Source organism: Nyctibius grandis, chromosome 5 (assembly GCF_013368605.1).
Source record: "Nyctibius grandis isolate bNycGra1 chromosome 5, bNycGra1.pri, whole genome shotgun sequence".
NCBI lineage: Eukaryota > Metazoa > Chordata > Aves > Nyctibiiformes > Nyctibiidae > Nyctibius > Nyctibius grandis.
In genome coordinates this window covers 57794248-57865507 of record NC_090662.1, presented here as the reverse complement: position 1 = coordinate 57865507, position 71260 = coordinate 57794248, and the positions used below count along the sequence as shown (strand labels likewise).

The 71260-nt window shown below is 47.5% G+C and overlaps 1 protein-coding gene across 1 annotated transcript; it reads right to left on the bottom strand.

The window, feature by feature from the left end:
* Positions 1 to 46711: 46711 nt before the first annotated feature.
* Positions 46712 to 61572, bottom strand: EMP1 (epithelial membrane protein 1). The gene is made up of 5 exons (XM_068401583.1): positions 61430 to 61572; positions 50033 to 50150; positions 48833 to 48935; positions 48582 to 48722; positions 46712 to 47968 (listed from the first exon to the last, which is right to left on the bottom strand). Exons 2-5 carry the CDS (start codon positions 50108 to 50110, stop codon positions 47805 to 47807), a joined length of 486 nt encoding a protein of 161 aa, XP_068257684.1. The 5' UTR covers positions 50111 to 50150; positions 61430 to 61572; the 3' UTR covers positions 46712 to 47804.
* Positions 61573 to 71260: the final 9688 nt, after the last annotated feature.

Below are 71260 nucleotides of genomic sequence, written 5' to 3'. Positions count from 1 at the left end.
TACACTGACAGAGGCTAGGATGGTCAGGATAATATCAGTTCTGCATTGCCATACTTCTCAGGAGAGCTTAGCCTTAAATGTAATTACCTCAGCCTTTTCATGCATATCCTCTGTTTGCTAATGTTACCCTTCCTCCTCCGCTGGAGAAAATCCAGAGATTTTCTCTGAGTGATAGTGAACGGAGAGAGTGGCTGGTGGAGTGGTGAAGGCTCGCTGCCTCCAAAATAGCTGCATTTTATTTGAGCCATTCCAGCCACCTCCTGTTATTCTAGTAATCACAAGGGAGCTAACTCTTTCTCAACTCTCTTAAAATCTTAAAAATCACTTTATGTTCCTGAGTGCTGCTGTTTTTCATTTATTTTTCCCTGTAAATCCAAGCTTTTTTATTCATGTGTGTTCCACTATGTGTCTTCCAGGTTAATAGGTAATTTAAGATCTTTTAAAGGTTTCTTGGGGATTACTACTGCAAAGAAAGAAAGAAATCACTTTCCCATACATGTGATAAATTCAGAGCCCAGTTCTTCCAGAACTGAAAACAATCACTGTATTTTGTGGGTAAAACCATAGATACAGGTTGGAAGAAACTCAGAAGGTCATTTAGACCTTGCTCAAAGCAGGGTCAGTGATCCAACTTACCCCACCTCGCTGTCTTACACTGTAACCTTAACTCTGACTGTAGCTGTCAAGCACTGAAGGAAAAAAACTACAACACACAAAACCCACAACATTATATGTCATTTTGAAGCACAGCTGCAAATGCTAACTTTTTTCTCTCCTACAATGTAAGTAATCACTTCTGCTAACAGTAAACCGCAACATCCCCGTCTGATAGCACAATTCCTTAGAAATCTGTTGCACACAACTGCCACTGGTTTCGGTCCAGACCTGCTTCTGTATTTTGAGTTGTTAGGAAGTGCTGGGCGCTGAGCGCAGCGAGCTCTGTATTTGGGGAGAGGGACTGCGTGCAGCACATGGCAGCTCCAGGTGAGGCGGTGCAGACATCGGCGTGAGACTGTACTTAAGGCTTTAGGACCCAAATCCAACACAAGTAAACTTGGCCCAGATGTCCTGATATTTTAAGCACCTACCTTAAAGGGTGGAGGAATAAAAGCATCTTTCCTGAAGTGAGTGGTCTCACCTCTGCACTGCCATGGGTGTGCCAAGAGAGACCCTGGAGGGCAGCTCCAGATTTTGAACAACGTCTAGGGCTAGAAAGAAGCTGTGGTGACTTCAATCCTGCTCTCAGCTTCTTGTGTGTGCAGGGTAAATCCTGCAGTCCATGGGAGATTTACAAGAGTATGTTGCTGCCTGATATGGGTCATACTGGGATCTTCAGAAATTCCCAGGCACCCAAGTACATCAGTAAATCTGTACCTCGTTCAGTCCCTCATGGCAGGATCCTGAATTTATCTGTAAGAAGAAGCTACTGGATGCCTGGTGGGCAACCGCTCTGGGGAACAGGGCTCTGCTTGAGCCCAGGAGACCTGAATGGCAAATTGTAGAAATGATGCAGCACTGGGAAACTGAACTTGCCAGAAACCTTTCCCAGCCTCACTAGTGAGCTGTCTCCCTCTGCCAGGGCTCAGCCCAGCTTTCCAACCAGGTAACCATCTTCAAACAGACATTGTTAAAAAAAGAAACAAATCAACCTGTCAGATTTTTTTTACTTGCCCAAATGTGCATTTCCCCCCACACACTTCCTAATTACCCTGGCCTGTAGTCCAGATTTGACAGTGGTCAGCCAAGGGACAGGTCTTCTACACACCCACGTGTCTCTTGGTGACTAAAGTCCTGTTGACAAACTCTCTGTACCAGGTTATTGTGCTGTTAGAACATGCTTCTTACAGACACAAGAATCACCAATGAGTGAAATAGCTTTTTTTCAGCTAAATATTCCATGCATTTAAAATGTCTGTCTTCTATGATAGGATCTTCCAGGCATAGTGATGGAATGTGTGTGGGCTGGGACTATGCCTTAGCCAGAGATATTGTAGAGATCTAACAGAAACATTAAGAGTGGAATGGATGGGCATGAACAGCACCAGAGGACATGGCAGAAGGACAGGAATGACAGCTGTTGATGACACCTAAGCTGGAAGATTATTAAGATCACAGCACATCTTGCAGCTTCTCAAAACACCCAGACTGGGAATGAGGCAAAAGACAGACCGAAGCCATTAAGAGGTAAGATAAAAGACAAGCCTGGAACCATTAAAGACATACACGTAAGGAGACTAAAGATACTGAGTAAATCAGCAATGTTTCCTAATACTTGTGAGAGGTGGGACAGGGTGGGGAGACAAAAGGTGATAACCACTGTGAACCCCCAAAGTGAACAAAAGGCAGATCCAAACTCAGCCCGTGGTCACCTGCCTCAGAGGAACTCTAGAGATGTGATGACTCATTAGCTCGTGCCCCTTGTCCTCCTGTCTTTGCAAGGAGTCCTAGCTGGAGCACACAGGCACACACATGTTGGTGCCTCAGAACATGTGGGTATGAAAGTCTGAGCGTGAATGAAATCAGTGGTTTAGAATAAAATCGTCTCACCCGATAAGGTTTCTCATTGAATTCATCTGCATTAGTTGAGATTTGTGCAACAGCAGAGCACTCTGGTTCCTAGCAAAGGAGTCAAAGTGTGATAAACCCTAAAAGATGATGTTCTGCATGAGGAATATGGAATATTCACATGCTGCCCTGTGAAGCTAGATGTGTGCCACAAAGCCTGTGGTTAAATTAATTCTTAAAGCTCCTCAATTTGATATTGCTTTCCTCTCCATACAGAATGTAACTGAAGAAGGGATAATTTTCCCTCCTCCTCTGCTTCTTTCTCTACCACCTGTTCACATATATGATGTCTTCTGTCACCAAAGACTATACATACTATGTTGAATGAACAAGCCCTGATGCATGGCTGTAGTCCTGAGGCAAAAGTGTGTTGGGGATTTTAAAAAGGCAGGCTGTGAATGAGGGGAGAGAAACTCTACAGATTATATATGTTCTTCCTTGTCTTCATTTCTCTGTAAACTCTGGCTCTAACTCATGTGTGAGCTGCAAGACAGCTGTCAGACTGAGCACTGCTTACTAAATACATCTAGTGAGGAAATGAGGATTGGGCTAGTGCAATAAGGAGAAGCGAAGCCTTCATCCCAGTTGGCAGATGGATCCTGGCTACTGGCTGGACCCAATGCTCATCTTCCCAGGGAGACTGGAAATGATGGCAATTTTATCCTCCCCTCTAACTCTAAGCACCTCAGGGTGCTCAGATAACATGACTGTCTGAAGTCCCTATGCACATTTTCCCCTACCCCATTTTCTCTCAGAGCGTGGGGGCACATGCTCACTGCCTGAATGCAAAATGGCTTGTTTATGCCTTCTGCTCAGCCACAGCCCTGCTGACTTCAAGCACAAGTCCTGCTGTGCAAGGCTACAGCCGTAGGTAACACTGGAGCAGTTTCGTGGCTGTATAAAGGAGTCAGTGCTTAGAGGGTGCCTGGATCCTGCCTGTCCCACTGCCTGCCCACAGCATACATTGAGATGTGACTGGGTTGGAGGCAGGGGGTGGCTGGTGCTTGCTGGGACTGGACAGCTGCAGGTTTGCATTTGTGTGATATGTCTCCATACAGGCTGGACTTATGTGAAAGTACACCTGCTGTGCATGATACAGGTGTGATAACATGTAATGACCCACCAAGTCAGAGCAAGGGTCCCCACAGCCCAGCTCTCGGTGTCCTATGGTGCCAGTAGGGGATGGTATTTTGAAAGAACGTGGGAACCTGGCTGCTCTCAGCAGCACCTTCCCTGTGTGTGCCACCAGCACCATGGCATCTGGTGAGCAGCAGTTCTGCTTTCACCTTATCCGCTGCCTTGGTGAGTCTGTAAAGCTTCGTAAAGCTTTCTAAAATCCTCCTCTCCAAAGCAAAGACCCCAACCATTTCGGTCTCTCCTCCCAGGGTGTTGCTCCATCTCCCTGGCCATTTTAGTTGCCCTTCTCCATGCCTTCTCTGACTTTACTGTGCCCTCCTGAGGATCAGGGACCAGAACTGCCCACTGTTCCCTAGACCTGAGTGCACCTGAGTTTTATATGGTGGCAAAATGATGTAAAAGAAGAGGACTGCACAGTGGCATCCTGTTCCACTCAAGAATCATCAACTTTGGCCAGCACTACCTTTGACACCTCATCCCACCAATTCCTGGTATTGGACAAAATATTTACACCAATCATTTTAGCTGTGATATTTCCCCAACCTTTTCTCTCCTTGTAAACAACACTAAACAGGGAAACTTTCACAGTGTGTGTGCAAGAGAGAGACCCTGACTTCTTGTTCTGCAAATGTGGGGATAGCTCAGCTCGAAGCTCAGGCTCCCTTCCAAGCAATGAAGTGAAGGAAGCCCCAGTAGATGCATCCTCGAGGGAAATGCAGCCACCTCTGGGTGGGAAGCTACTGCAGCAGAGCAGGTAGAAGAGCGTGATGACCAGAGAGGAGTGAAGGTGAGGGCTACTGCTGATAGAAGCGGCTTAAGGGAATTTTGAGGCAGACTAATTGCCTAAGTTAGCAGTTGTCTAGTGGAGAACCTCTCCTAAACCAATCTTGCAGAGTGTCCATCAGCCAGTATTTCTGATGACCTTACTGAAAGGTCTGCTAGGAGGCAGAGGAGCAAGAATGAAGGAAGAAGGAAGGACTTCCCTGGCTCTTTTCCTGAGTGTGAAACGCTGAAGATAGCTTTGGATTTTAGTGGAGAAGAACAACCAAGAGAGAAAGCAAAGAAAGCACAGGCAGTTTCTGGGGACAGAATAACACAGCAATGACTTACAATAGCTAAAACTGAAATGTCCCTGCACAAGGGCCATGCTCTGTTTAAAGAAGGTATTGTAGCATTTAGATACTGCGTATATTCTCCAGCAATTGCTAACCGGACCATGACAGGACTTCAGAGCATTACTTTCTGCTCATAATATGGCTTCTAGCAGTGTTAGTGCAGACTTTTGCCATTTCGTTCAACATCTTTCAGATAGGAAAATGGGAGAAAGGGGGTAGCCTGTTCCTTACTATTGCATGACTCTGGCTTTGGGAAACCTCCTTGGGTCCTGGTGGCATTGTGTGTGTCAGTTGGATGCTCTGGGGGAGATGGCAGTGGGTGAGGGCACTACTAGCCAGGGGAGGGGTTCTCAGCTGGTTGAGTGTAGCACAGGTGCTTCTGGGGAGGCTGTGGCATGGCAGGACTGAGGCATCCTGTCCTCAGCTTCTGACGTATGTCTGGGGCAAATGCATGTTGTGTGGGAGGCCAGAATATCCCTCAGAATGATGAAACAGCCTAGAAAACATATTTGCCCATTTTCATCCTGGTCCTTTTGCTGAACTCAGCTCCACCACAGAGACGAGTAACTTGTGCCTTCTGAGTCTTAGTGTCATCAGCTAAAAATGGGGCTAATATCAAGCTTACCTACTTTCCAGTGAGTTGCAGTTAATTAGAGTTAACGTTAGTTAATGTTTGCACAGCTCTGGGATGTGAAAATGGGAATATAATGCTAAGTATTACTCCTGGTGCCTAGACACTATGATTCTTCATAACCAGAGCAGTCAGTTAAACTAGCTGAAAGTGGAGAGATGCAGCAATGAGGAAGGCAGAGGAGATATGCAAACATAATACTGTATGCATGATGGCCTGCAGCTGCAGAGGGCAGGGAAAGCTCTGCTCCTGCTACTTAGGGAGCCAGAGAGACAGGTCTCTATTTGTGTAGGAGAGCAGGCGTTCCCCAGCAGCTTTGGGTTGCTGCTGCAGCAGTCCACTGGCTGAGGCAGGGAAGGGTCGGTTCCTGACAGGTTTATGGGATAGAGGGCTCTGCTCAAATTTCACATGGCCCGCGCTCGTATTCATTCGAGGGTGCTGATTCTTTGTGAGGTCTACATGACAAAGCTGAGCAGCACTTCCCAGAGAGTGAAGGCCAACCCTGCCTCATGTCTGTCAGCCAGCACCATCCTCAGTGGGGAGTAAGGAAGACTCTTCACTGGGGGCAGCACAGGGCAGCGTTTCACTGGCCATAGTTCCTGACAGCTCTGGGTGTAACTCAGCCTTGTAGGAATGCCGTCTCCAGCAGGAGATCCTTTTCACCCAGGGTCTTCACGCCAGCTGTGGGCAAGGAGCAGACATCCAGGGAGAACGTGGGAGAAGCAGGGTGGGAATGGAGCTCTCTCTGTCCCCAGCAAGGCACTGCTCTGAAGGGGAAAGGAAAGTAGTGGGACTTGGTTGAGACCCAAAAGGGGGATTTAGAAATGTCTAATGACATTTCCCAAACCTGGTTTTTGTCCAAGACACTTGGATCAATACCCTGGTTTTTGGTGATTGATCTGGAACAACTATCCATGTCAGGACCTTGGCTTGCAGCCTCTTTCAAGAGCCATCCCCAGCCACACAGAGGTCCAACCCTCTATAGAGGCATGATCCACTGGGGAGGCAGAGGGAGGATTGCCACACTCTGAATCACCAGTGAGGTTTCTTACAGCTCCCCAGTGCTAACTTACATATCAGCAGAGGACTTGGCTACAGCTTCTGGCCAGCTTCCATGCTCTGCAATTGCATTCTGCTGCCTTGAAATCCCCCTTCTCGCTCACCTGCACACGTGTACCCCATGGTTTCAGGGAGGTACATAAGCTGTCACTGCTTTCCATCCAAAACTCCTGCACAGTGGTGGAACTGGCTCATTCTTCTCAGGAACAGGCTCCATTTCAGTGTCACGAGACATGAATTATGTGCCTGGAAAGGTTATAAAAATTCCTTGGGACCCTTTGGAAGGAAGATACAATCTTGAGATGAAAAGTGGTATTAAAATGTCACCCAGTTTGACTGCTAGAATGCTCAGGGCCTGTGGCTTTGACTAGGGAGAGGTATCCTTGTGATGCTGTAAGGCAAAGATTGCTGACACTAAGCATATTCCATTTATGAAGTCATAAAGCTGTCTGTACCAGGTAACTGATTTAGGATTTTGTTCCTCTTTCCTTGTCCTGTGGTTTTTCTTCAGCATCCTCCTCCCCACACTCTCTCTTCTCCTCCCAGACAAGCCAAGTATCTCCTGCGGTCAGAATGGTTATTCTCCCCTGTATTAGAATGAATGATTGGTCTCTGTCTAGTTGCCTCCATAATTAAGTGCCACATGAAACAATATTCTTGTAAGTAACCAAAGCGGTCGTTTCCTGTGGGGCTGTTGGGAGTGTGGTACAGCTCTCCATTGGCTTACACGCAGGCAGGTGTGTCCCCTGCATGGAGATGCATTCACACTCAGCTCCTGACACAGGTACCACATGCACAAGCCGCCATGCTTGTAGCTGGGACATGTACCTCCCTAAGATAGATGTGTGCACATGTTGATCTCTTTGCATTCATTTGTGGGCTGCTACAGATATCCCAGCTGATGTGTGCATGCACAGGGGCACACACTCAGCACCCCCAACAGGTACCCAGCCCTACACAGGCCTGGGAACTCCTGACCAAGGACTGAGCCTCTGCATACCTCCAGCTTGCCTTTCTCATTTCCCTGACTCAAAACCGTCAGTCTAATCCTTTCCTGTCTCAGCATATCCCTGGAATAACCTCCATATTATGAGGAGGCTCTTTGGGGAGGGCTGGGGTGAGGAGAGAGGTGGTGAGTGCAGAAGGAATATTAGATAGAAATAAAGTGTAAAGAACACCCCACCCTTCCTATAAATATCCCAAGAGCTCCCCTGCTTCCTAGCAGCACTAATGAAGCTCAACAGGAGTGATGGAGGATGACAAAAGAATCACTGATGAACAATCAGAGATGGTGCTCAGCTGCTAATGGGACAAACGAGCTGCTTTGCATAAGATGCGAGAGAGGGAGGGAAGAAGAGGAGCAGATGGGCTCTTGAAGGGAAGGCCAGTGGCAGCAGGAGCACCATGAGGAGTACCCTGCAGCATGGCACACTTGCTGCTGTCTCTCTGCTCCTTCTTTCAGGAGGCACTGACCACAGCAAAGCCAGCACTGGGCAGCTCTGCCCGAGTGGCTCAGGCATAGCCTGCATCCTGGTGTGAACCACGACTTATCACAGCATGCCTCAGCCCACAGGGCAGGTCTTGTATTGTCCTTGTGCATCAGAGAAGTTAATCCAATAATTTACTGAGGACACGGTCTCCCACAGCATCCTCGCAGCTAAACTGAGGAAGTGTGGTCTGGATGATCGGGTAGTGAGGTGGATTGTGAACTGGCTGAAGGAAAGAAGCCAGAGAGTGGTGGTCAATGGGACAGAGTCCAGTTGGAGGCCTGTGTCTAGCGGAGTCCCTCAAGGGTCGGTACTGGGACCAGTACTATTCAATATATTCATTAATGACTTGGATGAGGGAATAGAGTGCACTGTCAGCAAGTTCGCTGATGACACAAAACTGGGAGGAGTGGCTGACGCGCCGGAAGGCTGCGCAGCCATTCAGAGAGACCTGGACAGGCTGGAGAGTTGGGCGGGGAGAAATTTAATGAAATATAACAAGGGCAAGTGTAGAGTCCTGCATCTGGGCAAGAACAATGCCATGTACCAGTACAAGTTGGGGGCAGACCTGTTGGAGAGCAGCGTAGGGGAAAGGGACCTGGGGGTCCTAGTGGACAGCAGGATGACCATGAGCCAGCAGTGTGCCCTTGTGGCCAAGAAGGCCAATGGCATCCTGGGGTGGATTAGAAGGGGTGTGGTTAGCAGGTCGAGAGAGGTTCTCCTCCCCCTCTACTCTGCCCTGCTGAGGCCGCATCTGGAATATTGTGTCTAGTTCTGGGCCCCTCAGTTCAAGAAGGACAGGGAACTGCTAGAGAGAGTCCAGTGCAGAGCCACGAAGATGATTAAGGGAGTGGAACATCTCCCTTATGAGGAGAGGCTGAGGGAGCTGGGTCTCTTTAGCTTAGAGAAGAGGAGACTGAGGGGTGACCTCATTAATGTTTATAAATATGTAAAGGGCAAGTGTCATGAGGATGGAGCCAGGCTCTTCTCAGTGACATCCCTTGACAGGACAAGGGGCAATGGGTGCAAGCTGGAACACAGGAGGTTCCACTTAAATATGAGGAAAAACTTCTTTACGGTGAGGGTGACCAAACACTGGAACAGGCTGCCCAGAGAGGTTGTGGAGTCTCCTTCTCTGGAGACATTCAAAACCCACCTGGACGCGTTCCTGTGTGATATGGTCTAGGCAATCCTGCTCCGGCAGGGGGATTGGACTAGATGATCTTTCGAGGTCCCTTCCAATCCCTAACATTCTGTGATTCTGTGATTCTGTGAAAGGGGAACACATCTGTAACTCCAGTGTCCAAGAGATGGACATGTGGACCTCCAAAGGACAATTCATCCTAATCTTAGCAATATCCAAGTTATAGCAGAGGTGTCAGACTCTGAAAGTGCATTTACCATGGCAGGCTGGATTGATTCTCCACTTGTCAATCTTCTGAGCAGGCACCAGGTGTGATCAGGCAGATACCCGGAGAGTTATTATCCTGCTTTGAAGGGGATTAGCATCTTGTTCCCTGCCTTTTGCCCGTAGGAACTGGGGTCCAGCTGTAGGTGAGAAACTCAGGTTTCACAGGGAGTTAGCAGCTGTGATATGGTTGAGGAAGGAGCATACAGGAGAAAGAGCAAGAGACAGAGGCATGTGCTGCAAAGGAGAGATGCTAGCCTGTGTCTCAGTCAGCCAGGTATAGGCAAGGGGAGAGTCTAACTCCAGCCTACACCACTAAGGTTTGACAAAGATTTTGTGACTCAAAAAACAGGGTGGCCTGGTGCCCTCTGGCAATGCATGGCAGGTACCCAAAAAGGATTTCCCAGCTTGAGGATATGACACAGGCAAACCACATTTGGGTCACTTTTCCTTGGCACATTTGTACCACTTCTACTATGGTTGCTAATATGAGATCAGAGAGACTTTGTTTTGCCTCTTATATCTGACTGCTAATCCTTCCAGCACTGCTGGGTGAGAGCAGGAATACCATCTCTGTCACCCTGTATCAGTCCTTGACCCCTCTTCTGAGGCTGCAGGCAACAAAAAATCTATGATCTCTATTGCAATCCGGACAAGTGTCTAATAGCTGGCCTGAGGTCCATTAATGTGTTTCCCTTTCACAGAAGCTTCCCGAACAGCCAGAAGATGGTGATGACCATGCAACAAGAGCAGCAGGTTAGAAAGGCTGCAGCATTGCTCTTGTTTGAATTCAGAAGCAGATGCTATAAATTATCTTGAAAATGGAGCTGTAGGAATGATCTTCTGCTTTGCCTCCATAATTTGTTGGCATTTTATCTAGGTGCACAGCTGCAGGTGGGGAGTCCCTGCAGGAGGGAGAAGGCACTGAGCTCTCTGCCCACTTATTAGCTTGTACTGGTAGAGGTGATTATGGGCTGGGTGCAGCTCCTCTAGCAGAGAGGAGCTGATGAAAACTTTTTTACCCCTAGGGCAAGCTGTGTGAAAGGCTGTACACTGACTCCCACTCCTGATACGGTCTCCAGTGTAGGGGGCTTTTCTACTATGAGATGGACCTGGAGAACTAGTTCTGTACTCAGATCAGCCTGTGGGCTATGTAAAGCTACCAGATATTCAGATGGCCCCTAGTCTTCTCTAACATTTGCAGGGAAAGTGGGTAATGGAAGGGGATAATTTGGTACTAGGCAGATAAGAATTAAGGTATTATGTTGACTTGAAGCCAGCCAGCTGGGATGCCCTCAGTGTTGGGCCAGGAGAGGCTCCATGACCTGGGGGTGTTCACAGGGAAGCCATGCTCCCACTCTCCTCAGGCCTTTTCCAGCTGCTGCTTCTCCTCCTCCAGAGTCCTGCATGTTGAACTCCAACATGTGAACTCCCTGAGTCGGGCCCTGGAGGACATGATACCTATACTTAAAGGTGGAGATCTGAGGTGAGCTGTGAGGCAGAACATTTACAGGATTTTTGTGTTGCTGATGCCTTGAGTCCAGCACTCTGTGTCTTGCTGTGAGTGTCCCTGTGTCCCTGCCATGCCTTCAAGCGCTACTGAAAATGCTCCTCCAGGATCACCTTCTGGCAGCTTTGCATAGTTGCAGTGAAGCCCTGTAGAAAACCCATGCAGGTTTTCTCTGACTCTGCATGGAGAATATTGCAAGGAAAAGATATAAAAAAGAAATGGTTGGCTCAAAATCCACAGCTCATCTCTTCAAATGGCCCCCATGCTGTTCTGATGCCTGATCAGAGAAAGAAATCTACCTCCTTGGTAATGTGATGGGTAACGTGATGATCTCCTTAATGACTGTAGTGATACAAGGCTAATGGAGGCCAGAGCCTTGTGCACACACAGATGTAGATGTGTAGATTTTGTGTGCCCTGAGATTTTACAGGAGAATTCCATGATAGGCAACCAGGACAGGACATGTAATCAGGATGGACAAGATACCACATGAGTTCTGCTGTTACTGTTTGTCACTACCATGCTGGTGGTAGTGGTAGGGGTGAGTGAGTGGCACTTGACTAGGTGGGACGAAAGAGTGGCTGGAGGCCAGCCAGCAGCACTAAGGGGGGGAAAGTGATGCAAAACTGCAGAGAGTGATGGGAAGATGTTATCTATGGCCATAGGTCTCTGCCTTGTCTGCTTTCTGTAACTGCTCTGCCAGCTTCAGGCTGTGATTGGCATTTACTGCTAGCTCCTTCCCCAGTGAAAGGAAAGGGTACTGTCGTGCAGATCCTAACGCCTATGTACCTTTTTCCCTTCAGGATCCAGAGGTGCTAAGATTGCTCATTTGGAGCGGAGTTTTGTAACCTGTTCGCCTGCTGCTGATCCTGGCACCGGTACCAGAGAGCACATGTACTTGTTTTCTCTAGTTATTGGCACACTTGAGTCTCCATTTGCCTTCTTCCCACGTTTGCTTTCCCAAAAGTTAGTCAGACAGAGGCAAAAAGAGGAGGAAGGACACTAGATAGACCTGCCCAACAGAAATTTTTCCCAGCATGTCCTTTCAGGGTCTGGCCCTTAAAATACAGGAGAGGGTGGGTTTTGCTGCCCTAAGTGACTATACTACAGCTGATCAGTGTAGAGGTATCTTCCTTCCAGCTGGTAAATGCTCTCCTGCTTCCTCTATGTAATAAGCTATTATGGCTGAAGGATGCTGAGTTGTGTTGCTTTCTTTTTTGTTTAGTGAGTACTGTTTCTAGTTTGAGAAGAAAATGTCTTTGCTGAAACTGTGGTGGCCATGGAGCTGTTGTGCTGCCTATATTTATTCCATCTGTATGATTATGCTGGGTCTCAGCAGCTGAGCTGCATCTGCTGACTTCTTCAGCTGAACACTTGGAGATACTATCTGGAGATATTCGTATCGTTAGACATTTGGATGGAGGTCAGGAGCTCTAGGTTCAACCACTTCTATCACAAACTTCCAGTGCAACTTTAGACAAGATGTTTTAACTTCTTACTCCTCATCCCTGCCTCCCATCTGGAAAATACAGATATTTAAATGTCTCTTACCTACTTGGATTTTAAGATCTTTGGACCAAAGGTTTTTTCCTACGATGTGCATAACAGTCTCTCTTTGGGCTTCTGAGCATCACCATACCATAGACAGATAGTTTCAGTTAGTATAAAGATGATTGTCTTTAGTAAGTGACGATCTTATGATGCTCTTTGCAAAACGATGAAAGCTATGCTTGGATCCCTGTTCCAGTTCTTCTTATATCAGTATCTTCTGTATCTCTTAAAGTTCCCTCTCAAGTTTCATATTCCCTTTATCTATCTCTTGAAATCTTTCATGCTGTGATGCTGGGGCAAAATAGCTGCCACGGACCACCTCAGTCTTGACATATATGTATGCAGCAATGGGAGGTGACAGATAGGAACAAAGTCCTCTTATCTTGGAAAAGAACTGCAACTTCATAATCCAAAATCTGAAGTCAAGAAAGATTTTATCTCTTAAGTTTCTGTTGATACACTGGGCTGTACTCATACACAGAAGCAGCATGGTGGAAAGGCAAAAAAACACAATGCAGCCAAACTTTCACTGACATTTGACCTGTGGCAGTCACCTACATGTGCCCAGTAGCTCACTCTCTGTCATCTATGGAGGCACCCATTTCCAGGGGGCTATGTAAGACCTGAGCACTTACATACATCAAGTAGAATATTTACAAATGCACACAGTTGAGGGAAGCGGTCTCTGTATTCATCTTTCACTTCACCAGCATCCCTAACAGGAAAAGTCCTTTCTCTGGTAGACTGCTCCAGCAGAAGCACCATAGGCCCTGTTGCCATGGAAACAAAACCTTGTCCTTCTCACATTTCAATAATGTATTGAAAGTTTTCAGGGCCTTTTCCCCTTTTTCCTCTGCTTGGCCTTTCAGCATTTACTGTGCATCATATGCTGGAAGTGCAATGCTCTTATTTTTCGAAACCCAAACAAAAAACAACCCACAAAATTGTTCTTCCATCTTAAGTGACTCACTCTCTGCCATGCTTCCCTCTTATTCCTTGTCTCTGTCATTTGATAGCTTAGGCTTTCTATGGCAATCTAACTCAGAAACAGCAATTTGCATTGTGTGACACAAAGTTCCTTTGCCCATGCCCAAAAGCTCTCCTCAAGGGTGAGGGAGAAGACCTGCTGCTGTGTACCTATCTGTCAGATGAAGTTTTTCCCTGTTACATAATGCAGTTGAAACATCTTTTAGGGTATTGGGGGTGAGGAGGCAGAAGGTGTAAGGATTTCCACTCATGTGAAGAAAGCGATGAAATGTTCTTTCACAGTAATGGTTTCCACCTCTTTAGTTTCAATGCCTTACAGCCTCTACTGTGAAACCTACAAGCCCAGCCTGCTGGCTTCATTGCAGATGTGGGTTGCACCTGCTTATTAGAGTCTTGGTTGTTGAATAGCACAACAGATGAAATTTAGAAGAGATCGAGGAGCAGTTAAGCACTGAGCTTTAGAGATGGTCTTCACTATGCTGTGCAGCTGCCTGTTTTCTTGCATAGTCCATTCCTCTAACAAGCCCTGCAATGGGTGTCCCACTGCAGCAGGAGCTCCTGCCTTATGGTCCACAGGTGACTCACGGCTTGTAAAAAACTTTGCGAAAAGCCTAGAGAAGTGTCTTATGTCAGTGGTTATCATGGTACATCCCCTGAGCATTCATGGGTTGCACCTCAGATAAATATTGTTACGAGCACATCCCCTCATCACTGCTTCCCTCCATTCTTTATGTGGCCCTCCACAAGCACAGCTTTGGGTTCCTTTGCTTTTACCTGCTAAGCTGACTACAAAGGATGTACTGTGTTTGGGTTTTGTTACTTATGAGTGTGTGGGAATAAGTGTCAGCCCTAGAGGGCAAACAGTGTTTTCTAGAAGATTAAAAAAGGAAAAGGGCAATTTATTTGAATAAAGCAGGGGTTTGGACAGCACTGAAGGCATCCTCTGACCCATCAAAAGAATGAGCTAGGACATCAAACAGCACTGGAGAATACACATGGTTACTCTTTACCCGTCAAAAATAAGAACAGGAGCTGGATCTCATAGCTGAGATACTGAGATGGGATGACAAGAGAGCAGATAATGACCAATCTTAATGGGCATTGGGCCTGCTGCAGAAAGAGAGAAAAATAAAAGGAGGGGATTCTTATGATTCAAATTGCTCCTCTTTGGTAGTACATGAACACATGCTCTAGACCAGTCAGCAACCATCATCACTAACTCCCCGTTGTCTACAGCAACTGGTCCACTCCAGGAGAGGGGTCAGAGGGGAACATTACCAGAGCTTGATGTGTGCACTGCTGGAAGGTTTGAGGCTGCAATAGCACAGCATACACATGTGACTGCCTCACAGGGAGATTAGTCTCTGCTGTGTTCTTATCTGTGCTCTCAAATGGAGTCAGGCTGAGCTAAGTCATTATTTGCTTAGGAGACCCGTAACTTGGGCTAGAAAAAAGTTTTGATGGATTCAGTGGTGGCGAAATTCCCACAGAGTCCATGGAAAATGCTGTTCGCAAGTCAAAGGTGTGCATTTGGCTGTGGGAGGTGCCCTCTTTCTGAGGAGCAGAACCACACCACCGAGCACTTGAAGTCATGGAAGGCTTTGCTCCCCAGGTCTAAATGACACAGGGAGGCAAAAGTGTGAATCCCCACTCTGAGTTCACAGCCTAACAACAGAATTGTCTACCGCCAAGGAAAGTGCTTGAGACTAAACCATTGTGTAATTGCACTGTAAAGTCATAATTAGTTATTGTGTTTCCTTCCAAAGATGCAGGGCTGAACAGTGTCTCTTATTTTGTAGCAATTACTAACAACAAATGGTTTAGTTAAAGCTTAGTAAAGATACTTTTGGTCAAAGCCTCTATTTTTCCAGCGTGGACTAGAACTTAATATTTTTGGCCACAGCCCAAAGGGGTGACATTTTGAAGTATGAATAAAACTAGCAATAACAACCTTGCAATTGTGCAAGGACAACTAAGATCTATGCTTCTGTAATTCCTTCTGTTGTCTGCTGCTTTTTCTTATGATCTGGACCATCTCAGTTTGGTTAAACAGCCAAATAAAAAGGCAAGAGCCATCCTTCTGCTACAGTCTTGTCTAGTGCCTTGCACAAGAGCTGTTGGAGACTGCTGCTGGGGGCTGAGTGGGGGGACCCACTAGCAGAGATGAGACTACTGCTGTGACGAGATGAGCAGAGACGGACTGCACAGAGCTGTGAGGGTGGTCCCATGGGAAATGTAATCATCATGTTGATGCCAGTCACAGTTAGTGTCATTGGGGCTTAAATCCCCATCATCAGGGTTATCAGAGAGTGATCAGTGCTGGCAGGAAAAGAGGAGCAGTTCTTAAGCAGATTGGGATATCTCTAATCTTCCTAGTAGTTGTGTATGTGCGTTGGTACCATGAGGGCAAATAATCTGGACATCTAAATCCCTTGTCTACACTTGGAGTGTATCCAAATGGATGTCAAGGTAAACAATCACAAATCATGGCTTGGACTGTCTACCCCTGAGGCCTCCAGCAATGTCGCCATGCTGGGTGGTTGAGGACTACGGTCCCTGCCAAAGGTACACAAGGTTTACTCTGAATGTCTTCTGTGAAGCAGAGCAGCCTTTCCGGCATGGCTTTTAGCAGCCAGCCCCTGTGCTGGCACCTGAGCCAGTCTGCAGCCTTGTCTTGCAGTGGAAAGGGGCTCTGGGGCTGATAAAGAGTGGGAATTTGGGACAGCTGGGAGCACGTGGGTGACAACCTTCCCCAGGAGAATTTGTGTGCACACTCTTTTTCCCAGGCGAGGGTCTGTGCTCTTCAGACGGCAGCAACGTGAGGCTGTGGGGGCTTGGCTGGGCTCCCTGTCGCCCTGTGCTGTACTGACATGCCACGAGGCTGTGCTCTGGGGCTGCCTGGCTTCTAGGGTATAAATCAGCAGTGCTGTGCAGCATGGGGCAGGAGGCCGGTCTGCTTTCTGGGCAAGAGGGAAGTTGCCTGTGAGTGCAGTTTGATTGTGTAGGAGCAGACAGTGGACATGCCTCTGCCCACCAAACCAGAGTCCCAGTTAGAGATGCATGCTCCAGCTACCTCCCCCCACCCCAGCTGAGCACTGCTGGCCCCTTTCGTCCCAGAGCCCATAGCTGTCACACTGCTGTTGCAGAGCTTAAATGTTTCCTGTTTCCCTACCTGTCCGGAGGCTGCTTCCTATCTCCCCTGCAGACCAGCCCCAGCCCACCTTGCTTCTGTACCCCCCTCCCAGACCCCTCCTAACTCCTTCAGAGCTTCCCACCTGATACGTGAAGTCTGACACAACGCCCTCAATGCCTTTTTTTTCAAATGTGTCCCTCTTTTCTTAGTTTCTGTCAGTGACAATTTCTGCTGGTTCATGGGGCTGCTCCAGCCACCCCTCACCTGCCTCCCCAAGGGAATTATGGCTCCAGTGCATCCTGCAGATGTGCAAACAGCTGGATGCAGGAAGCACTTGCCAAAATTCCTCCTCTGGATGAATCAAAGACCACAAAAAAAAAGATATGTCTAGGGAAGACTTGACCTATGCTAGTCCTATTGTTGTTGACTTTTGCTAGAGGTACAGTAACTTTGTCTTACTAATTTTTTTAACTCTATCACACATTTGTTTAAAAAATGAAGAGGTTTGGTGGAGGAGACCTAACTAATTGGGCATTTGGGCCAAGTTTGTGAAAAGATATTGTAATTTTGAAACAGTTAATTTTGGACACAGCTAAAGACTTGATTTGTGTGATTTTGGAATAGGACTTAAAGATACTGAAAAATACAAATACTGTTTTAAAAAAAAAGCGACCTTGCTGAAAACAAGAAAAATAGGAACATCTTTTCAGAGTGATTAAATAACTCCAAACTGCAAGAGAGGTCAGTTTGGAAAGAATGAAAGGGGTCAGACTGGATCCAGCATAAACTACTTCACTGAAAATCTGCTTAAAAATGTTGTTTCAGGTTGAATCTTATTGGAGGCTATATAAAAATGAATAAATGTCTCCCCAGCTCTACTTCACACAACAGTGACAAATGCTAGGGTGGACTTGCACGCTTTTGAATGGAGACAACCCTATTTTTGTACAGTACAGAAAGAAAGAGACAGTCACAGCACAGAAGAATGTACGACCTCTAAAGAGAAGAACAGAGAGAAAAAGAAACACAGGGGGAAAGGATATATCCTGTTAGCAAAAAGGAAGCTTTGGTAATATGTGTTTGTTTTATGGTGGTATGTTTTATTAATGAATTTTTAAACACTGTTTGGGCTTGTTTAAACACCAGTTTTATACAGATTTAACTAAATTGGTTTACAAAATAATTGAATTAAGTCAAGCAATCTCTTAGAGCACAGACACCTGTATAGTAAGTGTTTATATTGGCTTAGCTTGTGTCAGTAAATCATCCTTCCTTTGATGCCTGGCTTCTTCCCATGGCAGCCGTTTGATTGCATTGCAGGTGGCTTTGCCTCCCTCTCTCCCTCTGGAATTTGACCCCATCCCCCTGCAGCAGAAGATCGGTGAGCTGGGAGAAGGACAGGCTGAATGCAGGCCTGTCTCCCCAGTGGGCTTTTTGGAAGGTGGATCCTGAGGAGAAAAAAATGGGGAGAGGAGAGAGCTAGCAGCTTTGCAGATGCAATGCCTGCATCAGCTCAGAGATGCAGCTTGCAGCTGACTACAGTGGAGAGCTGGCTCTCTCAACAGCCATTTTAGTCACAGGAGCTCAGACTCAAGCAAAATAGAAGGGTTTTTTTCAGAAAGTAAGCAGTGCACATGACGATGCCACTTCTTCATGTTTTGTCCCCATGCTGGCTAACTTCCCCCTGCCCCAAAATGTTCTGTGAAAATGTCTTTTTGACCAGGTCACAGTGATGCTGTTGTTACACTGTTGCCTTTGATTCACCCTGAAGCAGGACGCCTCACTGGCTTCTGCAGGGCAGGCCCCAGAGGGGTACAGAGCAGCGAGTGCCCCTTTCAAGTCAACTTTTCTTGGTTGGACATTTTTGCACCTTCCTGTGGTTTACTTGTTCCTGGTCCCTGCACATTAGCAGGCGGCATTTCAGCCTCAACCTATGGCTGATGTGTAAGGAGGGACAGATGGCGGCCAGGGTCCATGATGGAGTCACGTGGTTCCCAGCACCTGTCCTGAAGGATCAGCTGCCTCGCACTCAGTGTGTCTCCTGGTGCACTCAAGCTGAGGGTGCTGCGCATATTCCGGGCACCTGCAGGCGATGTCACTGTGTGGGAAAATAGGGAGTGGAGCTTTCCTGCAGTACGACAAGTGCACCTGTCAAAAAACACTTATGCAGGCCTTCAATCAGGAAGGAGGAACATGTTGTGCCCCTAACCTGCGCCTGGGTAACGTTATTTTTGCAGCATTAGTTTTGTAGCGACCTGTTGTAGCGATCCCCTGCGCTGCAGGAGTGGTGTCCCAGACTGCATCAGGATGAACCTGTGCCGTCAGACCCAGTGGTCCCTCAGGACTCAGCGGGACCCTGGGGTCAGGCGCAGGGGAGAAGGACCTTCCCAGGCCTCTTGTCCCAGAGAGCAGCCAGACAGCAATGGCCCGAGGGTCAGGAGGGGCAGGGCCAGCCCACTCTTCCAGCAGGACCCACCAGCAGCCTCTCTGCCCCGGGGCTGGAGCGGGGCCACAGCAGGGGCGGGGCCGCAGGCGGGGGCGGGGCCGCAGGCGGGGGGGGCGGGGCCGCGCCGCCACCGAGGTGCGGCGGGCGCCACCTTGCGGTCGGCGGCGGGTGCAGCGGTGCCGGCGCGCCCGGGAGGAGCGGGGCCGGGCCTCGGCCGCGGGGCGCTGCCAGCGGCCCCCGCGCTGGGCCTCCCCTTTGGGGCTGTGTCCCGCACCTGCCCGGCCCCGTGCTGCCCTCCCTTGCCTGGCGGCACAGCTCCTGACCCTTTCTTAACGGCTGCTTCACGCTTCCCCTCTCCTCGCCGCTGCAGCCGTCCAAGATGCTCGCTCTCACTAGGGCATCTTTCCCAATCTGGTACATATCAAGCTAAATGAGGCATAATTAGGAATAATTATGACATGACACGGTCTGGAATGAGAAGCAGATGGGGCTTCCCCCAGGATGCTCCAGGTTGGATTTCAGGGAGGAAGGGATGGGGACAGAGGGGGGACGTGGCAGTCTTTCATGGTTCCCTACCTTTTGTCACCTCCGCTGGCAGGGGGTGAAGCCCACGTCCTGGCCAGCAATGTGCTGCAGTGAGACCAGCGTATGAGGCCTGTGCTGTGAGACACCTGTCTTGGTCACTGTGGCTAGCTTGTAGTGGCTTTACAAGTCACTCATTCTGTGTTAGAAGAGCGAAGGAGCATTTGTGTTTGGCTGTGTGTGCTATCCCTCTGACTCTTCCTTCTGTGCAACATTAGTCCTAATTTTACAGTAATGTATGGAATTTATCCATAGGAAGGAAGTGGAAAAGGGAGGAGTGTTGGCTCTTTGGTACAGGCAGAAGACTCTGGTGGTGAACTGCAGAGGCCAGGAGTGCGTTTTCACCCATCCTTTGTGCCCAGTTGGACTTGATGGTCTTAAAGGTCCTTTCCAACCAAAACGATTCTATGATTCTATGATATGAGATGTTGGAAGGCTTTATCACTGGCATTTTGTCACTCTTGCATATCTTGGTACATCCCTCTGGCGAGAGAGCCAAACCTTATCACACAGGAGGTGGTGATAGCATGGGGCAGAATTCAATGCCAACTAAAGCACTGCATTTATGTGCCTCTTTAGCTACCTTGCTGTCTGGAGGCACAGGCAGGATGCAAGAGGCCCAACTAGCCCAGGTCTCAGATCAGGTTGTTGGGAGTCAGGACGGGTGGCAATACAGGAGCATTGTGCTGCTCTCACCTTCACCTGCCCTTGGCTCTCCAACTCCCCAGCCGTGTCCCCAAGGCAATACCTGACATGCAGAAAAACTGGTTTTTCTTTCACCCTTTGCTATACAGCCTTGGCTGCAGCAAGAGCATTCACAGGGAGTAGTTGCTTCCCTTTCCTCCAGGATAATTCTTGCTTGTCGCTGAGTGGCATTTTGCAGTTCGTTTTTCAAGCAGTCATTCTTTAAGCTGCTCCTGCCTCTAGTTAACAAAATTATAGAATTGCTGTTCCCAGCAAAAAGCCATTTTTTCTACAAAATTAAGGCAAAGCAAGATTTTCTTAAGAATGTTATGGGAGATGGATGAGTGCACCCAGGAGTACTCAGGAGCTGCAGGCTAGTTCTGCTTGGACATACACTAATCCGAGGCCTTATGCTTCTTAATGCTTAGGCACTTAATGCTTCTTTCCAGCTAGTGTTGCTTGTGACATCTCCAGTATCCGACATGGTTGAATTCAGCCTGCTCACCACTACTCTCACCATCTTGGGATAGATTAGCTAGCATCAGGTCTTCTTGCTCATTGCAAGGTTTCTGCCATGCCTCATATGTAATTGAACTGCCTGGTTCAACAGTGGACTTGCAGAATAATTCCTCCTAAGGAGCTGCTGTGATAGTGCTGGCTGTAGGTTTTTAGTTTGCTGGGGCTTGGAAGCTCTGGCTTTGCCAACGTTGACTGCTTCTTGGTATTTTTCCTGGTGAGTGGGAATGAAAAGCAGTATTTCTAATTTTTCCTCTGCAGGGAATTTTCAAAATGAAACTCAAGAATCACTTCTGGAGAATCAGTCTTGTCATCTCAGAGTTCTTTAAAAGTACCACGCTGTTAACATCTTTTCATGCCAGAACAGTTGAAATATCTATTATTCTTATTTCATTTTCAAAACCACTAAAGGGAGGATTTTTCTTAGCATCTCCTGAAACCTCTTTTCTAGAATAGCTGCTTCTGTTTCTTTTATTGCGGAATATTTTAACGCACTGATAGAAAGGCAGGGTGGGTTCATCTTGTTTAACTTCACTCGTAGAAAAGTTAAGCATGTAAGCATAGCTCGTTGTTTGGGGTCCTTTCACAGTCAGGGTGAGAAACATGAATCAACAGCATGCTCCAGTGAGCTCATACTGTAACTTGAGCAGGAAGAGATATACCTCCATCTCACAGAGCACTGAGTGAGTAGTACTGCCCACTTCTTGTTTGTTTTGTGATCGGACCCACTGAATTGCCCTCTGGATGTTTCTGTTTCTCCCCTTTTGCTATAGAGGGAACACAAATTATTAGTTTTGCCCAGATGCCTAATTGTTACATAGCTAAAATTAGTATGATGAAAGTTACCCCACAGGTCTAGTTCAAATTTGAAAATGGGTGTTAGGTATTTATGTTATTTGGATGTTTTTGAAAATGTCCTCACTGATAAATGCAATCATCAGTACTCTCCATACCCCTTCAGTATGCATAACTGAAGCCTGGCTACTTCAGAAGATATTGCTTGGCTTCTCAGAGAGATATTGCTCATGAGCATAATGCTGCTGTTTGCTTATACACTGTGACACATGCTGTGTTCACACACACGGATTGTGCCCTCCTTGGGCATCCTAGATAGCACTTTTTCTGTGATGGCATCTTTCATCATGTCCAGTTTTAAGAACTATCTTCATCAGCAAGACAAACGGGAACATTTTACGCTAGAATCATTCTAAGAATAGAAATCTGCTGGATATCTATGCAAGACGACTCTTGGGTTTATTGCCTCATGGGCTCTTGGATCCTTTCGTGGAAGTATAAGTAGACACTCTCTTTGAAGCGGATCAAACTGGAAGCCTCCTCTGTGCTGGCTGTTTTATGTGGCCCCACAGATTATAGACTTGTAGTGATATATGTACCTTGAGCTTGCTCAATGCTTAGTTTTGGCAAGCTTTCTAGGTGGGTTCACTACAGTTTGTAGTAACTGAGAGTGGAGACAGTCCACATGACGCGTGAATGGTGGTTATAGAATTGAAGTAAACTCACCTTTCCTGGATTGCTGGACACCTAAGGGTCAGCATCTGTAATTTAGATACCAAATCACATTTAGAAAATATATGTGCGCCTAAGATTGGCTTCTTATGAGATCTACGGATGTCCCCAGGTAAGTTAGTTAAAGAAGACTGATAAGGAGACATCTATCTCTCTTAGAAACTTTTTTTTTTTTTAAATAAATGCCTCTATCTCCATTTTTATGTTTCTGGATACTTTTGTAGGTATGATCTGTTCTCACCTCTATCATTCCAGCTCAGTTTGAAAAACCCAACTCAGCAAAAGCAAGCATCTGTTCTAGTTTCTCTTGGTTCTGGCTGAGGGTTGATTCTAATATGGAGAGATGATGGGGCTGCACAGTCCAGATAAGAATTATTGTCTCAGTTTATGCACTGCAGGCTGACCCTGATGAACAATAGATAATGCAAACTACCTCCCCTTTCTCTGTGTCTTCCCCACATTTTGGCACTTACCAGCTGATACAGGGACACGGCTCTGCCTGGAAAAGTTGGGAGGAAGCACAGCATCAACCGTTCACTAACCAGATATTGTAGAGACTCCTGGTTACTGACCATTGCCACAGTGGTTTTGTTCTGTTTTCATCATCCTCAGTCGTAGCAGCTGATGGGATGTGAACCGATAAGGGTATTTGCTGCTCAGCATGTGGCTGAGTTTCACCTTCAGACCTCAGTTCTGTCAACAGTTTAAAGATTAAATGCCACCTCTTTAAGTGAGTGTCAGAATCACCACAAAACTCACTGCGAGGTAAGAGACATAATCCCTTAGGAGCATCTCCATTGATCCTCTCATGGTTCCCAAGCAGCGTGTAGTCCTGAATGCATGACTGTCCATTTCTCCAGATGAGTTTATTTAGTTACACATCCCTTGGGCTTGTCAGGGGGGAAATTCGTATCCTTGGAAAGAAGCAGAAGTCAAATAAGAGCTACTCCAAACCACACCAAACAGCATTACTCGCTGTAGTAAAGTGCAGGTGTCTCCTGGGACTGGAAAGAAGGTATTTCTGTCATCCCTGCTGAAACCAGCCCAATTCCCCTGTCTCCAGTGGAACAGTGCATGCTATGCAGCTTGGTTATTGCTGCTGGCATCCCGCATGGGGCCTGAAAGCTGCTATGCTGGAGAAAGATCTTTATGTCTTCACTCAGATTCACACAGAATCACAGAATCACAGAATGTTAGGGATTGGAAGGGACCTCGAAAGATCATCTAGTCCAATCCCCCTGCCGGAGCAGGATTGCCTAGACCATATCACACAGGAACGCGTCCAGGTGGGTTTTGAATGTCTCCAGAGAAGGAGACTCCACAACCTCTCTGGGCAGCCTGTTCCAGTGTTCGGTCACCCTCACCGTAAAGAAGTTTTTCCTCATATTTAAGTGGAACCTCCTGTGTTCCAGCTTGCACCCATTGCCCCTTGTCCTGTCAAGGGATATCACTGAGAAGAGCCTGGCTCCATCCTCATGACACTTGCCCTTTACATATTTATAAACATTAATGAGGTCACCCCTCAGTCTCCTCTTCTCTAAGCTAAAGAGACCCAGCTCCCTCAGCCTCTCCTCATAAGGGAGATGTTCCACTCCCTTAATCATCTTCGTGGCTCTGCACTGGACTCTCTCTAGCAGTTCCCTGTCCTTCTTGAACTGAGGGGCCCAGAACTGGACACAATATTCCAGATGCGGCCTCACCAGGGCAGAGTAGAGGGGGAGGAGAACCTCTCTCGACCTGCTAACCACACCCCTTCTAATCCACCCCAGGATGCCATTGGCCTTCTTGGCCACAAGGGCACACTGCTGGCTCATGGTCATCCTGCTGTCCACTAGGACCCCCAGGTCCCTTTCCCCTACGCTGCTCTCCAACAGGTCTGCCCCCAACTTGTACTGGTACATGGCGTTGTTCTTGCCCAGATGCAGGACTCTACACTTGCCCTTGTTATATTTCATTAAATTTCTCCCCGCCCAACTCTCCAGCCTGTCCAGGTCTCTCTGAATGGCTGCGCAGCCTTCCGGCGCATCAGCCACTCCTCCCAGTTTTGTGTCATCAGCGAACTTGCTGACAGCGCACTCTAATCCCTCATCCAAGTCATTAATGAATATATTGAATAGTACTGGTCCCAGTACCGACCCTTGAGGGACTCCGCTAGACACAGGCCTCCAACTGGACTCTGTCCCATTGACCACCACTCTCTGGCTTCTTTCCTTCAGCCAGTTCACAATCCACCTCACTACCCGATCATCCAGACCACACTTCCTCAGTTTAGCTGCGAGGATGCTGTGGGAGACCGTGTCAAATGCTTTACTGAAATCGAGATAGACCACATCCACAGCTTTACCATCATCTATCCACCGGGTTACATCCTCATAAAAGGCTATCAAGTTGGTTAAGCATGACTTCCCCTTGGTGAAGCCATGCTGAGTGCCCCTAATGATCCCCCTATCCTTGATATGCCTAGAGACAGCATCAAGAACAAGTTGTTCCATCACCTTTCCGGGGATGGAGGTGAGGCTGACCGGTCTATAGTTACCCGGGTCCTCCTTCTTGCCCTTTTTGAAGACTGGAGTGACATTCGCTTTCCTCCAGTCCTCAGGCACCTCTCCCGTTGCCCATGACTTAGCAAAGATGATGGAGAGTGGCCTAGCAATGACTTCCGCCAGCTCCCTCAGCACCCACGGGTGCATCCCATCAGGGCCCATGGATTTATGGACGTCCAGATTGCTTAATTGGTCCCTGACCCAGCCCTCATCTACCAAGACAGATTCCTCCTCTATCCTGACTTCTTCTGGGGCCTCAGGGGTCCGGGGCTCCTCAGGACAGCCTCCAGCAGTATAGACAGAGGCAAAGAAGGCATTCAGTAACTCCGCCTTCTTTGTATCCTCTGTCTCCAGGGCCCCCACCTCATTCATCAGTGGGCCTACATTGCCTCTAGTGTTGGTTTTACTTGCAATGTATTTGAAGAAGCCCTTTCTGTTGTCCTTGACCTCTCTTGCAAGGTTTAATTCCAAGGAGGCCTTAGCTTTCCTAGTTGCCTCCCTACATCCTCTGACAACAGACTTATATTCCTCCCAAGTGGCCAGCCCCTCCTTCCATGATCTGTACACCCTCTTCTTCCACTTGAGTTTGCCCAGCAGTTCCCTGTTTAACCATGCAGGTCTCCTGGTACCCTTCCTTGACTTCCTACCTGCTGGGATGCTCTGATCTTGAGCTCAGAAGAAGCAGTCCTTGAATGCTAACCAACTATCTTGGGCCCCCTTACCTTCTAGTACCCCATGGGATTTCCCCTAGCAATTGCTTGAAAAGGCCAAAGTTGGCCCTCCTGAAGTCCAGGGTTGCGATTCTGCTAGCTATTCTGTTCCTGCCACATGAGATCCTGAACTCTACCATCTCATGGTCACTACAACCAAGGCTGCCCTCAACCTTCACCTCTTCAACCAGACCCTCCTTGTTAGTGAGGATAAGATCCAGCAGCGCTCCTCTCCTAGTTGGCTCATCCACCATTTGCATCAGAAAGTTATCATCAATGCACTGGAGGAACCTCCTGGACTGAGGCTGGCTGGCTGAGTAGTCGTCCCAGCAAATATCAGGGTAGTTGAAATCCCCCACGACAACCAGGCCCTGTAATTGCGATTCATAGGGTCTAGGATCACATTCTCCCCCCAGCCAGCTGGTGAATGGGTGCATCTCTGTGCAGTGCCCTTGAGAATTGTTAAGACAGATGCTCTGAATATTGCATGAATGATGCTTTCCCAAGGAAATATTATCTTTTCCATTTATTTCCTTTTTTTTTCTTCCTCCCTCTCTTCATGCTTTCCAAAGCATCTGTTGTTTTCTGATATATTCCGTCTGTAAAGATGCAAGGTGGCTTGTTGTCCTGCATGTGTAGACAGGGAGACAGAAGTAATATTACTGGGGCTATGTTCATGGGCGTTTTCTCCAGAAAACCTGTTGAGAAATTTTTTTTCTCTTGCCTTTTTAATTGCATAGGAGGAAATGCAATGAATGGAGACACTTGTCCGGTATTTTGCATACACAGGCGTTTCGGTGTGAATTAAGGAGTCTACTTCAGCTGATCATTTCTCACACACCCCCAGAGCCCTCTGGTGGTCACTGAAGATTTTAAATTTCTGGTTTTTGAGTTTTATCCAAACATATAGGGCCATTTTTAAGACTTATTGTGTGTGTGTTTTTTAAGGGGGAAGTTTGCAAATGTTGGCGTAACAGTTTTTCATTATTTTCCCACACATTTTCACCAGTTCTGTATATTAAAAATTGTATTGTTCCATTGCCCAGTAATGTTTACTTGGAAAATTGGCTTGGCCTGAGAAGTGCCATATTTACTCTGCAGGCAATGGAAGCTGTTGCTGTGCAGTTAAAGAAAATTCAGGGAGTGTTTTGGAGTTGGAATTAATTTCAAATTATTATGTACTGAAACTTTGACTTTGCCATAACATTTGCTTTTAAACCTCCAGCTCAGAAGCAGATTTTTAACTACTCTTCAAGGGTGGCTGGCTGTGGAGGAAAACAGGAAAAGTGGTAGAAGAAGGGGAGAAGAAAGACACCTGAAGAGTCAACATGGATTGCTGCTGCATTTTCTAGATGTCACTTTCACCTTTCCTTCAGCCTTCTCTTCTTACGCACTTTAGCTGAAACAGAGCACAACTTGCTGGATGGTTACCCCAGACTCTTAAAAATGTAAGATTGGCCATGCTTAGTTAGACCAGAGGAACATTTCTTCTGGTGTCATGCCCCCAAGAGACATTGTGATCAGAAGGTGGTTCTCCCCAGTTAGACTCATGTCTTACACTTCAGTTGTGCTGATCCCTGTAGTATCAAGCTACGGAGCAGTCCTCTGTCTAGATCTGAAAACTAAACCTTCCTCTTCATGCTTTTGTCAGACTTTGACCCTCCCACACTCTACGGGACATGATGGAGGTCATCTCTGCAGATCTATCTAGAGAACAGGAGCTGCTCTTCTTTAAGAAATCACAGGATACAGTCAATTATGATGTAAATGCCCCCTCTCAAGATGTCTGTCATGCAGGATCCCGCACCTCTGTGCTGCTGGGGCATCCCAGCACAGACTAATACAGGACTTCTGGAAGAAACTGCCTTGTTCTGAATGAGTGTGGCTATGATGTGTGTGGTGGGCTGGCCAGTGAAAGGCTGCTAGCAGTGGAAATCCAGCAGGGAACAATGAGGTGTTTCCTTTTTTGCCAGCTGAGGAAGAAGGCAGCTGCCCCTTGGGAGGAAGAGGTAAGGGTGAATTTGGAAGGAAGAAAAGAGACTGACTTGTAGCAGGAAAAGAGTAAATACTGCTCAAGAGGGCACATGTGATCTTTTTGGTATTTAACATGCAGTAAGCTTTTGTGTGTGTGTTTATGTGCATGCACACCCGGGGGAACTTAAAAACCTATTCCCAGAAGGTTCAGACAAACCTGTGCCTCTTAACCTTTGGGGCAAGGCAGCCGTGTGCTCCCTTTGGGTGCTGGAAGTGAACTCGCTCAGTGGTTGCAGGACGGATTATGAATGATGTGATGTGTCCAAGGCCAGCCAAGGAGCAGCTGGAGGGCAGACCTGCTGCAGAGCTGGGCCAACCTGATGCTGCTGCTGCTGCCATTGTGCTGAGAACTGTAGCAGATTTGGATTACTTGATTTCTGGATAGGCACCACCTCAACCTTATTACTTAAACGCTGCCTATCAGCACTTAAGTAGGTTAAAGAATTATTGTGGTCACTTATGAAATATCGCTCTGGCAACACTAGGCATCTGAAGAAGAAGCCCAGGGGGGCAGGCAGTTTGTATAAATTTTCTCATGACATGGTTTGAGTCTTCATCTTGCTGCTGCGCTGGGTGGAAGATGTAGGAGTCAGGAGGAGGCCTGGGAGCCGGGCTGTTCTCAGATCACTGCCCTAATTGTACTCAGTAATCTCTCAGCCACAATTCCCTCTTGCATTGAATAATAATAGTAGCCATTACCTGCCCTTCCAGGCTGCTGAGAAAATTGAATAGTTAATTAATTTGAAGATGGTGTGATATTGCAAGCCAAGCAGATCCGGGCCTGATCTACCTTTGATGGAGAGATCTGAGTGATACAGTAGATGACATCAGGATCCTGTCTGTGATATAGTGCAGAGGTGATGGACTTGATGACTCTTCTGTGGTCCAATAATATGTATCAAGCAAGAGTCTTATTTCCCTTCTTATCATGGGGTCATTATCACTTTTACAATGATATGGCTTGGTTCGAACCGACGACCTTGCCTTCCTTTAGTCTCCTAAGCCAGCCCCTGAAACATGCTAAAAAAAGATTCCTTCTTTTCAGATCTCAGAGAGAATAAAAATCAAATCCCTACAGAACAAAGAACCTTGAAGTGCTACAGAGCAGTAGGAAGCCAAGTCAAGCCACTGGACAGCATAAGAGCTTTGAAAGCCTGGATTAAATTGCCAACTCGCTGAACAACCCTCCTGAAGAGAAGAGATGTCACCTTTCACTCAGAGGTGGAAACTTGTCCTCCTCAGTGCATGCATGCATGTATGAGGGAGGCAGGCAAGGACTGGGAGCAACAAGGTTGGTGTAGTACTGCAGACTCCTACCAGGAGCAGAGTGCACTGGGTTAAGCAATTTGCAGCAGCTGAGATGGTCTCTGCTGGCTTATGACGTGCAGAACTGGTCAGTCCAAGTCCTCTAGCAGGTAACTAGCTTACCCGACTATCTATTTTCTGTTATATTCTGTCAGACAACAGCTGTCTGTTCTTCCCCATCCTGGTCGTCTTTTATATTTCTGGGGTGGTAAGGGACACAGGAGGAAAGAGAGGTTATTTTGCTCCAGATAAATAATAGGATTGTATTGTTGCTTTTGAAAATTATATATATAAAAAATTGTTCAGAACTCCTTCTAAAATAGAAACAATCTTGGGTTCCTCTGTTGTCTGGAATTAGGGGCTAGTGTGCCACCAAGTTTTTCCTTTGGAGTCTGCAAAAGTACTGTGATTTACAATCTACAGGTGAATGGCCTTATATTCAGAGATTTTAGCCTCATCTCCAGAATGTATGTTCCTTTTCCATCAACCAAAACTTCTGGATCCAACTCAAGAAAAAAGCTCCATTCCCTCCCTCTCTTCCCCCATAGCCAGGCATGATTGCATTTTCTCACACACCTGCTGATGAGAAGAGCTGGGTACCCACCTCCAAAGTGGTCTCTGTCCCCCTTAGCTCTGCTCTCTTCTTCCAGCTGCTGTGGGGCCGAGGGCTGCTGGAACCACTGTAGTGCTGCCAGGCCAGCTCCCACTAGGCAGACAGCGCCTTTCTGTGTTCAATAAACTATGCAATAGCCTTAAGCCATTACGCTGTGGCTGCTACTCTTATTTTGTGGCATTGAGGTCAACACTTACTGTCTTCACATATGCGGCTCTGTAGGTCAAAGCAAATCAGCCCAGGAGAAACTTTTCCACTAACATTATTGGGAACTGGGGGAAAGTGGTACTTTCACTTGGAGGACTGGCAGGAATTGCTCTTTGTAATCTGCTTCCCTCCTGCTGCGGCAGGGATTTGGGGCAGGGACAGGAGGGAAGGCCCTCTTCCGTCTCAGCAACGACAGCATGAGAATTTGGTCTATGTATCTTTTAGGGCGGTTGCTTTCCTGATGTTTTTCTGACAAAGCTCTTAATTCCTTTTATTAATGTAATTATTGATCTCCTGACAGTGCAGCATGAGATGCTGCTAAGCATTTCCAATGGACTCAGATTAAATAGCATATAATTCCTCCATTCGGCTGTGAAAACAACTCCCTGGAATTATCTTGTAGATCAGGATGAGGTAGGCTACCAGGATGAGGTAGGCTACCTCCGGCTTGTCCGTAGCACTTCAGAGGAAAGGCGAGCGTCCCACAGGACATTGTTTAGGGACAACCTTCCCAGAGGGATATTTTCTGCTTAATCCCTGCCATTCAGAAGCTGTTTTTTATGTCCTGTGATAAACACAAAGCTCCTAAAAATTCCCATCCATTGCAAGATGCATGAATCCTGCTCTACGTTTTGCTAAATTCTTAACCTGAATGACATCTTCCAAAAATAAGTTCCACAAGTTATTTAGATGCTATGTGGAAAACATTTCACTGTACCTGCCTCTGTTGTAATTGAATTCCCTTCCATTTCTGGCACAAGGCAGTAATTTTGCCTTCTCCTTCCTTTGATATTTTTTTCTATTGCAGCCCTCACTTATTTATTGCCTCTTGAAACAAGGCAAAGCCAATCATTCTCACCTTTCTTTATGTCTCTTTACTCCTCTGTTTCTGCTTTGGTTTCTGTGATGCGTTTCTTGATATCCCGGTCCCACTGAAGTGAGAGGCAAAATGAGTGGATGGCTTTGTTAGCGCCTGGGTTTCACTTCAAAAGCTCAGAGGGAGAGTGCTGTTTCAAGTGAAGGTGCATCACAGTTTTGTCTTCTGTATTTTCCATCCTATTATGTACACTTAAAATCAGTACACATGCCTTTGCAAGTTACTGATGCTACCAGGTATTCAGATTATTCCATACTCCTAGAGGAAGAAATGCCTAACTGCTGTTATAACTGTAATTGCTTGTTAAGACATTTGCAGAAATTTAATAGTAGCTGCTGTTTGCCATCCAGAAAGTGCACTCAGATTCTGCAGGATGAATTATGCTGGAAGAAGTGAATTTGTCATCCTTATCAAAATTATCAACTTGCATTACTTTCCATAAAGATAATGATTTCAGCTCAGCTAAGTGATTTCTGTGTTTTAGTCCTGAAGTCCTTCATGCTCTCCAAAGAGTTAAATCCATCACATGCTTGACATTGGCCTCAGAGATTTTACAAGGATGAAAACTGGTATTTAGTGCTGTTAGCTTTTTCTTAAAGGATAGTAGTCTTTGCTATGGGCACCTAGGTCTGTAAGTAATTGAGGGAGAAAATGCTTGAAAAGGTATGGTTGGTTTCAGCTCTGTGATGTCTGAGACATGGAAGAATGAATCACCAGGGTGGAAGAATTGCTTTCTTTTTTTCCCTCGATAGCCCCAGCATGGTGTCAGGCTGGAACCTGCAAATTTATAACTTCAAACCAGCTCTGGATATGTAGATGCCACGTGGATTCCCTGTTCGCTTGCAGGTCAGACCACAGGCCTGGCATGCCATGTGCTGGCTGCGGCTGCTGTAGATACAGTGGCACAGCCATTTATGCATTCTGAGCTGGTTTTCTACCCTCTCCCTTGGTTCATCTACAAAACTTCAGGCCTCATTCCTGGCCAGGAATTCCATCATCATGACTCCTCGGACACTTGGTCCCTAACAGATTTGGAATAAATAAATAGTAAAAATGCTGATGAGAACAAAGACAGTAATAAAATTCTCCTAGAAATACTGAAACCAGAGCTGAAGGACAAAGACTGATGTGCCTATGAATGGATAGGGTTGGGTAGGAGGCTGCTGATCTCACGATCTGTCAGACTGACCAGAATTGCTTCATTGTCTCTTCTTATTCCCCTTCTGGTTGGTATCCATCTGTTGTCTCTTGTCTTAGCATATTAATTTAGGCTTGTAATTGCATCCCATCATCAGAGGGGAAAAAAAAGGCTTTTAAAATAAAAGAGTGTTGGAATTTAACCCCATCCATAAAACACTCCAGTCCTCTTTTTATTTCTCAGCTCTGGTCCCCATTCCTACTCCTGGTTTTGCTGCTCTGCCAGATAGATACACCTCCCTGCATTTCTCACTTCACTTGTCCACGCTCCTACCACCTTGCTCCTGTCACCCTGGCCCACATGTCTCGTGCCACCGGCTGCGCACTGCCTTGAGGACTCCTGAGCAGAGCTGGGACCTCAGGGGCAGTGATGTGGTTTTTGTTCATGGAGGTCTCCTCGAGCTGTCGATGTGCTCCTGTTGAAGGGAAGATGGCAGGCAAGGGTTTTCTTTTGCATAGTCAGTGGCTGGATGTCTACTGCTTTCCTGCCCTTCTCTCTCTCGGTAGGCTTCTCCCCATTCAGCCTCATGACCTCCCACAACCCATGCAATAGTGTCTTTCCTGGGACCCTCCCTAGTGCCTTGCCTCTGAGACAAGTGCCCCTCTTGAAGACACTCTCCTTGGTCACTTGCAGGTTTCCTGGAGGGAAGGAGATGGGAGTTGGTCACCTTTATCCATTTAGGCTTGGTGGAATTAACCTGTCCTGTCAGCAAGTTCCTTGTCAATGCAACTCTCCGGGATGGCTTTCACAGTGCTGAAGAAGAGAAGTGCACAGAGAGGATTGGGTAGTAGCCCCTCCACCAAGATGTCTTGAGGACTTTGGTGGCTGCTTTCCCTCAAGGCACCATGCTCTTACAGGCGAGAGGACTGGGTGACTTGTTTGTACTGTGAGGGCTTGAAGAGTCACATTATGCACAAAAGCTCTCAGGTGTTGCACAGAGGCATGAGAGGATTGAGATGCAGGCTCTGGGAGACTTGGTGGGTTGAGAGGCTCCAGGCAGTACCCTGAGGCTTGAGTCATTTGGACTACACGTTCCCTGGGGGTCCTAGAAGGTTCTGAGACTCTTGAGATCCCTTACTTCTCATTGCTTCCAGCTGGGAGTCCTCAGAGCAGGCTCTTTGGTCCCCATCAACTTTGGTCCCAAGTCAAGGTTTGTGGTGTTGGGGTTTGGCCTCAGAAGTGCTGCTGGGGGTTGTGTTGTGGCAGGGTAGACCCCTTCTCAGGTACCAGTTCCCTGAAGGGCTTGTGTTTATACTTAGCTCTGTCATTGCACTGCAGGATACTCTAGACCCTGATTTATGAAAGCCCTTACAGCTGTGTTTAAGCACTCCAAATTACACTTTCCTACCTCACAGAATTATTGTGAGGGGAAAAAAATAATTCAGGGTATATTTGATCCTGTGGGGAAACGGAGTGGGCACGGAGTTGGGCAGGAATATTAACACAAGGTGCAGAGAGTATTTCTGAGGCACTCAGATACTGGAAGTGATTCTGTAAAGAAAATCCAGAGTAATGGTTTGGTTGTGGACTACTTTGTGGCTTTCACTGCTAATTGTCACAGGGGATTACCTCTGCATTGGAAGAAGGCACGAAAAGAACTGTTCAGTATAGAAGATAGAGAATGTCTCCGCTTGTAAAAGGCCCCAAAAAGTTCAGTGTGCAGCAGGTGAGGGATGAGTGGCAAATAAGGCTACGGTTTTGAGCAGTAGGTGCTGAAGTACTCATATTGTTGCTGCATTCAGCATGCTCCCCAGGATAGAGAAGGGCTGGCGTTGGCAGGAGTAAATGGCTTATGCATAGTGCTGGTGCAGAAACTGGTTAATTCTATTGCAGATAGAGTTAGGATTAAAAATGGGCTAGGCAATGGCTGCACTGCTACCAGGGGTCTGGCAGGGCAAGGGTTAGGCATAGTCCCAGAGCTGTTAGGATCTCTTGTTTCCAAGCAGTTGAGCTATACCTGAACTCAGCTTGATCCCATGTTGTAACTTGTCCTAACCCTCTCCTTCCAAAATAGCTTTCAGTCTTGTGCTGGTGATATCAGGCCATCATCTCACTCTTTAGGATCCACAGATACACCAGGGCTGTCAGGTCCTGAGCCCTATGTGACTGTTGGGAATAAAATGAGAGAAGAGGTTGAAGGGGTACTTAAAGCAAACATTTAGGCACTGATATCGACAGAGATGAAAGTACACCAGCTTAACTTAAGCATCAGTTAGAACAATGCAAAGTTAGTGCATCTTGGGGGAAAGAAATGTAAAGCTGGAAAGGCAGGTAACCTAAAGTAGCAGGTAAGCACCTTATCAGAGCCTGTGGTTCTGTATGGTCATCATCAAGCTCATTAGTACCTCTTAATTTTGAATTAGCCTATCATCATTTGCAGAACCAATTACAACTTAAGAAACTGAGGTGGGGGTGGGGGGATAAAGAATTAAATTAAGCTTAAGGATGCACAAATTGTTTAAAAATTGCTGGGTCTGAATATCCTACCATGTACAAAGTATTTTATATCCTTTGCCTATTCCTCCTTCTACCCGTCTGACAACTACATTGTTTTTAAAAAAATGCTAAAAGAGAAGCAAGGGCTGTGGACAAGATGCCCAGCCATGTTGCTTGCTGACAAATCTCAGGCAGGTGCGTGGTGTGTCATGCACACAGGTGGGCTGGCTGCAGGCACGGGATCTGCTGCTGCAAGAGGAGACTGGTACCAGCCACCTGAGCAGTAAGCACTGGCAGTCTCTGCCTCCTCGCACTGCAGGCGGAGCGGGGCAGCCTAGCTGGCATGTCTGCCAGGAGCAGGTTTGATGGTATTTGGTCCTTCTGTCTCCCTGGGTGGGGTTTGTCCCACCACCAATTGTTGCTACCCTGCCCCAGCACAGTGGCAGATCCCGCATGGTCAGCGGCTCAGGTTTGGTGCTTTCACTGCTGTTGTGTGGATCTGATTTCCTGCCAGTGAAGAGAGTTTTTTCTGTTTAAAGTACAGTATTTGCAGGGTCTTGTCACAGCCAATATACAAGACCTTTTGTCCTGGGTGTCAACACTAAATTTTGCCTGTGCTGCTGGGCATTTCTTAACTAGCTCTGAACCTGTCTTCACAGGCACAAACATGCACGCTTGTACTTATGCAACACCCATTAACAGGAAAGAACACTCAGTATAAACACATACACACACAGAGCCATATGGACACATGATCATTAATTGAAACCAGGCCCGTGTACTGAATCTCTTTGTTAGCATCCAAATCCTGGCCAATCTGCCAGTACTTATGAGATGCAAGACTGGATCACTTCCATTGTCTGTCACTTAAAAGCTGAAAATTATTTTGCTGGCCCCTGGCCCTTGCTCACATATTCTTTGAGAAACAGCATTGACATTTTGTTTGAATGCACATGTGGATATATTTATATTTTGTGCAGTATATTACATGTAAGCTATAGCTGATGCTCACTCCTATGCAGATGGTTAGCTCAAGGCATACAAATAACTTAAGTTGTCAGATCCAGCTTAAGTGGATAGAAACACAGTGAACTCCACAGGAGGGAATTTCTTCTTCTAAGTATACTGCACACACTGGAAAACAGTCTTTTGATGATAAAAAGATTTAATTTGAGGAAAAAATTGAGTACCCAGGAAATGTCACAATTAAGTTTGATGTGGACTTGAATTAATTGCTTTGGCATCCCAAACTGTTCACCGATGTTTAAATACAAGAGAACATGGTGTTTCAACACAGGACCATGCCTCACTGAGCAGGCACAGTGGGAGCAGCTTTTGGGAGAGGTCAGAGCTCGGTAGCAATAAGGACTGTAGAGCGCAGTGCCTTTGCCTTAATCACTACAGATATTGGAAAGTTTGAAGACAATGAGATGGAGGTCTCCAGGCTGGACACAAGAGGTATCTTCACGTTAAGGCTGTTAAGTGCTCTCAGGACAATTCAGAGGCAGTGCCTGCCTCTGCCACAGCTTTCTGTGTGGTGTTGTGGGGGGCAGTCAGATCACTGTGGCCGTTTACTGAGACTAAGTTTGTGTGTGCCGCTTTACCCTCTTGTCAAATGAGAAAAGTATCTTATGTGGCCACACATAAAGATATTTTAAGGTCTCTCTCGGGTGTTTGGGGTCTTGTGGCATTACAAGAGTTAAAACGGAGCTCGGATGGAAAGCACCGAGGAGCTGATTGCCCAGGTGGGAGGATGACCTTGGGAGCAATAGATAAAGAGAAGCTGAGTTAGTGTTTATGCCGAAGTCTGCAGGGAGCTTGGCTGAAAGGGTCCAGCTGGTTTTGATGGCCTGTTTGCGCATGTGGGATGGGAAGGCCTGATTGGTTGGGAAGGTACTGAAGGTGTGTATAAAAGGTAAATGCGCCACAGAACAAACGTCTCCTTCTCCGCTTGCTGACATGATTCGGAGTCCGTGCCATTAGTTGCCACAGGGTCTGGTCCTGTGAGCAGATCCCTGTATTCTGTGCAGTGCTTTGTGGGCAGAAGATGTAGCCAGGTCTCACGTCATGAACACGTCCATCTCCTGGTCATGACTTGAGTGTGTGAAATTTTGCCCTGGAAGCCAGAGCTCCAGCAGTCCCTGTGGTGAGCAATGCCCAACCTTCAAACAGACCAAAATCTAGCTTTTCTCTTCTTGATATTTTTCCAAAAGTTTTGGTCTGCCTGTCTCTACTAAAAGAGCCTTTCTTTGGAGGGGGCAGGGAATTGCAGTGACCACGAGTGGAGTAATCAAGCCAAGTCTGGCAAAATCATTGCCTGGTGAAGGCGAGAGTCCCAGGCGTGCGGACTTGGGAAGGGTGGGCTGGCAGGGAAAGCTTACTTGCAAGCATTTTAAGTCATCCAGTTGAATCCATGCTCTGCACCAATGTTGCAGATCATAATTTTCCCAAGGACTTGCTATTTTAAAACATACTGTATGTATTTGATCTGTCTTCCCTCTAAAAGACCATCAGGAAGATTTACCAGTGATTTACTGTGCCCATACTAGGGGGAGGGGAAGCAGATCATTAAGGCTCGAATACAGCCTGCCATCTGGATGGGCTCAATGAGCAAGAAGGCGTAAAGTTGGGATGCAAATGTGCAGCTCTTGGTTCTCAGCCAAGACAGAGCTTGTGCTCAATTGTTTAAAAGCAGATCTATGCAGACACGACTTATTTCAGGGGAGGAAAGGGGCTGATGGGAGCCATTGGGATCTGCTTTGCAGAAATCACCACTACAGCTGAAACCCATGGGAACTGTGCTTTGAGTGCATGGAGATTTCTATATGTGGGCTATTGGTGTCTTGATAGTGGCACCTAAGATTAATTGATCCTTTTGACATTTATCTTTGTGTTCTTGTGTTTCCCATCCAGAGGGTTCACATTGGTGGGAAGTTTCCTTCTACCTCTGCGTGCAGGCAAGAAGATGAATACAGCTAGCTGCATTGAGAACATTACGGTGCATTGTAGAAGCCCACTCTTCTCTCTGTCCCTTTACCATGGGTTCTGAATGTGATGCTGAGCAAATCACATACACACAACTTTTCAGTAGTGGCCACGAGCTGTTTCCTTTTGTATTTAGAGGCAGCCAGCCACTCTGGTGGCCAAAATTAATGGTCAGCATTGCAGATTTTTAGCTGTGATTTGCCTATGAATCAATTCCCCTGCCTCTAAAATACCTATGATAATGGTTTGGTTTTGTAGAGGTGACTGGAAGACAAAAGTCCTTTTGAGTTTGGGAACTGCTCAGTGGTGATAATAACGAGGCAAATAGAAAAGCCCAGGAGGGAAGCAGAGTTCTGTATGCTGTGCAGTGCGCTGCTGGCGTGCAGATAAATACGGCCACAGAGTGAATAAAGAAGATAGCCTCATCCGCGGAGCACTTCTCTCTGCTGAATGAGGCAGCGGGTCCAGTAGAAAGGGGAAGAATATAGGATCAGTTAATTAAAACTGTACCTCTATTATTTCTGTTTCTAGAGTTTGGTCCTTCTCCACAATCCATTTGGTATCAAACCAAGGGCAGGTGGGAATAAAATGCTTATTTTTAGAGACTCTTGCGGGGTTGAAACTTACATTTGATATCAAAAGCCATTTCCTGTCCATATTTGAAGTTGGTATCATGCTATTCTGCAGCAGGTGCTAGTGGAAACTGTTGATGTGTTGGTACACTTCCATTATCCATCATTCTGCTCTACAGTTCAGGAACTGGAAGGCATGCAGGTGGCTTCATTTTAATATCTATTTAAAGTGTACATGGCTGTCTGCAGTGCCCTTTGAAAAGGCAAAGGCTGTTGGAAGCTTTCAGCACTGGTGGGAACTAAGAGTGCACATGTGATAGAGTGGCAAATGTGATGCAAGATAATCACTGATGGCTTTGAGGATTAAAGCTGAGACATTTGCCCTTTGAGTACCTGTGAGAGCTCTGGAAGGTGGCAGCACTGTGAAGCAAGAGGAATGCAGTCCCCATGGAAGCAGTGTGGTGGGTGTGACATGGCATGTGTCAGCCAGCCCATCCCTGGAAGGGTTGGGGATCAGACTGGGAGAAGGGTTCTTTTGGTTAAATAATGACAAGTGGTACCTACACTGTGCCTGTTAATCTGGCCATCTTGAAGGTGGGAATGCAGACAGTAGCCTTGTTTTGCATATTGGGAACAGTAAGGTGTAAGGTTTTGGTAGACTCGGGAGGCAGAAGTAGTATAGTTTCTCTCTCACACTTGAAATCTGTCTTCCCAGATCTGCTAGAGGTGACTTTGCAGCCATGCTCTCAACCTTTGTAAAATAGGTTATGAGAAACTATGAACGTTGAGATGAACCCATGCATATGAAGGATGCTGTTATAAACAGAGCAATTCCAAGACAGTGAAAGAGATGAGAAGCAAGAGCTCAGGGTCTGTGGCTTCCCATCCACTGTACCTTCTCACAGAGAGCGCACTCTGATGAAAGAACAACTCCCGTTTGCTTGGATCCTATTAAGATCAATGATTCTGGGGAAGAGTAAGATTACAACGTAGGGACATGGATTTGTTCTCTCAGCTCCACACAGTGTGACACATGCATAGCTGTGCAGTGATTTCCACAGGAATTGCATCTAGATCTGACTTTACTATTGCACAAAAACTTTGCTGATATTTGGAGACATGTGCAACGCAGCTAGAATGGTCAGAAAGTTAGGAACAGGCTAACTTTCCTGATCATGGCTTCTCTGAGCAAGTAGTGCTTTTATCTATAGCATACGTGTTGGCTTAAGTGGCATTGATTTTCCCCTGGGCAATAAAGAGCTCCTGCATGACTCCCAGCTTGCTGCTCTGCCAAATTTTGGTTCCATCTCTGCAGTAGGGAGAGGGTAGAAGTCATCTAGGGAAGGATGAAAGGAAACAGTCATGGCAGAAAGCATCTGCTTTTCATTAAGCCTTGCCTTAGAAGCAGATAGTGCAAAAATCTGTTTTTTCCCCTGTGAGTGGAAAAATAAAATGGGACAGAGAGACCCAGCATGGGAGAAGTTCAGTGTAGGTGCTTAGTATGTGTCAAAGCCATAGTCACCTGAATGTGAATGTTCATAAGGGCCAGTGTGCAGTCACAGCTCCGTAGGCATTACGGGTGAGCCCGGTCTCGCTCCCCATACCGCACTGGTTCTGCTCCGAAGCACTCTGCATCTGGATGTGACTGTGCTTGATTCTTCATGACCGATATCTGCTTGAGGGTTTGTGAATTCTGACCCAAATGCCCTTGCTTGCTAGTCACATTGTGAAAGTAATATGGAAAAGTTCTCCTTGGAGGCCTGTCTCCTTTCACCACTCATGGCTGCTCATTGGCTTCAGGTACAGGTGAAGCAGGCAGCTGCCCAGGGCTGCAGCTGGGGAGGTGGTGAGGGGTGAGCTGATTGCCAGCTTTACCTGTGCTGGCATGCAGTAAGCATGGCCTAAACAGCAAATCCCCCTCCTGCCTGGGGGGCAGGACATCCCCTCCTTGCCCTCTCAGCTCACTGCTGCTGGGGGAGGCAAGGTTGAACGCTATGGGGTAGCTGGATCAGTCCTGCCCCCCAGATCTCCACTGAACTGCCTGCTGTGTCCACAGCGTTTCCCTTTCCCTTGTCCCAAGCACAATGCATCACAGAAAGAGCCCAGCAGGTCCCTGTGATTTCCCACTCCTATGGAGGCAGCCTGGGAGGTGTCAGCTGAGGGAGCTATGTGCTGAGGGTGCGAATGGTGGGAGGGAAAGGGGGGGTGTCTCTTCTCCAACACCTGAGAGGTTAGGCTGAGGGGGCAGAAGGAGGCACTTGTCCAAAGCACAACAGAAACTCACAAAACTCCCCAAAGCCATGGCCTTTTCCTGGACCTCTCTCATCTCTGCCAGAGCTTTGATGACTGGATCAAACAAATGCTTTATAATTTGCAGAATCCTTTGAATTTGAGTGGAAAATCTCACCTCTTATGCTCAGCTCCATTCATCTCCTGTTGTTTGGGCTCTACCACACTTCCACCCCATGATTCCCTTTTCCCCAGCAAAAGAGCAGTCGTGCCTCTCTATGGGTATGCAATTATACTGCAGGGACCACTAGATTTACTGCACTGCAAATACAAACTTTGTCTTTATTGCAGCAAGGTCATTGCAAATCTTCTGGAAGGCATGTGGCAAAAAAAAAGCAATGACCTCTCTGAATTCTTTCTCTCCCTGCTGTGGGGTTTCAAGGTCTCTACTGGGTGTCTGTGTTCAGATTTTATGGCTTGGGTGTTTGAAATGAGATCCTTAAATTGCTGGACCTTGCTGAGCCGCTGCAGCTTCCACAGATTTCACTGGCAACTCATCAGTATTAAAACCACACCTCTAAAAACTGGTTGCCTTAATACAGATTTAACTACTGGCCTGCTGCAATCAGTCTTTATGAACTTAGGGCTTGCTCTTTGGGAAACTGAGAAAAGCCTCTGTTTTGTTAAGAGCCACTTGGTGTGGAGTCAGCTGGAAAGGGTCCCCCTCTGAAGTGGGAACTGTGGAGATCCTAAAGGACTGTACTATTTCCATCTTCAGGCCACCCCAGCAACTCCCTCATTCTCTGCTTCCAGCCTGCTTGCCCCAGCTCAATGTAATTGCTCTGCCTCAGTGTCTCTGACAGTACAGAGCAGAGGGGATGGCAGTAACTGCAGGAGTAAGGGACAATCCTATCTATCTCCTTGACTCCAAAACAGCTTTCAGTGTCCTAAGGGAATTGAGCCACTGTCATCTGTTCATGCCTGATGGCTAGAAAGTTTTTGCTCATTCCCCTGTAGGGTTTCTTCTTCCACTTCCATTTGTCCTGTAGGTTTCTTATTGGCCATCAACACTCCCACGATGTTACCTCTTATGTGGGACAAGATGCACCTGACATATCTCTTCCATCTTCTATGTGACGTGCCTCAGGCAAGCAGGGACCCCGTCTGAGGGCTCCCAAGTGAGGCTGGGGCATGCTCCTATTTCTGAATTATACTATGATACAGCAGCATTGTCCCTGGCTGGGGATGTGCTCAAATCGTAGGATCATAAGAGATATTCAGGAGAGGTATTTGCTGGGCTTGCACTGACCTCTAGTGACAATGCAGGGGACCAGGATCTTCAGCCATCAAGGGGCTGAAAGGGCACACACGGGTCCTCTGTGCTGGACAGTTTACAAAGGTTCACCCCAGTTTTCGGCAGGATTGTGCACATGAGCCTCTGATACTGCCTCGGGGAAGACAGCCTGCTCCTGATCAGGGTCTGTCTGCTTGATAGATGATTGCAATGGGTCTCAGGTGTCCAAAACTTCATACACCTCCCCACTGAACTGCTTGTCCTCCCTTAAGCCACCAGGGTCATGATAGTCTTCAGATCTTCTTCAGTGTTTGTTCTTCCTGTCCGTCTCTTTCTCTCTCCTGTCCATACATCTGATCCCCATTTCTTTTTGCTGCCCCATTCCTGCACGACATCTGATGACTCACTGCCAGTCCACCCTCTTGGCTAGGTAGTGCCCATGCTCCTTGCTTCTGGGACGGTCCTGAGGACTTCACTCTTGCCTTCCACCTCTGCCTCCCCCTCCTCTGGCTCTCTTGCAGAGCCTGCAAGTGCTTTCCAGAGCTGAGATGCAAAGTGCAAGGGTTCTGGTTTCTTTGCCATAAAGCTTCTTGCTCTACTGCATGGTTGGTCGTCCTCTATGTGATGCACATGAAGCAACTCCTGCTTCAGAATGCCATTTAGAAACAGAAGCCCTTAAAAAAATATATTCAAGGTGTGCTTAGGCTATCTTTTACCTCCCTGACTCCGTGAACAAAAATGGTGAGAGCTTTGGACCCAATCCTTGGAGCTGCTATCTATGCCCCCAAAATGCCGAGCAGTCTCAGCTTTTAGGGACATCAGAAGGACTTGCGGGCTGACAGCAGCTCCCAGGGAGCCCTGCATTGCCCAGGAGCATGGAGGAGACCTGCCATGGCTGCAGTGTGAGGAGCACATGGAAGCCTCTTTGCCAGCTCCCCACTCCTTGTCTCTGAATCCTGAACCCCCTCTGACAGGCCGTGCTTACAGCAACACCTTTTACTTGCTTGGCTAAGCTGCCCTGGTGTGTTCACTCATGACTTTTATGTATGGCTTCTGGGCACTGATAACAAGATACTGCTGGATTCAGTTGATATTCCCCTGTCTCTCAGAGCCACACATCCTCCTGTCCTCCCAAAGCCCTAGGAAGTGCTTTTACACACTGAATTACAGCTCAGCCCTCTCAGCTCTATTTTATTATCAGAGCAAGGCCCAAAAAGCTCTACAGTGAGCTTGTGAATGACATGGGTTATTCTGAGACTTGCTTCCAGAGGAAGAAATAATCCATGGTGCCCCACAAAACTCAGGTAAAAAAAAGACGCATCCACCTGTGAACCCCAAAAGCCAGGATGCTGTCCACCTGCAGATTTATTTGGAAGGTGGAGAGAGGCAGGAGCCTCCCAGCACCCCTTCTTTTATCACCTTTACTGCGTTATGCTCTCCAGGTCATCTGTATGAGAGTAACCATACTCACAGAGCAGAGCTCCACAGCACTGCGTCTTCCCCTAGACCTCACTGCAGCTAGATCTGGCTTTGTTGCCCAAATTCTGACACTGGGATTAGCCTAAGAGACCAGATGAAGCATCTTGGGTTCTCATAAATCTCCTGAGGAGCATGACTCCTGTGCTTGCCTCTGGGAAGATGCTGGCTGGAGGCCCCTCACCCTACGGATGGACCTCTCTGGTCCCTGCCTAGCCTGGTCCACATGAGAAGCCTGAGAGGGAGTGAAAAGGAGGAAGGCTGCCAGCTACAGCCTTCCACGCTAGGTTGAGCAGAAAGGCAATCAGGTTTCCTAAGCACTGTAACAGATGACAAGGTGTATATTTATACCAGATACCCACATACTTTGGATGAATTGTGCAACATGAGATTTGTCATCATGCATCAGATCACTGGTGTATCTAATCCAATACCATGGCTCTGACAATGTCGGGAGAGCTGAGCTGCCTGCAGTGATGTACCTCGCCAACTGTGCAATGTGGGAACAGAGGGTGTGGAATTAAAATTCTTCCCCAGTTCCTCCAGCAATCTACTGGTATCCTGACTGCTCTTACTATCTGAGAAGGCAGAGCTGCAAATGTAAATAATCACAAGATTAGGCAGCCTTCTAAAGACAATTAGTACAACTGCAGCATACATTTCTGGGCTGCCCCCTGGGCTGGGTATGTTTTGAGTGGGATAATATTTCATTCTGATTTTGTCTTACTTTCCTTTGTTAAATGATTCTTGGATGAACTGCCCCTGGATGCCAGCAGTGGAGATTTACTCCAATGCTGGAATTGACCCTTTACATCACTCCTAGCATCATCTTTTATGCCTCCCATCATCTCCCCATTCCTTGCACGCTTTGGTTTTTGTTGTTGTTGCTGTTTTGTTGGTTTGGTTTTTCTCTGTCTTTTTTGCTGCAAGGGAATCAATCCATTCTCCCACTCTGGGTGTGCTGGCAGGCAGCTGCATTCTGTAATGGTGCTGCTGCCTTTGTGTTTGCAGTGCTGTCATCACCCCTTGATCAGCCCAGGGGTCAGTTACTATGCTTGGCTGGTTTTGGCTTCTGCCATTCACAGAGCAGGACTCTCCCCTGAGCTGTCTGCAGAGGCTTTTGCAACACTCCCCTGAACATGTACAGACAATTGCAAACCCGTTAATGTGAGCAGTTATTGGACTGCTTCTTCCCAGCCTGCATAGCCTGACTCTCTGGTCAGAGCAAGACTGTGCCTCATTTTTAGCTCTTCCTGCAGCTCTCTGCTCTCCTTGCCTTGTATCGAGTATGGAAAAAGCTTTTACCTGTTCCTCCTGAGTATGGCTAACGAAATGGTCTGTGCTGGCAATGCCTCCTTATTTCGAGCACCTGCTGTTTGGAGAACTTCTGTTTATCCTCATTCCTTGGGAGCTCTCAGAAAAGTCAGATCTGGCAGGGGTGTCTTCTGTGTATGGCCTTTGCTATAGCTCCTGGCATAATTTTAGCCAGCACTAGCATGTGGACCATTTATCTGGTCTGGCTCATTTACTGTAGTCAAATGTCCTGAATTAGTCAGTTGTTTGTCTATGGAAAATCCCTTCCTCCTTGCACTGTGACCTGCAGAAAAAAGACCAGGGAGGGGGTATCCTTCCTTTGCTCTGCAGTGGAGTCTCCGGCATAGGAATTGTTTTGTTTCTCTGCTTCTCCTCTTCCAAAGGCTTCTCATCCAGTGCAAGCATTCTGCTGTGATTTGTCCCTGAAGTAGTCAGGGTCAGTTTTGGTCTTGGCCCTTGTAAGACCTGATCCCTGAAACCACTGTAATGGCTCTTGCAGGAGTGCCATGACTGTGTCTCACAGTCGGTGTGGCACTGGGTCAGTGTCCCTTCATGCTGCGTGGAAGACGATCTTTGAGCAAACACCTGTCATATGACACAACCAGTAGTGCCGTTTGCTCCTGTCCTTTTCTGCTTCCTTCTGTTTTGTAATTGATTCATCTTTGTTGGCATCTGGTTTTCTGTTTGGTGTGTTCTGTCCTGCCAGTGCCCAGTGTAATCCCCTGCCTGCCAGCCCCTAATGTAACAGGACTCAGAAGATGGTGGTGGGAGATACCAGGTGTGGAGTAAAGATGGCCTCATTTGGGACGGGATATATTTCAGGGACTGCATTGACTAGGGTTGCCAGATGCCAGAGGACCCAGTGATTTTTCCCAACTGTAGATAAGGTCACTGATCCTTTAAAAGTGGTTTTTCAGACAAACCAAGATGCCCAGAGTGTCCAGTAGCCTTCATATCTTTGCCGAGCTGCCAATGGAAACAGTTTGTGGTGAGGCCAAGTTTGTTGGACACTGTTGTTCAAAAATTGAGAGCATTTCATGTGATCTGTCCTGGGAATCCCAACAAAGTTGGGATTGTTTCATTAGTCTGTCAGGTATCATATTGTTACGTGTGATCTGTGCCATGCTAGAAACAGGGCATGGATACCAGTCAAGCAGTGGGCACGCTCCTGCAAAGCTCCCTGGCTAGCATCCCCCAGTATTCCCACCTCAGCCGCTTGCTCATGTCTCAGCTGCTGGTATTAGCCTGTAGCCAGAGAAGCCTTGTTCCCCAGTGCCTGACTGGTCTTTGTTTACCCTGCACTTCTAGGAGGGCTAGGAGGATGAGGACAGTAAGATTCCTGGGACCTCCTGAGACCAAGACAAGTGTCAACCCATCACACACCGTGAGCCTTCCCACACCCTGCTGTGTATGAGGCCCTTCTCTGGTGAAACTTCAGCTCCTAACGATTCATCTCATGGTTCCGCCCTCGATTAGCATGTGTCTTAGCTCTCCCTAAGGTGGATTAATTTATAAAGAAAAATTTCCTACGCAGCTGATTCCCTCTAGGCTTTACCTCACCTCACAGCTCACAGGATTGTTTTATTCCTCTCAGCCTCAAGTTTACTGAGATCTGCCTGTGTCCTGGGCTTTGGACTCTTTGCTCAAGCTCTAGAGCTGCTGATGTGTTTGGCCAGACAAATCTAAGGAGGCAACAGCTACATACCAAGTCAAATGGCCCAGGTAAACACCTCGGTGATTTTGCTTTGGGACTCACTTATGCTGAGGGTTGGTCTAAGACATAATAAATCCTGCAGCATCTTGGGCACCAGCTTGCACAGAGATGAGATTCTGCTAGAGTGCAAAAGTATATTTCCAGCTTTCCTGGGTGCAAATCACAGCCTGGCTTTAGGACTGAGTGTTACCATTGCTCACACTATCTGCTTGAGCTTGCAGAGAGCCTGAAACAGGAGCTCTGAGAATTGTCCTGCTTCCTCCTCCCTTCCAAAATGAGAAATCTCATTTACTGACAAGCAAGAGAAGATGGTAGTTCTACATAATCTTAAAGGAGTGAGCTTTGATTCAGTGGGAACAGCAAATGCTTCTGTTAACAAGTATCTCAAATGGTAATGAAAAAAAACACCAAAGCAAAACTCTTTATAATAAAGGGAATCAGATTTTATTTTTATGCCCTCAAAGTTAAAAATATGCATTTCAAAATATTTACAATGACTATATATGAAATAACCTTTGTTAATGAAACAGCAACATACAGTACTAGAATATATCCACCAAACTGATACATAAGAAGAAAATGTAATAGAAAGAGAGAAAGAGAGAGAGCGCTCCATGCACAATCTGCACCTGCATTTTTTTTATACTCTCTGCCTTTTAGTTGTGGATGGAGTCACAGGAAGTTTTGACCTCTTGTTCCTTATAGGTGCCACTTGTGACTGAGATTCTTCGAACTGACAGAAATTTGTGGGTTGCAGCAGTACCAATGCCTTACTTTCCCATGCCAGCCTTTCACACGGGTACCTTGTATTACAGAGTGGATTCAAAATCTCTCAGCAACCCTGGGAGGTAGGTAAAGTTTTATGGAAGAATTTGGCAGATGGAAAAGCACCGGATTAAGTGACTGGCCTGAGGTTGTGCAGCAAAGAGCAGAACTCACAAGCTCTGCCTCATCTTACCAAATCTCTCATTAGGGAACACATTTCGTCTGCTAACCAGTGTCATCTGCCTTTGAGATGAGAGGTGGCACAAGGCTGGGCTCACAATGAATGCCATGTCCTAGGTGACAATGTGGGAAAACAAAACCCTGCCTACAGATAAGGACTTGTCTCTGTAAAGATCTGCGATGTTGTGGTGCTGTTACCATGTTCTGGAGCTGAATAGAAGATTTTAGTGTTAGCGCACCTCCAAATGATTCCCTCTCTGCCTGTGCATCATTGAACAACTGCATCTTCTGTAATTAGGAACCCCTGTGTACCTTCACCCCCACACTTTCTCTCTCTCTCTCCCACCCTGTCATCCACACCTGTATATTTGCACTTCCTACCTGAATTTGATTCAACCATGGGAATGTCAAATAGTAAACAGAGCAGCAAAAAAAACGGCCGCTTTATTTCTGTAGATATTTTTTAATATTAATTTAATCTGATTTCTATTAGGTTGCTTCTCAATTTAATGTCTTTAACTTCCACATATGTGTGTGTATATACATATATAAAAATGTAACAAAAGGCCCATCCCATTTGTTTCAATGGACAAAAAAAGGGGTCATAAGCTTCACTGCCCAACCCACAAACCACACTGAAAGGTGAGAAGGGCTCTAGGAAGGGAAAAAGATGTAACCCTTGTTTGTGTGGTGCCCTTCAATCATCACTGCTGAGCCTGAAGCTTTGTGAAGGTATGACATAACTTTTCAGAAAAGGAGAACAGCTGTCTGGGTCACCTGCAGATTTCTGGTGCAACAGCCCCAGGAGTGCTAGATCAGTTGGAGCTGTTTCTCCCTCTCTTTGGTGAAGGAGTTTCTGAGGATTCTAGCTTTGTTAGTGATTTTTCTGTGGTGGTGGCAATGGTGATGATGGTGGCTGTTTCCATCTTTTTCTATTGGCCCAACAGTTCTCTCAGCAGAGCAATTCTTCCCCATTCCCAGTAGCCAACCCTCTCCCCTGGACTCCCATCAGCCTTATTTTTTCCTAAGAACAAGATAGAGGATGCCGATGATGAAACTGAAGCAAAAGCAGATCCAGGCCAATATGAAGCAGTAGCCGTGGTGAGAACTTGTGGACTCGGACATCTTGCCTGTGAACCGAGCTGTGTAAATGGAGACTCCAATCAGAATGCACATCCCTGTGGGAGGGAAGGGGGAAAAGTAAATAGAGTTGGAAAATGCACAGAAACCGGCATTGCTGCAGGACTTTTGAAGTCCCATTGTCCCCTGAGATCATAATGCATGTTTTGTGCCATATGAGAGAGGGGCTGCTGCCCATTAGGCTTATTTATGGAGGATTTCTCTTGCAGATGTGATAATGTAAGACTCTCAGGGCTTGTTTAGGGTGCCATGGGGAACAAGCCTTTGTTAGGAAGAAGCCAGTAATAAGATCTGCAGAGAGTTTGGTGTTACGTGTTGAATCCCACGAGCAGTAGCTGTGTAACTGTTTATTCATCTGCCCACCAAAATACTTGAATCCTTTTTGTTGTCTTTCAAAGCTTTTTGCAAAACCCACTGGGGTTTTCTAATGAAAATCTGGAAATATTTTCATTATATACAGTAAAAAAAAAAAAAAAACAACAAACTTTCCAATTCATCAGTGCTTTGTTTCATCAAAAAAAAGGGGCACTTGAAACTTTTAGCTGGCTGACAACCTCCCCTGATGGCCATATGTGGCAGACACGTGCGGCTACTTGCGCTTGTGGAGGCAGTGGGACGCACGCAGAGCCATCACAAGGAGTGCATACTTACAGCAAACAAGCATGATGGCTCCAGTGATGTAGAAACGTTTGCCTTTCTCCAGGGTGAACAGCTGGACAATGAACATGACAAGTGCGATGACGGAGAAAATGATCGAGAGGATCATAAAGGCTTGCACGGCTTTGAGGGAAGCTGTGAACACACAGGGAACAGATTTGAGAAGGTCAGGACTTAGCCGTGGTGTTGTGCACAAACGTCCTGCAATTCATCACCACTGCAATGAAAATGCAGATGTAACTTACCCTCGTCACTACTGTTGACTGGCAGCTGCTCGCAGGTCTGGTTGCACAGTAGCCAGAGTCCTGATGAGGCCATTCCGAAGCTGGAAGAACCCACCATCCAAACCTGAAACAGGATGAAACAGCCGTGTCACAGGGGGAACTGCCCTGCTCTTCTGGCCAGCTGTCAGACTAAACTGTAAGGAGAGCAACACTAGCCCAAGTTCCACGAGACAGAGAGCCGAAAGGGTTATCAAGCACTGGAACAGGCTGCCCAGGGATGTGGTGGAGTCACCATCCCTGGAGGTATTTAAAAGACGTGTAGATGTGGTGCTTAGGGACATGGTTTACTGGAGGGCTTGGCAGTGCTACGATAACGGTTGGACTCGATGATCTTAAATGTCCTTTCCAACCAAAATGATTCTGTGATTCTATGGAAAAGACAACACGTGTCGGCAGCAGATGAACAGCCGAAGCGGTGGGAGATGACGCGGGCTCCCAGAGCCCGGAGGCATTTGGTCCAGGCAAAACACGGGGGAAGCCTGTTCCCGTGATCGGGGAAGGGGGTAATCGCTCAGCTGCTCCCCTCCCGCTCTCCGTGCGAGGCGGCAGGAGGGAGCCATGAGCGAGCGAGCCGCCCAGGCGGGTGTGGGGGGTCCCCGAAATCCACCCCGCGGCCGCGCCGCCCCGGTCGCGCCGCCAGGGGTCACCCTCGCCCCGGGTCTCTCCGCGGGGGGGGCCCGGCTGCCCCCCTTTGCCGGGGCTTTCCGCGGGGGGCAGCGGCGGGAGCGGCGCTTTCGGCGGCCCCCCCAGCCCCCCCAACCCGCTGGCTGCTGCCGTCAGAGCAGGCAGGCACGGGGGAGCGCCCAGTCGTGCGACAGCCCGGCTGCCAGATGGGACGATAAATACCGCTTCGGAGCTGTCATCTGCTGATGTCCCCTGCTCCTCGTTGCGCTCGCTTGGATGGAGAGTGTTGAGGTGCTGCTGGCTCTGGGATTTGGGAGCGGGGGGAGGCAGGCAGAGGCTGCCTCCCGTACCACCCCGGCTGCATTTCTGCTTCCTGAGCACACCCATCACTGCTTCATATTGACTCACGGCCATGAGCGGGTGTCCCTCACCCATAGACCTGAGCACCCACCTGCCTGTCCTCCTGCCAGCCATATGAAGGGCTGGCTACTGCTGCGGAAGGCAAACAGCCATGTCTCATCCATGGTCTCTACTTACGTTGGCAATGGTGGAGACGAAGAGCATGATGACAGTGGCAATGTGAACCACAAAGATACCAGCCAGTAGCACCAACATCTTGGGTCCTTTCTACGTGGTGTCACCAACACAGAGAGCTCTGGAGGAGAACAAGAGCAGAGGGAGGAGGTGAAGGGAAAGGCTGAATCAAAGAATAGCATTCTTATAAGCTATATTTACATGCAAGAAAACAGGTTGGTCTTAGATCTACTCTGGAAGCATGTAGTCACAAAAAAACATCGCTAAAACCTTTGTCAAAATCTGCAAGGGAGTTGCTCAAGAGGTTAAAGAAAGCCTGAAGGTAAAGGAACTAGTTTGGGAGGAGATGTAGAGCAGGGGTAGTTAGCTTGGGGGCATTTTAAAAATAGCTTGAGTATATATACACGTTGCTTAAATTGGTGTGTGGCTATGTACAGTAAAAATGACACACTCCAGGAAGAGGAGTTTTTGCCCACAGGATTCACAGAGGTCAGGAAAGATCTTCTCTTCCTGTTCTCCCTTTCCCTCTCGTGGCACAGCCTCCTCCAGCTGGCCTGGGACATGGGCAGGTGGTGTGGAGTGGAGGACCATGTGTTCCTGGGTGCATCAGTTGTTGAGCAGCTGTGGAGACTGGACTGGAGGCTACCTCTACTCAATTGCCTGCTCCATTATGTGAAGAGGAGAATAACCAGAACAGAAACACCACTGAGGTTTTCTGGGGCAGTGGAAGATGTTTAGGTTTGCAATGAAAACTGCCTGTTTCCCTTCTAAAACTTGAGGCATGCAGATCACTTTATTATGGCAGTAAGATTCTCTTGTAATGCAAATTCCTCTTTGGTTTGTTTTGGGTTTGTTTTTTTTTTTTGCCTCTGTACCCTGCAAGATTTTACTTTTTGTAAGATTCCCTGTCATTGATGAACATGTGATTGGAAAGGGAGGGGAATGTGCTTTAGACAGCTCTCATGACACTGTTCGTCAAGGCTGCTGACTTCTCCTCTGAAAACGGGAAATAAAAGGAACAAATCTAAGCTGTGAGAGTGAGTGCAGACAATTCACACAAAGTGAGTGAGCATACTTCACCTCCTTCCAGGCATTTATTAGTAATCGTGCAGTATAGCCACAGAGATCAGGCAGAAGAGTTTACTGGGTCCACTCTGTGACCAGTGAAAGACTGCTTCCTAGAAAGTTTCACAGAGCTGTGTTGCTCTTTCTCTTGGTAGTCCCGGTACTGAAGAGCAGTACGAAGTATGTGATTAACATTGGCTGTCAAGTTATTTTGGTCCAAGTGACTCAGGTAGGTTTGATGCTGTCACCATTTGTACAGGGTGTGGTAACATTCTCATGGAACAACACAATTATACTTTATGATGTCTTTCACGAAAACTGTAACAAAAGGCTTTGTAAAGTCCTGTAAATGTGGGGTTTTCTACTCAATGACTCCACCTTCTTCACTCCTGTCTGTCCTCTCATTGTGGCCACATGTGGGAGTGCATTCCTGTAAAGTGCTGCAGCTATTCCTTGCACTGCTTTGGATACAGTTTCCCAAACCACAGCCGGCAGACAGGCTTCTCCATCAGTGGCTCTTCGTTCAGTTCAGCATTACCTGATGACCAGGAGGACTTCCTTGAGTTCAGAATCTCAAGGAACCAGCTCTGTTAGGTTACTCCTCCCACCCAAATGAGGCCACTCCTTAGAAGGATAGTTTAGGTTTGGTGACTGGTCCTACCTCCTCAGCAAGAACTTGTCTGCTGTGAGGTTTCCTTCACCTGGGAGAACTCTCTGGAATTGTTTAGCCCTGGCTTGCTGAACATGGACTGGGCTTGCTTGTGTGCGAACTTCTCATGCTTGATTTGCCTGAATGACCTGGTCACTGTGCCCTCTCTTGTCACAGTACCTCCCTTAGTGATGATCTTGAAGAAAGTACAGCCTCTTAGGAGTTCCTCTCTGACTGTAGTGACAGTCATTTATGAGTTCAGCATTGCTAAAATCCAGGTTCTCAATACTATATGCAGGCCACCACATGAACACACCTGACCTGAGAGTTAAACCCTTTCTTCCATTGACTGCAAAAGGAATGAGGGTTTCAAAATGCTGGATGGCAACTGATAGGGATACTGCCACTGTACCTTGAGCTGAGAAACTATTGCTGTTGCCATGACTAAGTTATGTATCTGCAGCAGGTGCCTTGAATAGAGCCTCTGAGTCAAATCTTCCCATCCCTTTGACTGCTTGCCATCCTTTTTTTCTGATTACCTTGGTTCTTACACAAACTGTAACGAATGCTCTTGCCACCATAGGTATTGGTATGCATGCACCAAATTGTGGCAATCTTGCCTGCTCTGAAATTGCCACTGAACAGTGGCTAAACTTTCTTCTTCCTTAGATGGACGTATTTTTCCATGGCCTCTTTAAAAACTAATTCAGCAGGTTTTTTGCTGATTATTTTTGAAGACCTTCAAAAAATCCCTGTACTTGAAAGACTAAAAACCTACTTTCATGACACCCTAAAGGACTAGAACAGTCCTTTTAAATGCACCTTCTCTTTGCATTCAGAAATGAAAATGAGGGATAAATGTTACTTTTCAATGTAAAAAAAACCCTTTGCTTTTTCTGCCCCATTCTCGCACTGCTTGAGAGCACTGTTAGTTCAGGTGCTTTCAGTGCACCAACTTCCTGAGAACGTCAGCACCTCTCCCTGAATATACATGCTATCAAATGCAAACTCCCCTGGGGATATGTGCTCATAGCTTAGTTTTGATTCTTTTTGAGTTAAAGCACAAGCCTCCCTCTCTATTCATTCGCCTTCCCCTTCCTTCATCTTTCCCTGCCTTTTAAATAAAACACTACAGAACAATCCCAAAGGAGCAGCGGGTGAATGAACAGCATAGAAATAAAGTCATCTCTCTCTCTGACAGTACGGCCTGGACTTTTCGTCCCATTAGACAGAGAAGCTGGCAGAGCATTGGTGACTGACAGGATACTCTTTCCATTTGTTAAGTGTGAGACATCTTTCTCTGCTACAGGGTGGGGTCACATTGCTGGAGCAATAGGACACAATTGCATGCAAATGCCTTTTCTTCCATTCCCCTACCTAAACTGCAGCTGGACTTGGAACTCCTCAGGCTCTTCTTGGGCTATGAGTCAGTCTTAGCCTTCCTAGAGCTGCCAGTTTTTTCCACTGACTCACCCCAAAGCTCTCAAACCCACAATTATTTAACCCTGCAAGTGTTCAGGACACGCTGTCAGTTTTATGACTGCTTCTCAAGAACCAGTCAAGCAACCAGGTTGTGAATCCTGCACTGAGCCTCCTGGTGTGTCTTCCACAGGAGAGACCCCAGCTAAGCCAAGAAAAACAGAGCTGAGACGTGAGAGTAGAGTAACTACTGAGGTAGGAAAGGCTGGTAGGGAGGAAAGAGTGAAGGCCATGCACCTGCTGAACAGCCTGTGGAATCAAGAGAAGATCTTGCACTGATGACAGCGGACTGAGTTTCCTTTTCCTGGGATGATGGATGAGGAGAAATAACAAGCCACACCAACAGTAACCATGAATAACAATCACCATAGCAGCCTTCAGCACAAAAAAGCCTACATAAGATAAGCGTGACAGGCTCTTATCTGTGTAGAGACTATTTCTCTCACCATGCAGGAGTACACATACTGGGGAACAACACATAGCTCTGCTGCACCCTAGTTCAAGTTAAAGCAGACAAGCACTATCCATTAAAAACTAAGACAAAGTCTTCTTATTCAGGCAAAGTGTACACACCCATATCACCTCTCTCTCTACTGAAGTGTTTTGGATCCTTCTATCTGGAGGCCAATCCGGAGAAGTGAGTCCATGCCCTTGGTCTGCTGCTTAGCAGAGCATCAGGATGGAATGCAAAGTGCCACTTGGAGATATGACAAAGGCCAACAGTATAGTTCCTCAAATATAGGGAGTGGATTACTTGAGAGGGTAAAACAGATTAGGTAGTGGTCCTTTGCTTCTGGTAGAAAGTGCACTGCAGTGAAAGGAGTACAAGGGAAGTATACAGGATGTTTCTGCAGGAATGATGGGGTTGTTTGGGGTGAAAAATTGGAGCACTCTCAACTAAATCTGGAATGTTTCAGATCTGAAGTGTTCCTAAGGGATGTAGCTCATCTGACTTCCATTCCCATTCTTCTCCCTGAACTGAGGTTCCTGTTTGGGAGTGCCTCTCCCAGGGTGAGTTGGTGAGGTGTACTGTGAGAGATGCTGGCTGAGGGGAGAAGTCAGCCTATAGCAGCCTATGGTGTCCGAGGAGCAGAGGACATCTAACTCGTACCACCTGTGAGCACTGTAGTGCCCTCTGACTCCTCTAAAACTCAGTCTTTCAACTGAAGTCACTTGGGTTTGATACACTCAATTTCTCAGCAAGGGAAAGATGGCATTTTTGGGAAAAAGCAAATGCTTTTGGCCAGAATGTCCACAAAAATCTCCATAGATTGAAAGCAACTGAGATGAAAGAAATTCTGTCTTCCCCAGCTGCCACCATAGAATATAAGGAATGCAGTGGTAAGTCAGACCAGTGGTCTGTCTCACCCAGTATGCTGTCTCTGATGGTGGCAGTAGGAGCTCCAATATTTAGAGAAAGCACGTGAAGCTGGCCACTGTCTAAGGTGGCACACAGTCACACCAGGAATACTGGTGGTTTGACTCAGGGCCAAGGCCACTTGGAAAGGAAGGGGAAAATTGGAGAGGATGGGACAGAAAATAAAAACTGTTTGATATTGTTTGAGACAGCCACAAACTGCCACCTCTGTCACTGGTGCATTCCTCAGTGCAAAGCCAACTTACAAATAACAATGCTGCCATGATGCTATCAGTAAGGGAAACCTCAGAGTGGGATAAACCCTGTAAAATTTGTAGATCTGCCTTTTGACTGAGCTGAGGCCCTGACTGCATCTGAGCCCTGCTACAACTGCACGCTTTGTCATTGTGTGTGGTATGAGCAAGAGTCCTCATCGTGCCCAGGGTCATTTGCAGGATGCAAAGATGTCAAGATCTCTGTGATATTCTGGTGGTGTGGTGACTTTGGACCCATCACATTGTTACCAGAAAGCTCATGACAACTTTAAACAACCACAGGGAAGGATCTTTTTGCTTTCGCCCTTTGCTCTGTTTCTTGCTTCAGCTCCAGCTGAATCCGGAGTCCTTGCTGACTCCAGACTTTTATAAACCACTGTACGCCAGCACTGTTGTTGACAACCTGGTTTTGACAGACCGGCTTGACTCAATTTACAAGTCAGATGCTTTTTATAGACATGTGGATGAGTAGGCTGGTGCCTCTAGAAAGAGATTTCACGTGTGTAGGAAAAGGGCTGGGCAGGAGATGTGCGTGGGCACACGGAGACCTTTGGAGCCTCTGGTTTATGGTAGTGAGAAGATTTTGTGCATGCCTGGGTGGTGGCTGTGGTGACTACATGGGGTACTGCAAGGCTGTAAAAGTAGGAGATGAATGTCAAACAAAAGGAAAGCGTAGAGCAGCCTGAGGGGCTACAACTGAAAATAAGCTTAAGTAAATGGAAGATTTTGTCTGGTTCTTGGGAAGCGTTTCCTGGTTGTATGGTCTCCAAGGGATCAGGGGGAATTGCCTTCCCAGGGGGAGTGGTAAAGGCCCAGCACATGAATCATTTCTTGTGAGACCAGACAAAGTTCTCAAGAATCCACCCTTGGTAACGAACCTCCACTGGCTAAGAGATGCAAGGGGGAGTCACAAAAGATGACACGCAAGGGTTTTCCAGCTCTTATGCTCGTGATTCATCTGAGAGTGGGGAAATATCAGAGCTCCTAGGGCAGACACTGAGAAACTGGCATTTTCTCCATAAGAAACCACCCTGAAGGGCTCAGCCATGTGACAACATCAACAGAAACTCCAAAGCTCACTTGGTAGTAGGAAGCAGAAGAGACAGCTGCCTGGGGCCTGGCAGGCAGCCAGCAGCCACTGCTGGAGGAGAACACTGTCACTCCTCACACTGCACACGCCAAAGAAGGGCTGGGACTGATGGGCAGCGAGTAAGAGGGAGGGATGGGGAAGTGGACCTCAGAGCTAATGGAAGCACAGAAGTGTTCCTCTGCACCTTTGGAGGTGCAATGGGGAGAAACCTCACCCCTTAGCACGTTGGATGGTTCCTGGGTGGATTAATTAGACATGGGAGTTGCTGGGACTTGCAGGGGTTCTGACAAGATGCCAATATATGAGAGAAACGTTTGTGGGAGGACTGACGGTCTGGGCGATGACGTTGTGTGTGTAGGGGTGTGCATCTGCATCTCTGCGCGGCTCCCGCTATGAATGGGAGCGTGCATCTGTGGTTTCCCTGTGAGCAGAGCTGAACCGTGTGCGTGAGTGTGTGCCTGTCTACATGCGTGCCCATGCACGGCTTCCTTATGGGTGCGCGTATCTATCTGTGCGACTTTGACACTGACAGTGCCCACGTGGGAGAAACCATCTGACAGCTCTGACAGGAAAGTTCAGGTTACAGTGTGGTTTGAGCAAAAGTGCACAGATCATTGCTGGTGGGACTTCCTGCTTCTCCTCCTTGCAACAGCCTTTACATAGAGGTGGAAGGCCCATGAAGCCCACATCAGCTGTGCTTTTCGCTGCATTTTCAAATTAAAACTGCAATTCTCTGATTTACATAGACAGTTTTGTAAAGATCTTCCCTTTTTTTTCAAGGGAGGATAACTCTGAAGAAGTGGCTCCTTATTAGATAGTGTGTCTCTCTCTCAAGACTGTAAAACCTCTGAACATGCCAGTACAGCCTATGAGACACTGAGGTTAGTGTGACTTAGGCATCTAAGGAGTCTGAGCTTTTGGGTCAGTCTGCCTCCAGGGTGTCCTTGTTCCTGCAAGCCAGCTTGGAAAAGACTGTGAAGGATTAAATCGCAAAATTGTGTGATAGTTCCTTCTTTCAACCCACAGTAAATGAGTAATGGAGTGGGGGGAGCAGGAGCATGAGTATAAAGCAGGAGCAAGAAGATGCTGTGCAGCCTGGAGTTAGTCAGTGCTCTGTGAAGGGTGGGGTAAAGGTGGTCGTGGGGTAAAATGCCCCATCTGGCTTCGAGAGGGCTTCTTACACATGTGATTATTATGGGCTGGCAGAACGGTCTAAGGGTCATTCTAGCTCATGTTACATGCGGAAACAGCTTTCCACGAGGCATCAGGAACTCCCCTTGTTGGGGCACACCACACTGGCCTGGCTGCAGCCACCGGAGAATGGCTAGCAGACAGGTTGGCTCAGCTGCCTGAGCTGTCACGACCAGTGGCTGTGCCAGTCTCAGAGCCCAGCTTTCCTTCAGCAGTGGTCCACGTTCCTGGAGCTGGCCTTCAGCAACCCCCTGACCAGCCTGCTAATAGCTCTGAGCATTTTGCATCTCTCCCCTCTTGCTCCCATGGCTCTCACTGTCCTTTCCAGAGGCTTGCTGGGGCCCATAGAGGAGACGTCTCTCAGGAATGAGAAGAATGTGGATGCTGGACCCAGTCGTGGAAGCTGCTTTCGCAAGTCCCTCCTTGAGCAGACTCTGCCCTGTGAGGGCAACAGGACAGCAAAGGCCCTCGCCCTGGATTTCCTCTAATCCAAACATATTGCCAGGTGGCCCCACAACACAAGAGCTAAGCCTTCAGCATGAGTCACTGCTCACCTGCTGTCAGCCACTCCAATGCTCATAGCTCATTGCATTTCTCTGCGTGGCTGGGGATGACCTAGCCCAGGACCTGTCCTTGGGCTCTCATCGGGGGTGTTTCCCCATGCGTGCAGTACAGACTGATTTTCACAGGGGAAAGGGGATAGATCTTAATCATGAGCTTGGTGAACAGGTCACTCCCTTGGGGAACATGGGTTCTGGAGCAGAGTTGTCCTAACCTCTCCCTCCCTACCATGACAAGGCAAGGTCTATGTTTGGTCTTACTCAGAGAGAAGCTCCCTGTACTCTCTGCCCTGCTGCAAATAGTTCAGGAGGAGGAGGGTGTGTGGAGCTGCAAATTTGGCCAGGGTTTCCTTTGTTCATTGTCCAGCTCTTCTAACTCAGAAGGTACTTTCCAAAACTCTCCCAGTGGGGTTTGAAGAAATCACGGTCCAGATTGCAGCCCCCAGATGTGCTGCTTTGCTGCCCTCCCTGCAGCGTAACAGCAGAAAGCAGTTTAAGAAAGGAGGCATTCTAGGTTTCCCTCTGGGCAGCTGATATGGGGAACTGCTGCTGGACCCAGTGTCATACTGTGGGATGACTGGATGTGGATTGTCTCTGATAGAGGATCTGTATAGTCACATTTGAGCTCGTGCTTCAGCACGTTTATTTAGGGCCAGTATTACAGCACTGTGGCTACCAGTTAGTTATCAGCCCTGGCAGGGGCTGTCAAAAGAGCAGGGCCACGGAGAAGAGCCTCCTTTTCACTGCACGCTGCTTTGCCTCGTCAGAAAAAACCCATAAAGTATTAAGCATCCATCTTCAGATGGGGAGATGATAGCAAATCCCTTTCCTTGCCCTCCCTTTTGGAGGTGTAAAAGAGCACCTCTGGGTCTCTTTCTTCTCCCTGCCTTGAAGGAAAGGTAAAGAAATCTCATCTTCTAGCCCTTTTTCATTACTTTTTTTTTCCGGAGAACAGGAGGAAGGAAAAAAATTAGGAGTGCCACGCTCTGCAGCCTGCCCTGTGTTGTGTTGGGTGACAGTGCTGTCACCTCCCTATTGAAGGGTTTCCATTGAGATCAAAGGGGTCTAGTAGTGCTATTTCTTGCCTCATGGGGCACTTGAGTATCCGAGGGCAAATCCCAGCCCGGCATCAGGTGCCTTCCCCTTCGCCATTGGGTGTAGCACTCAATGGAGAGCACCCATCCAGCAGCCAAAGGGAACTGGTGGGGGGTGAGCAAGTGGAAACGTGCCGTGGAAGTGGTGTTGTGGCTGCCGTGTGGGGTTGATGGGGCCTGTGAAGCCCCGTGGGAGCGGGCAAGGCTAAGGAAGCAGGCCGTTCCCCATCACCCCTCCTGCTTTTGCTCTGAGGAAACTCAAGCAGGTGCAGGCTGAGTGCCATGTGCCAACCTTGCAGCTGGGAGGGTGATGAATAGAGAGAAGGATTCGTGCTTGCTGCAAATCTCCCCCATCTCATTATAAACAAGGCCCTGAGGTGGGTCTGTTACCAAAAAAAACCACTGGCTATTATCAGCAGATAATATCCCAGAACTGCTTTAAAATGCAATCTCTGCTCCACCCCAGGCCACCAAACAGTAATTCCTGCATGCACTTGCATTGCTCGCGCACTGCAAAATTCAAAGACCACCAGCTAGGCCAGCACGGCCCGTTTTCCAAGCCCAGGGCTCTCTGTCCTCAGCAGGGTACTGGGGAGCACTAGCAACCCTGCAGCTCTGAGGCACCCACTCCAAAACTGGGTGTTTCTCCACAAGATCCCAAGTCCCTCCTCCATTAATATGTCCTTGGGTGTGGCTCGACTCCTTCTCTCTCAGATGTCTGCCTCGGGGTGGCATGTGCCCGACGGATGGAGATGCCCAGCTCCCACAGGAGGGTAGCCTGGATGAATGGCTCAGACCATGTGCCACATGTTTGAATGGTTAGTCATAGCTGGGGGGGCGGCTTCTGTGGGAGCCTGCTGGGAGGAACTCCTTCGGTGGGTGTGCAGTGCTTTGCATGAAGGGGCTGCATTTCATGGGGTGCTTCCAGGCGCTGCAGGGTTAGTGATGATAGCAAGATACCTCAGTTTTGATCCTTTTCCTATGCTGATCCCCAAGGGAGCAAATAGAAATAAGCTGCCTTTAAGCCTGCACTTTCTCAGTGCACACAGCCCCCAGGTTTGGCAGCTGTGTGAGGTGGGCTGGGTGGAGCCAGACTTAAACACTGTTATCATAGGAACAATAGCTAATGGGCTCCAAGTTTTCACACTCTTTGTGCCCAGCTCCCTCTTGTGTGTTTGCTCAGAAAAGAATCGCACTCTGTCCAGAAATGTCAAGTGGGCAGTTCTTGGGCAAAGCTGTTCTCAGAGGTGCCTTGAGGAATTCAAAGCTTTTGAGTGAAACTTGCTCTGTGGCCACAGCTTTTTTTTTTTTCAAACCAATTTTATTGTTAATTGTGGTAAATGACGACTTCCAAAAACGCTTTCTACCCCAACTGATTGCTGACTGCCCTGGAAACACTCGCTGCCTCAGTCAGCTTCCCTACCACTCAAACACATCTATTTCTTAGACAGGAGGCACCCCTGCATGACAGAGCCGCAAGCAATAGGGCCAGAAGGGACCTCGAAATTCACAAAATCCATCCTTCTGCCACAAAGTTAAGGTCATGTCAGCTTCTCAGCCATTCACATAGTACCTGTCCACAGCATCAGCCTGAGCCCCAGCCATTCCCAGCCAGACTGGGCTAAATACTCTTTCAGTGTGTTTCAGACCCATGAAACTGTGCAGGGGCAGGCTGAATTCCTGCAACAGGAACCACAGCCTGGTGCCAACAAACTGGCTTTGCTGCACTCCCTTTCTCAGACCTCAAAAAGAGTTCAGATTTTACCGCAGGATACAAACCATAGCAGAGAGATGAAGTGAGAGAACTGGTGAAGAAGAGGAGGGAGGGAGGGGGTGGTTGCGTGGAAAAAGGCAGGTGAATAGGGAAAATTGCCCGTTTCTGCAATCCTACACTTCCCATCAGCGCCTTCCCCCCACCACACCCCACCATGCAGCCAGTGGTGCTCTTAGCAATTCCACCCGCTCCCTCATTTCGCCTCTCAGTGCGCCCCATGCCAGAGTCTGTGCTGCCAAGGAAGGCATAGCATGCATTTCTACCCATCACGTGGCTTTGCTTATAAGAACTGGGGCTTGGCTTCAGCCTCAGGACCTGGGATCCCAACAGAGAAAGAGAGCTCTTCCCCATTGTACCCCAAAGCCTGCACCTTTGGGGCCTCTCAGACTTCACTTGGAACGATCATCGTTGTTTTAAATTAAAGCTTGGCAAACCACCGATGGAGGGGAGAGACACACGCATAGAAATGCTGAACCAGCAGCCCTAATTTCAAGCAGGCGTTTTCCCATGTTTGTAAACAGAGCAACTCCAAAAGCGCGCAGCAACTCCTGTGCCAGGGCTGGCCCAGGTTGGGTGCCCTGTGCCTGCGCCCTGGCTGCACATGCCCTGGAGGCAAAAATAACATTGCTGCTGCCAGTGCTCTACGGTTGCAACTGGGGCGCTTTGCAATGTTGCTTTGCCCCATAACGCAGCTGGATTTCAAAGCAAAAGCTGAAAGGTTAAGGCGCGTCCCGTAGCCAGCTCATGTGCCAAGTTGAAGAGAAGTGGCGGAGCAGAGAAGAAAAGCAGGCTGGAGCTGCTGGGCGAGGGGAGCAGCCGCCAGTGAGGGAGAAAAGTTGCTGAGGATTTTCGAGAGCAGCTCTTACCTTGTGGGCTGGGGCCGGTCCTGGCACCTGTGGGAGCAGGAGCGTGTTGGTCTGCAGTGCTGATGTTCTGGAGCACAGAGCTGCAGTGAATGGGAGTGACCTGGTGGTGGTTTAAGTTTCCTCTGGTGGTGCAGGAGGGTGGTGTCTTTCCACTCTGTTTTAAAGGAGTTACTATGAATCAGTCTGCCTTTAAAGAGAGGGAGAACGAAAAAAAAATAATGAGCTACGCCCTGCTTTGTTGGCAGGGAGTCAAGAGTCTCTGGGAGGAAACCAGCGATTCAAAGAAATCTGTGCAGGGCTGCGTCTGACTCAGTGTGCAGTACAGAGACCGCAGCCTGGAAAAACGACTGACGCTGATCCAGCTGAGTAATAGAGGCCCACAACAGCATCTGTTTATAAAACTGAACTTCTGGTTGTCATAAAAAAAAAATATATAGTTACAAATGTGGCAACGGGACTTCAACAATACAACCACTCAAACAAACAAACAGCCGGTTGACAGGGGGCATCATCAGGCTGTGTGAGTCACCGCATCCCCTCACCGTGCTGCACAGAGAGAAGTGGCGGAGGTTGGCGGTGTGGGGGAATGCAAATCGGACCTGTGGTGTTGGCATGGACAAGACTTTTAGGAATATACCAAGGAGCAGAGATGCTCAAAATGCAGCTCTGGTCTGGTGGTGACTCTGGAGCAAGTTGGCCAGATGGTGGTGTTTTGCTTCCATGGAGAGGGAGCAGGCAAGGAAGGTGAAATGAGGAGTTTGTCACAGTTTTCTGAGGTCAGCATTTCTTGTCATCTTAAAAACCTCTAAAAATAGATCCCCTACATTTGCAGAGAATTGAATGCTGTGGTTGTCTCATGGATGCTACATGCAAGATTGAGTGGGGATGTGCTTGAGATGTGGGTGAAGCGGGAAGAAGTTTGTCAGAAAAAATCTGGGTTAAAATGTGATCCATATTGTGATAGAGTTGGTGACCTGCTACTGCAAAGTATCAAGCCTACCTTTGCAGAGGCCCAGAAAGAAATGAGCAGATACTAATAAAATAGCTGGCAAAGGCCTTTCCCACTTTAATGAGGAGGACACTGGATTGCCTTTATTTGAAAGACAAAGCTGGTGCTCTTTGAGGTCTACACAAATTAAAATACCTTGCTATTTTTCAGATTTTTCCTTCTCTCTGGTGTTATTGATATGTGCCTGGTCTAATTTTAGACTATGGCAACCTGCTTAAAAACAGAGCTACGGATAAAACAGCAGCAAAGATGACACATATGGTGGGCCAAGACATCATGTCCAGACAATCCCATGGGAATTTTGCCACTGATGGAAAATAAAGACAGATTTTTGTTCCCTGAGGACAGAATAAGCCTAACTGTGTTTAATATCTATGGGTTAGAATGTGCTTCTTGGTGATATGCATGAATATGATATCCAAGGAAAGGAAAAGATATTTGCTTACCCTGCAGAAGGAGCTGGCATTTGCGTTCAGCTGCACTGTCCATTTGCCCTTCCCTGTTCCCCCAGCAGAGTTTATTGGAGTGAGGGATGCTCAGCTCCACACAGAACACTGGAGCGCACGCTCCCAAAGCAGACTCTGCAGACCAGAGTTCAGCTATGGTGGAGCATTCTTTGCTCCAGACCTGTTCACAGGTGACTGCCCACCTGCCAGAGGACAGCTGCCTGCACACTCGCAGAATTGCTTATCTGAGACCCAGCAGCCGAAACACCTGCATCTAAAACACACTCACATGGGGCAACAATAGTGGAGCCCCCTAAGAAGTTGGGTATGAAGTGACCCGTAACTGGCAAAGCATTATTTATCCAGAGAGAGCAAACCCATTTTGTGCAAATTGCTCTCCAGCCTGGGAGGCTGTGTCAGGCAATGGCCAACATCAGACGCTTCGCAGGGAGTCAGTGGGGTTCTGCAGCGTCAGCGGCAGCTTGCCCACAGGAGCATTGCTTCCTGGCTCTCCATCTGGAAATCTTGGTGCCCAGCCAGCAGTGTAAAGAACAGTAACCAGGCAGGCCACATAGGCTGTGACTGTGGCCCTGAGGAGCACTGGTACCCTGCCAGCAACTGGCTTCATCCCTGTTGCTATACCTGTTAAGCCGGGTATGAGAGGGGGTAACAGTGAGTGTCAAGTGAACAAAGGTACAGATCGCTGCTGCTGTTTGGGAGCAATGCTGCATGTGGGCAAGATGATGGTTTAAGCAAGTGAAGGTACCCTCCTAATGTCAGGGTACGATAAGGTCAGGGGAGAGCTCAGCTTCCACTGAGGAGATTGGTAGCTCTTTGGGATATTTCCACCTTGCATCTGGACAGGGAGACAGGGTAGAAGTGAGAGAACTTCCTACCAATAGGTGAAGGTAGGAGAGCATTTCAAGTTGGTAAGATTTGTCATGTTTTCTGTAGCTGTTTGTTTGTGGATGAAGCATTAGCTCAATAAGCCTTTATGTGTGTGTGACGGAGAACCAGCTCTATCCACCCATCTAGAGAAGAGGCGGGTCTTTCTGTGTGCCTCCAGCAACTTCTCCCTTTAGGGTGTATGGTTTTCACAAGGCAGGTTGCAATAGAAAATCCATGACGTGAAAAGTCTCATCATGGGATCAAAAGTCTAAAGCATGCTGCCAGTTTGACACACTAAGGTTGAATTGCCTAAGATCCCCATGCCATAATCCGTGGTGTCCCTTGACCTAAGCATTGCTCATTTCATAGGCTTTTCTGAATGCCTACAGCCAGCTAATAGGAGGTGGTCAGGTCAAAGCCATGAGAATTTATGCTGTGGGAATCTGGACTGGCATTTCCACGGGCAATGACAGGGTGAAGCTTTCCCATGAGTGCCATGCCTCTGCTGAAGCTCTTTGCAAACAAGCAGCTTGTAGCTGCTGTATGTCTACTTGTTTTACCATGCCTCACACATTTGCAGACATCACTACTGTGTGCCTTTGGTGTCACAAGATGAGTATCCACAGTGACATTAGATAAGACAAGCATTAAGTTTTCGCAAGCCCAGATCAAAAGAGGAATGGACAATAAGGAGTGGGAGATGGGGTGTGGAGTTAGGAGCGGGGGACGCATGGTCAGGCTCGGCTGGAAGCATCCAGAAAGGATCGTTTCTAGAGGGGGGGGATGATGGGGGAAATAGGCCATGGTCCCTCTGCACTTTCTTCAGATGCCAGAATCCATGCTTGGGAGAGGTCTGTAGCTGAGTTCCCATGCTCTCTGGGATGCTTTCAAGTACAAATTCAACAGGAATTCAACATACACTATTTGGACATGCTTTTCTGGATAACTATCTGCAAGCACACATTGCATATTAAGCCCCCCCCCCCGTCTAAACAGCATGTCTTTCCACCTAAAGATACTTAAACCCTTTCCTCTCCCTTATATGTGCTATTTACCCTGTGAAACATCTTTTTGGCTGGTTGCAGGACAAGTGGAAGTGACATGCTCCATGGTGTCTGCTACTTCTCCGCTTGTCATGACATGGAGAAGGCGGGGTTGAGTCTGAGCTAATGTGTGGGTTTAAAAAAATAGAAACCAACAAGTTTCATACTGCTTTGTAGTGGTGTAACTGATGTGTTTGTTCGTGTGTCCTGGGGTTATCCATGTGATACAGTAATTTGCAGAGACATATGATACATCTCAGAGCCATATGATAAACTGCATTTGTCACACATGACCCTGCAGGGCTTCAAATGGGAGCATTCATCCACTGGAGGGGAAAGGGAGATGGTTTCCTTATTTATACCTTCACTCAGTTCTGAGGAAGCAGATATTGGAAGTAACACCTTTATGGTTTTGGTCATTTCTCTAATGTGTCTTGTCATGTTCCTGTCCCTGCAAGGACTGCTAGACTTCCAGTACTTAGTGAAGCTGACTTTACAAGCTCAGTGGCACAAGAAAGGAGTGGGTTGCAGTCAACACTGAAGAGATGTAACTCTTCCTGTGCACAGTCTGGTTTTTGTTTTTATTTTTTTTTGGTGGCAGGGATGATCTCTGGCTCACATACTTTGGTAAACTGTATGAAGAACAAAACCTACAGAAACATCTACATCTGATTTTTCCAAAATCACTAAGGACTGCCAGACTGACTGATCTTTTGAAAGTGGGTGATAGGTACAGTGTTGAAGATGCCCTGGGTTTATAGTATTTGTGCAGGCATGGTTTGTCACAAAGCTTTACCAGGCAAGAACTGCAATAGTTCGCTCCAGTACTTGAGCATTATGAGTGGGGTCTATGCCAGAATGCATTCCTCGCATCCCACTTACCACATCTGGGAAGCCCCAAAATTTTTCTTGTTTCTTAACAGGAATAAAAAATTAATATGGGCATGAGATAAGGAGACCATTCCTACCACAATTTGCATAGTGATTAGAACTTAGTTTTGTCCTACCATGTGAAAGGGACCACACACTTCATTCTTATGTTGGAAAGGGAGTTTAGGATGGATTATGATTCCTCTGTGCAGTGGGTGGACTGGCATCTCATGCTGACATTCACATTGTGCTCTCTGCAGCAGATTTGGAGATTCTGCCAGACTGGGTAAATGGCAATCCATTCGTAACTGGTTGAGGGGTTTGGACTAGTTCTCAGGGGGTCAGTTAGCCCAGAAGTGCCTTGCCTTCTCAGGCCTTCTCAGGTGCTGTTGGGTGGGCTGAATGTGATCCTCAGGCTGAGGTTCTGAGCATGTGGAGGAGGCAGCATGAGCTGGCTGCTGCCGAGAATAGACACCTGAACCAGGGAAGACATAACTTTCTTCCATGCTCTGGAGCAAAAGAAGGTGTGGTGAGATGAGCGCCATCTGAAATGAGGCGGTCTTCCCCTGCTTTTATGAGAGTGGGGGAACTGCGCTCCCCGTCTCATTTTCTCTTACTTTAACCTCTACGTCAATCTTTTCCTTTTTTCCGTTGGAAACAGCCCAGCTGAAGACATTTGCTTGTAATGTGCGAATGGTACCTCTGCCCTGGCAGACCCATCTGAGCTGTCACTTTCCCCAAGAACCTCTCCCATTCCACATCAAAGAGGTAGTGGCTGGTGGTATTCTCCACCTGCACATGAAGGCCTCTCTCATCCATTCTGGCAACAAAGGAGGTTTTCTTTATTGCTTTCTCCTGCTCCTGGCTCATTTCTACCTCTGCCTTCTGTGGCTGCTGTATTGTGCAGTACAGGCTACTGATTGCTTCACCAACAGGTTTTACCATGTTAGTGGAGAAAAAAAAATCCTGCAAGCACCAAGAAATGGCATGAGTTGACAGTGCCTTATTGTTCTCCTTTCATTCAGTGCTGACAAAGGGAATTAGCTGCATGACCATCCTGTGTCCTGCACTGGAACTGCGTCCTTGGCTGTAGAAACGGACCTTGGCTAGGAGGCCAAGGCAAGGGCAAGTGCCATTTGTGCTGTGGTTGAGGTTTGATAATGGGACATCTTTCTATTTACCTGCTGCTCTCATGGGCTGTTGGTACATGTTAGCTCTACTCAAGGTTTGCTGGACTTTCTTCTTAGAGCAGATGTTGATGTCCTGACAAAGTTGTAGGATCTCCCTCTGCAGCCAGAGGTAAGGTTCAGAGCGTGCATGAAGGCTTCATTCTCTGCAATATCTTGCTTTTTTAATCTCAGGCTGCATTTATTTAAGTAACCTTGTAGTGTCACAGGCTCTATATGTATGCAGGAAGTGAGAGTGCTCGCTGAGAAAGATTAATGGCAGAGACTGCAGGGGACCTGGTATATGAACAAACCAAGCAGGCAGATCACTTATTTACAACCAAACTGAAAGAAAAGCCCAGGGAAGGCTTGCTAGGGAGGGCAGTGGTACCTATACTGGGCTCCCAGTGAGGGGAAGCGTGGGAGGGGAAAAGCACCAAGCTCAGTGCATAGTGAGGAGGGAGGAGATGGAAAACAGGGAGGTGTAGCTGAGATGGAAAGACAGGCTGGGCATCAACAGGGTCAGGGCCAAGCAACAGGGTCAAGCGCCTCCGAACTCCAAGGCCCTGAGCAAAGTGGAGAGGGCTGGCAGAAGGCTAGGAAGTCGTCTCCCTCCTGTTGCCATTGCATGGCAGAAGGAAGGAGATGATCTCTAGGTTTGCTTTTTCATTCCCTGACAAAGAGGGAAACGATTCCTGTGACTGTAGGGGCATGGTTCCCTTCTGAAAGAGGAAACATCTACATGTGTCACACTATGGGCCAGGTTCTAAGTTTATTTGTAGCAGCACAGAACTGGAACAACTCACATTGACTTCATGGCAGTCTTTCTGATTTTGAATCAGGGATTGAAGCAGTGCCACCATGTCAAGAAACTGGTGGTTAAGAGAGAATTTGTGAAGGGGAAAACCTCTCATCTCAGCACAGAGACTAAGCATTGAACTAAACTCACTCTCCTTTCTTGCTACCTGCTCCATTGCTTCTTGCCAGCTGTCCGTTGGTCTTTTGAAAGGGAACATAAATTATGCTTTGCTTCCCCTTGTACACACACATTCCCTTTCTATGCCTTATGCATTCACAAACACAAAAATTTTCATGATTCCATTCCTTCTCCTTTTGTAATGTACAATCACCACTTTCGTGGCTCCCTTGTGTTTGAGGCAGGATATGGGCAGGAAATAATAACACAAGATTCAAACTGGAAAAATGCAAACCTATTATCTGGGGGAAAATAAACCCAAAGTTAGCTATTCAGAGGGAGGGAGCCTTTGGAGCTTGCAAGAGAAATAAAGCTGGAAGCAACTTAACAGGGACAGCAGACAGAGAGCTGGAGCAGAGCTTGCAATGTGATACAGCACTTAGCAGGGTAGAAGGCAGCCAATGTCATTTAGAGCTCTTCAGATACTGATGTCCCTCTCCCATCCACAAATCTCAGAGCCATATTTCACCCCCGGAGAGGCCCTGTCAGTGGTAATGACAGCAAAAGCTGAAGGTTCTCATTGCTGAGAGGATTTGCCTCAAATCCTATGGCAAGGGATTGCTCCAGTGTAGACCCAGCAGTGCTGTGGGACTGAGGAATTGCCTGGCTGGTCTGTGGTATCTTCATACTAGTCAAAGCCAGAGGCATCATGTCCCTGTGCAGCTCCATGCTGGGAGCAGAGGGGAAGGCATGAGCTAGATGAGGAGGAGGAGAAAGGGAACATTCACCACATTGCATGGGTCTGAGGGTGATTAGATAGCACAAAGAATTAAAAGCCTGAGCTTTTTGCCTTCAAGTGTGCTTATAAAGGGTGATGGTTTGTGCATGTGGAACAAAAATCAGCAAAACGTCTCAATGGCACAAAACGATTGCTTGAATTTGATAGGTGTGTCTGGGCACCTCCATCCATGTGAGATGTATGATCAACCGGACAAAAAATGAGAATGAATGCATTGAAGCAAAGGACATGGCAGACTGGTAGAGTGCTCCCAGGTAAAGAATAAGGACTCTTGGAGGTGAACTGAAGAAATGCTTAGGAGGATGTGGTTATTTGAGGGGATTTTTGAACCTTGGATTGAAGCTTAAGGGTAACCCAAAAGCTGTAGGTGAAACATGCCTTGCTGAAAACAAATGTTACATCTCCTGTGATATGCAAGAGCATGGGTCTACTTTATAATACTAGTCCAAATTGGACTAGAGGGTGAAACTGAGCAAAATGAGGCACAGGCTGAATAACCTGCAGCAACAGCTTTGTAGTGGCCAGGTTTGGTGTGAACGACGAGTTTACTGGGTCAAGGTGAAACATAGAGGAGCAAGGGGAACCATCATCTTCATCAATTCCAGAAAAACAGGGCAAAAGTCTTCTGAGTGCAAGGTTTGAGCCTCTTCACAGTGTTGCTGTGTGTGTGTTGGGGTGAGCAATGTGCAGGCAGGGTGATAGGCCACTCCGACATCCCATTTGTTTTATTGTGGCTAAAAAGGCAGTGAGCCACGTGTTAGGAACTCCTATGTGGTACTTGAGTTACATCTCTTATAAGTGGTTATACTCCTTAAGCTGGTGGTATTTTCCACAGGTGATGGGGAAAGAGGCCCTTCTGCCTCATGGACCACTTGCAGAGCAGCTATTCCCACCAGGCATCACCAGCTGCTCCATCTGGTTGGCTGCAGAGTCCTTTTCTCTGTAAGAAAAGTGGTCAGGGTGGAGTGATCAGGGTGGAGGGGAAGGGAATTACTGATCTCCTTTGAACCCTCCAAGATTCATGGCAAGAATGGGCTCCATGTGACTCAGAAGCAGTGGTATGGCCAGGCAGACCAGCTCTGATCAGGCAATGAATGCTCACGGGCTGCACTGCTGCTTATGGCAGTTCCTTGTGCTGCCTCCCATTCACTTGTTCCAGTACAGTGCTGTCACCTTCATGGCTCAATGTAGAGGTGATGTCCATGCCATGGGCAAAAGATCAGGCATGACAGAGCTCTGAAAATTAACAGAGGCCTCTGCATGTCACAGCTACCAAAACAGGTGATTGTGGAGTGAAAGAAGGGTGGAAACAGCAATGAAAAATGGAAGCTGCAAAGTCTTTGGTAGCCAGTGTGCATCTCCATCTCTCAGAGGTGTTTCACTGCTGTCTCTGCTGTCCCCTTTTGGGGGAGCAGGATATGTGGGTGTGTTGGAGATGTGAATTCCCAGCATTTCTCTTTGCTGGAAACCAATCCCACCCAATACTCACACAAGCGGCAAATGCTGGTTGTTCCACTCTCCGTGCTGGCTGGCAGCTGAGTCTCTCCCAGCAGCAGCTGATGCTGCTCACCATCGTGGGTCACTGGATATGCACTGTGTCCCTCCCAAAATTCCTAGAGAGAGTCACCAAGCTGAGAGGCACCGAGTCACAGGAGATCTGTGGGAGTTTCTCCTCCCAGGAGAGCAGTCTCTGAAGGCAGGCTGCTGCTCAGCCAGTGCCTTGCTGGGTACCATGTCCTATTGGTAAAGCTGAGTTTTTAATACAAGAAAGGGCAGTTGTCACTGTAATTTAAAAATCCTTTTGCCGTCTAGGGAAATGTCAGCAGGGAGAAACAAATAATGGGAGGGTTTAACCCAGACACAAAGAAGCTGTTGTTTTCTGCCTGTCCAGGCTGTCAGTGGTGTTGGGTTGCTCAATGCTGTTCAGAAAAGCAGCTCTGGAATTTCTCTGCCTTCCATGAAGGCTGAAAACACATGAAGTGAGATGCCTATGCCTGAATAAACACCTGCCAGACTGTCCTGGGAAGAGCTGGGATGCTGAAATGCAACAGAGTGAGGACTGGCACCAGGCCCAAAATGGGAGTTGAGAATCCTCTGGCAAAGCTGACATCTTGTTTTTGATCACTTGGTTTCCACCTGCAGGTGTAATCGATACCCAGGTGGTGGAGTGACTAAAGTTGCCTGCTGTTGCAGTTGCTGCTGCTGGGTATCAGCTGCGCCAAGCAGTGGGGAGGAACAGAGGGGAGGGGATGGGTGCGAGAGAAATTCCTGTCTCAAGAACTACAGAAGCATTTTCATGCCTGGGATACTTTCCTATTTGCTTTCCCCAAAGTGGCCCCTCTCACTTTGGAGACAGTGTGGCACCCGAAACCGCGGGCCACATGACCATGAGGTTATTTACAGTGGCAAATTCAGGAGCAGAAGACACATTTTGCAGGTCAGAATCCCAGTTAGAGGAATCTGAGGGGCTGGATGTGGAGGAGCTGGGGTGTATCAGAAGAGGATATCAGGGTGACATCCTGTCTCAGAGAGCCTGTGGTTTGGCAGAGGAGAGAGGGTGTGCTGTGCCCGCACTTGGCCCACTGATCTGTTTTCTGATCCATCCCACTCCTGATGGATTGCTCAAGGAGGATCCTTCTGTGTACAGGCTTGTTCACAGCTGGTGGAAACTTGCCCAAGGCATCGTGACTGCCA

Coding starts and splice junctions, on each gene's coding strand:
- EMP1 (XM_068401583.1), bottom strand. CDS start 50,110: ATGTTGGTGCTACTGGCTGGTATCTTTGTGGTTCACATTGCCACTGTC. Junction 48,936..50,032: donor TCGTCTCCACCATTGCCAAC/GTAAGTAGAGAC, acceptor ATCCTGTTTCAG/GTTTGGATGGTGGGTTCTTC. Junction 47,969..48,581: donor AGCCATCATGCTTGTTTGCT/GTAAGTATGCAC, acceptor TCCCTCCCACAG/GGATGTGCATTCTGATTGGA.